Genomic DNA, 72,089 nt, shown 5'->3' on the forward strand with positions numbered 1-72,089 from the left:
GCTGGAGAAGGAAGACATGGTGTACAGTATTGACCATGGTTGTATTTGTGTGCTTGTTTCGTATGTGTTTGTTTGTTTTTTCCAGGATACTAGAAAGTTCTTGTGAAGAGAGGAGTGAAGAACTGAGGAGTGACAAAAGCTAGTGAATAGCTGATGTCCTCTGCAGAGGTGTTTGGCCAGGAATGTGGCAGGAATATGACTGCAAAGCACCGACCTCATGAGGTTCTTTAACTGTATTTTTTCAAAAATCTTGTTTGCTGAAGACATATTTTCGAAACATCATTGGGTTAACTCCTGCCGTACTAACACGAACCTTAACATCATTAAGGTTTAGTCAAATTAATTTTATCTGCATATCTTGGCTCAGTGTACTTTGCATCTGAGATAGCTTCCTAGGAGACTAACTCTGAGCAAATTAAGCCGGTGAACAAGAAAGCGCTGTGCTACCGAGCCCCAGCGGAGGAGGAGCGTCCGCAGAGCACATCCGAGCACAGGCACGAGCACCGGCACCGACTGCGAGGCGGGAGCCACTCTCCGCCCGCTGGTTGGCTATGGCGGGGCTTTGCGCAGCCCTTGTTTTCCCCGCACGTTAACACCTGGGCCATCGCTCATCACCTCCACCAGCAAAGCGGGGCGGAGACGCTCGCATGCCGGGGGCTTCGGTCACCATCGCGCCAGCGCCCGGGCGCTGGTGCAGCGCTGACGGCCCGACCAGGCCATGCGGACGGACGGACAGGGGCCAGCACCACGGACACTGCCTCAGCCTCCCGGCAGCCGGGCACGGGCGGATCCGGCGGCACTGAACCGTGGCGACACCGACGGGCCCACAGATGCGGTCGCTCTCCGGCGGCTGGGCACCCCGGGTGTGTTCGGTGGGAGACAGAGGAGCTCTTGCAGGCTCTCTGCCCGCGTACAATGTGTTTACAAAGGGTGACTCCCAGGCTCCCGAGTTCAGTGTTGGAACTAAGTTGATCGGGATTATTCCGGGGGAAGGAGGAGGAGGAAAATGGGCGGGAGAAGCGGCGGCAGGTCAGAAAAGGGTCCCCGTGGGTGTTTTATTTGCCAACAGTTAGGCAGTATCTCGTACTTTCTTTGCTGCTCCTTCCCCTTAAAGTAAGTGTTTAGCTTAGAACGCCGGTATAATAACTCGGGGATTTATACCCTAACAAGACAGGAACTGCGTCCTCCCCCGTGGATGCCACGGGCGCTTGGCGAGCAGCAGCAGTGTGCCCAGTGACTTCCTTCTTTCCCGTAGGTGTCCCGCTGACCCTGTCCCCGGTGGAGCCTGGTGTGTCCGTGTACTCCTGACCAGGGCTCCCTCACCCCTCTTTGGGAGGGCCGCGTGCTATCTCCGGTTTCTCTGCTGGAGGACCCTGCGGTCGTCATGGTTTCAGCCCAAGGGAGATGAGGAGTGAAAGACACAAACCCCATCGCTTCACACAGGTAGCATCCGCCTCCAACACCGCCCCCGCAGCGCCTCCGTCGCGGTCCCCCCACTCCCGGCACCCCCGCCGACACCGCCCCTCCTCGCGTGACCTTCCCAACATGGCGGCACAGCCGCTCCCTCCGCCCGCCGCCGCGAGGGGCCTCCCCGGCGAGGGGGCGGTGGCCGATCAACCGGGCGGGGCGGGGCGGGGCGGGGCGGGAGAGCGGCCGAGTGGCTGGGCTGGGCGGGGTGGGCCGGGCCGGGCCGCGCACACTGTGGGCGCTCGGCCAGCAGACGGCGGCCGCGTTGGGGTGCAGAGGGTGTCGCGCACTGTCCCGCCGCTGCAACGGGAGCCGGCCGGGAGACGGCGTCCGCTTGGCAGGGCAGACGCGGGGCGAGAGGCGCTGGAAAACCCTGGCCTCCCCCTACACCTGCGCCCTCCGGGGGCGGTGAGTGGGTGTAGCCGCCGCCGATCACCTGGATCCCCACCCCGTAGCGCCTCCGCCTCTGTCCCCGCCCGGCTGGGGAAGGCGCCGCCGCCGCTGGGAGTGAGACCGGCCGCGGGCAGCAGGGTTGGGGCGCGCGGGTGAAGCAAAGCGAGAGCTTGCGGCGCCGGTGGGGCCCTGACAGCCGGGGCGAGGCGGGCAGGAGGGCGGCGGCCCCTGGCCGTTGGAGCCTGCGGCGCGGGGCAGTGGAGTCGCGGCAGGATGAACCCCAATGTCACCTACGCCAGTCGCAAGCGGCGGAAACCTGTGCAGAAAATGTAAGTGGCCCCGAGGGGCGGGAGGGGAAGGAGGCGGACAGGGGAGACCGGCTTTCTCGCGGCTCGGCATCGCGCCGTGGAGGCCCGGTGGGGGGCCGGCCGGTGCACGGTGCGGTGCAGGGGGTGGCGCCCAGGGGTGCCAGAGGGGTTTACTGATTTTAGCTTTGTTTCTTTAAAGAGAAAAGGGGTGTCGGAGCGCGGAGGGTCGGGGCTGTGGAAGGAGGGAGCTGTGCCGGCAGCGCGGCGCAGCCGGCTGACCTACATTGGGAGGCATCTGAGGTGACTGCTCCGAGCGATGCCTGCTCTCGCCCCACCGGAGCGGGTCCCGCCCGTGGGGCCTGCCGGTGGGTGGGCGGGCGGGTGAGTGCCGCGCTGTCTCTGCCGCTCTCCCCGCGCTCCGGTACTCCCGGGCCGCTCCGCTCCTCTCCGCAGTGCTGCGCGGCTGCCGGCGCGTGTCTCTGCCGACGGCGCGGGGTCTGAGCTACGAAAGGCTCGGCCGATTCCCACCCTGCAGGGCTGTGTTTAGCCTGTTTCGGAGGGCTGAACCAGCTTTAACCCCCTGGTGCTACAATACGTGTTATTTGTTCAGCTCCAAACAAACTCAACTGCTGAGACCGGTCGAAAGAGGGGGAAAGAGGAAAAAAAAAAAAACCAACAACAAAACCAACCAAAAAATGTCTGTCCTTATGGTGGCTGTTTGTTGTATTAATTTATCATTTTGAAACTCTAAGATCAGCTTAGCGCATGAGTAATTTCATATTATGCACCTGCTTTAGGTTGAGTTCCAGACTTTGAAGGCTCCCCTGAAACGCTGGCCTCAGGAGAGTGTTTTTCCAGGCTAGGGGGGATGCTTAACTTGTACTTTCAACTGAAAGTCAATAATCTATAGCTCATAAACTACTACTGAGTTGCAAGAAAACTAAGCAAAGTTCAAAAAATCCCCGTGTTTTTCTGTGGGGTACTTTGGTACATGTAAAATAACTGCCAAGACCTCAAAAGCGTTGAAGGAGAGAATGACAAATATTTAACAAAGTTCTATTGTGAATTACATGTTTTTAGATTTATAGCAGACAACTGTCCTGGGGGGGAGGGGAATTAGCTTGAGTGCTTGCTTCTTTACGTTTGGAGTCGTTAAAATGAGTGCATGTACATAACTGGGGCTTCACCCTGCAAATTAACACAGAAAGCCTAAAAGCTTGAAAATCCCCTTGCTAGAAGATACATTCCCTATGAAAACAGCAATGTTTGCTTTTTTGATCGTTATTTTCCAAGGAAAAATGTAGAGGTACTGGGTTAAATTCATTCTGTAGGTGTGGAAGAATGATTAAGAAGTGAATGTGTTTTTCTCATGAAGAAATAAAGATATATTTGTGGTATTTCTGGATTAGCAATAACTAATGCAAATAATTCTGGGGTTATGATTGTGAAAGGGTGAGGTGTTCTGCCTTACTGGTAAAATTGCTGTTAAATTCTGGTTAGTCTTAGATGATGTGAAGCCTTATGGTAGTATCTACATACATAATCCTTTTCCATGTATCTCTTCTTCATGTAAGTTAGCCCAGCTTCTCTGGTTAGTTGAACTTGAAGCCTTTTTTTATTACTAATGGATCTGTTTATCTGTAAGGGACTTTACCCTTTAGGACTAAAGGAGAGAGAAGCATGTGTTTCTTCTTAAAAGTATTAAAATAGTTTGGTGCCTCATAAATTGAAGTGGAGGCTGGTAACTAACCCACCTTTCTTGGGTTGCTAGAGATTGGTTTTATGCAGGACAAAGTAATTTTGCACATAACGTGTATGTGTTTTTTCTCTCCTAAAAATGGCTATGCTCTTTGTTTGCTTTTACTGTTAGACCAACCTTACAGGACATTGCAAGCAGGTCAGAGGGTTCCCATTTTTTACATACATAATTACCATACTTTTAGGCCAAAAAGTGAGAGAGGCAATAAGCTTTTGTAACTGACTGGGGAGGGAGGGAAGATGTACTTGCTGCTGGTTAATAAAGGTTTGACAGTACCGTGGCTTAAATGTGTTTGAGGTTGATGTTTCTTCCCCTGGTAGGATTCATAGCTTCCTCACCCTCCTGCCCCCCCCTTTTCCTTTTTTATTTATAGAAAGGTGATACATTGTTGGGACTGGTATCTTTTATAGAAGAGATTGTTTCTGTAGATAGTTCTTCTAATGTTTTATTTCCGGCCTATGTAACTCTGAATGGAGCATGATAATTGGTAACCTGTGGCAGCAGGCAGCTAGCTTATAGAAATGGAAGAAGCTATTAATATAATGTCATAGTTGCCATGGAAAAAAAATGAAGTGGATTAAATACTTCTTGCTTCAGGTACAAATAACTCCTTAAAGCCATTTTAGTAACTCAATACCAGTTTAAGAAACTTCCCCCCTGCAGCTCCCTGTTTTGGTTATGTGCATTGTGAAGAACCAGACTTAAAGGGGAATCTCAGGCTGTAGACTGGCAGCGCCGAGGGTTGAAATGTGTTGCTTCACTTCAGTAGGGAATTACAGTATCACAGCTGAAAAAGAAAAGCATGGGGGCACTTAACAGGCAACTCTTTCTGCTGTTCATCATCTTATCGGGGGAAAAAAAGTTAAGAAAAAAAGAAAAGCCCAGTAAACCATGTGCACTCCAATTGCATGTACTGTGCTACAGAAATCGCTTTCTTAAAACCTGGGAGACTTTCAGTTTCCTTCCAATGTAATGGTTGAACCCTGCGAGTCCCTCTGGTGGCAGCACGTCTGTGGGGCCCCTCGCCCCCCACTGGAGCTTGGGCAGCAATGGATGGCCTCAACTTTTTGCTTTTTCCTTTTTTTCTTTAGTCTTGAATTCCTTTTCTCTGGGAATTATTGACTGACATGCTGAATTAATGTAATAGTATTGTAGTAGGAAGAATAAAATGCAGGTTTTATGGAATTGGGGATTGCTGCAGATAGACTAATATTAGGTAAAGGATATTAAATAGATGTAGCTTCACCCTGTAGTTTTTATATTTTTCTGCCTGCTAGCTCTGATTTGCCTTGTTTTTCTCACTCTTTTCTCAGTTCTCAATTCCAATAGGAATTGTTTTGCACAACTACCTAAACAAAAGACAAGGAGCGGGTTGGGGAGGTGTAGATGTTTCGTACTATGCAGGCATGAAATGCATGATGGCATGTTTCTTTAACATGGAACAAAACCACGTTGTAATGCTATCTTAAATGTATTAATGATATGAAATACTTGAGAGAAAAATGTTTGACTGATTGAGCCTTGATTTTGAGTAGCTGTAGTAATGTCAGAAAGCAATGCAGAGATATTTTAATGTAAAAAAAAAAAAAAGTATTTATGTAGTCTTTCAAGACAAACAAACAAGAAGTGCCAGAACAAACTTTTAAAATGGAAGTTCATGAGAAAAGGAAAAATAGTCATTAAAGATTCTTTTGTGTAAAGCAGGATCTGCTACAAACAGCAGCTTGAACCTCTTTTTTGAAAAGGAGGCAATAAAACTGTTACTGCATGTAAAATAGACTTATTAGATATAAGTGATAGCCTTGCCAGTCTTGGGGTACCTACATATTACATGTGGACTGCTACTTAAAATTCACTGGTTTTAAGGCTTGTGAGGTGGCTTTGGTTGGTTGATTTTTGGTCAATACTTCTTGCAGATGAATACTTTTTAGAAAGAGAACCTGAAGCAAATGGGGGTAGACAGATGTAGACATCATGGTCAGTAGATAGGAACATACTTTTTTTTTTTCTTTTTTTTCCTGTTTCAAAACAGCTTTGGGTTGTCATCTTGAACAGTAATAAAATATGTTAAAAGCAAGTGTGAAACTTTAATTCTTGATTGGTGTTCTGGCTGTCTCTATCACTCTGGTGGAGTCCTTCATACACCAAAACAACCTGAGCAAACTATGACATTGTTTACTAGTAGAAGACAGTTGCCCGGCATCAGATGAGTAGCACACTGCTGATTGAGGTGGGGTTTGCTTTAGTAAAAACAACTTTGTCCTTCCAGTGGCCTAAGTCTTCTCTGGCTTTACTGCCTGCTAAAGAAGTCACTGGAAAGGGTCTCATGCCCCTTCAGGGTGGGCTGACAACAACTTTTGGTTGATGAGGTCAATAGTCTGTGTTGTATTTGTTGCTTTGAAAGGAATTGTTAGCTGAATTTTCAGTAATTGTAAACTTGCTGTGGGAGAGAAGAGTAAATGCTTAGAAGTATTTTTCAGTTGCTTAAGTAAACAGAATTTTGGAGGATATCACCTATTGAAAGACCTGCTTAATGGTAGCTCTTGCATTTCATATACCTGACCTACATTGAATTAAATCATATAAATAAGAATAACATATGTTATTGCATATACTGCTAAATGAGATAACAAATATACATAGCGGTAAGGATTAAATCCGTTAGCTAGATGACATGTATACTCTTATATCCTTCTTTCCTAAGCAATAAAATGGTTCTGATGAACTTCAAATTCTATTTTTTAAAATAGAATTACTTCTTTTAACATTTAGCTGTGTCCTTAGTGCTTATCTTGCACATTATTGTGTTTCCTGACTTAATTCCACACTTCAGTATTGCTAATCATTTACCATGCCTTTTAGTAATTGGGTTTTGATTTTTCTCCTTTTCACAGTTTTTGTTGTCATATTATGAAAAAAATAAATTTGCGTTTTCATTTTCTTAAAGAACTGCTTCAGTGTCCCTTTAAAAATACAAAATATCGTGTAAATATTAAAACTTATTTTGGCCTTTTCATAATAATGAATACTCAGGTACTGGTGCACTTCCTTTGCAGTAATTTGGTGCTGTTAATGTCTGTAAAGGTGTACATGGTAAGGATATGTAATGGAAAGTTCTGATTAAGTATTCTATAGCAAACCTGTGAAAATACTGGTCAGCTAATGTTATGATGTCAAATCCTTTAGAACCGTAATATAAGAGTGCTTGCTTGTCTTGCACTGTTGGATGATAAGGATTGTAGCTCATTTCAGAGGCACTGAGTGTGTAGAGACCTCTGGCCTTTGATTAGGGAACTCAAATTTCCTGTGAAAGGTAAAAGATCATGAACTGAAAGATCAGCTTAAAATCCACCCCCTCCGTTAGTCCTACCCCTACCCCTTATATTTTTTAAATTCTTTTAAATAAAACACATACCACATACATGGATTTAATCTTGACATAGCATGTAATTTTCCTTTAAGGTAGTTTTCTGCAACGTAGCTAGGGCTGTCTTTAGCATCAAGGGTTTACATAAGTGGATGGAAAATGGTTTAGCTTGCTACTCGCGCCTCCCGGCGCTTCTGCTCTCATTCCCTTCATCACTGAAGGATGCCTTTTTATGCAATGGATTTTAGTTGGGTGACAAGGGGGAAAACTAGGGAAAATTAAGGAAAATCAGTGCTTGTTTTGGAGGGAGAGAGCATGATAAGATTTATGCTGCAAATAATGGTGACTTAATATTCAGAAGTGTTGTAGACTACACTTACAGAATCCTTATGCTTTGAACTAGTTAGGAGTAAGAGAAATCATTAGAAAGTAAAGCAAAACATCAGTCTAACAGCTTGATGAGATAACTACGCAGTTGCATATGGTTTGAGCTAACTTGTCAAAGTGCTTATAGAGGTTTTAAGCAAGTGGAGGACAGTTGTGAAAATAAAAATTGGTATTTAGTGCTTGTTTATTTGGAAAAGATAGCATGCAACAGTTTGCATTGGGACCTCCACTTTTCAGAAGCAGACCTGTTTGATTTGCTATATATAACTGATTTGATATATAACTGATTATTATACAACTGTTACCTGCTTCCATTTGGAATTTATTATTCAATCTCTGTTTGTGGCAGTTTAATACATAAAAAGTATAAAATAACTCTTAATGTTACTGGTAACATTTAGTGATTTTTAAACTATATTTTATAAGGGTTATATTTAAATTGTGTTAATCATATGGCTTGTACAAGTAAATATTCTGCCAGTATAAGAAAATGTGAAGAAAGCTTTACTGAATTATTTTAGGCTTAATATTCACATGGGGATATGGTAAGCTGCAGCTCTTCACATCAGGGCTTGTGACCAAACCACACATCTATTTGTCATCCATTGCAGTTGGTGAGGAACCTATGCTTTTTTTCCAAGAGAATTTTCATATTTCTTGATCAATCTGCTTTCCCACTTTCCCAGTATTTTTAGGATAAAGATCTGCTAGACCTTACCCTGCAGCAAGCTTAACTTTATCCATCTAGGGAGTAAGTAGCTGCTGATGATATATTTCTGTGTACGAACAACATTTTGTGTTACAGCATCTTCCAAGTTTTCAGGCTTCACATAAGGAGTGTGCCTCCTTTAATGTGCAAAACAGCAGTCACAGTGCTAGGGGAAAGGCAGTCAGACTTAAGTGCAAGTTTTTGACAAGTGACACTTGAATACACATATGCCTGTACAAAGAAGGGCTTGATTTTAAAGAAATGTATTAACATTTTGAATTTAACTTCTTGAATTTAGTATGAAATATAATTAAAACATAAAGCAAGCTAAAAATAGGAATGTTCACTCTATCACTATTTATTTGACTGGAAATACAGATGAAATTATTTTTCAGTTTGCTTTCAGCAGTGGCAAAAATAACTACAGAGCTCTTGCAATTTCTCGTTGTAAAATTGATGTAAGGGTGAAGTTTAGAAGCAGACTAAATGAAATACTGAAGAAATTAACTGTTGAATGTCTTCATGTTCAGTATTTTTGTGAGTGAAACATCTTGCAGAGCCAACATTCCTTATGAGAGCTGCATGAATTGGTAGCTGCTGCACAACTACCTCAATTAGATCTACAATACTGGAAAAGTGAGAATGATCACTCTTTAATTAGAAAACTGTTTAATAAATATCATAAAATCCATATGGCTCATGCAGCTAAATGATTTGGTTTCAGTATTGGTTTGTAATGACTAATTGTAATTCAAGTGAACAGGGATTTAAACCTATTCCTAGAAGTCTGTGTATGTGGGAAGGTGTAAGTATTCATGTATCTGGAATTGGAGCTCAGAGTGGGTATGATTGGAAAATTGCAAGTTTGCAAAAGCTTAGTTATGTAATTCATCAGTAATAGGTTTTTTGTTTGTTGTAAGGTACAAAGATGTCTTCATGCTCAAATGGAATGCTTTCAGCCAAGAAGTGACTTAAAGGATGAGCTCAATAGTGTTTACTGCAAAGATTTTTCCCTGCTGACAGAGCTGTATCTCTTGTTTACTTGTGCAGTTTTGTATGCCTTCTTGTCTAGCAATTTACTAAAATGTCTGTTGTATGCAATTGACACTAGCCTGTTCCAAATATTGGCAAAAATTAAAGACCCCTGTAAAAAACCTGTAACATGTAAAAGTGTGCTGTCAAATACATTTGTACAAATATTATGAGATGTTATTGAATCATTTGTAACATGACCATTATGAAGAATTCAAATGACATTTGAGTGAAAGTGTGGGAAGCTTTTTATAAAAACATGTTGAATCTCAGTGGTTTCAAATGTCTATTTGAACACATAATGAACATTGTAGCTGTCACTACTTCATTTAAGTGTGTGTGTTGAATGGGGGATTAAACCATTTCAGATTAATTCCACTCCTTTTCCGCCCCACAGGGAAACAGAAGTCACTTGGAAAAAACATTTTGCTTGTTAAGGTTTTAAAGACAATTTGTAACATTAGATGTGGCAGATATTTACCTTAATTTTGGGAAGTGACTTAAGTTTGTATTTTGTTTGGTTTTTTTGCCACAGAGTAAAGCCATCCCCAGCTGAAGGAGTCAAGTCCAATCCATCCAAGAGACACAGGGACCGCTTGAATGCGGAGCTGGACCGCTTGGCTAGTCTTCTGCCTTTCCCTCAAGATGTTATTGCCAAATTGGATAAGCTGTCTGTGCTTAGGCTCAGCGTCAGTTACCTGAGAGCCAAAAGTTTTTTTGACGGTAAGGGTTGGGATTTTATTTGGACTGCTTGTAAAATACTGTTTATACTGTATGCTGATTTCAGCTGTTTAAATACTTAAAACTGTTAAATTTATCTGTATTTTAATGGAACATCCAGTTGCGTGGGTATTTGCAATGTAACTGTATAAAGTAAACTTTACAGTTTCTTGAAAACCAAATATAACTACATACATTTCATGTAAATCACCAGGCTCTCAAAGCTTTGCATTTGGAAGTAATATTGTCCTTAATGAGTCTTCCAGTCCTTTTCTTTAGACCATCAAAGATACTTAAGAAATTTCCTTCTTTTTTTTTTTTCCCCCTTTCTGAGAATTGCCTTCATAAAACTGTTGCTGTTCAAAACATGTCTTTTGAGTTTCTGTGAGTTGTTTTGCGTAATGATGCATAAAAAATGACTTTGTTTTGATACAGTATAATTGCTAGTGCCCCTTCCTATAGTCTCTTGCAAAGGTGATTTCTAAAGAATAGAGGGAAAAGTCTTTCCTGTATTCAGGTCCTGATTAATGCAGAGCATGAGGCATTAAGATGACAGCTAAGATTCTCCAGTTGTGTGGGCAGGTTTTCACTGACCCCAGCCCTGTCAAGGGTAATACAGCAGCACTTGTGCTTCTGGCCTGATTACTACTCTGTATTCTGTTGCACCGCCTTAGAGCTGACTGAAGAATCTTACCCCTCCTTCACTTCTTTAGCTGTCCTATAGGATGAGAGATGCGATGACTGGCCTCATGCCAGTTTCTTCAAAGGCAGAAATAGTCTGGTCCTTTTCATTGCTGGAATAAAGTAGGCAGCTTGTACTTAATAATTGTTCTTTTCTATCAGTCAGTGAAGCTTTATGATATTACACTGAAGATGGACTTATATTGATCAGTCTTAGATAAGGAATCTTGCTTGCATGGAGTTGATATAAAATTGCAATTTTCAAATATTTATTTAACAAAGCATTTTGGACATTAAAATAACCTCTGCCCTTACCAGTTTAAGATTTAGTGTTTCTGCCTCTTGATGGTGACTTCATACCATGGATGAAAGGATTGAAGAAACTTAGCTACCTCAGATAGTTTCACTTTTTCCTGCAGAAATACAGGGTATTTATTTTCATTTATTGTGTCTCAAGGCTAGAGTTGGTGAAATATTTCTAGCAGTGTTTTTTTTCAAATGAAAATATTTGCTCCCATGAAATGAAAGAATTCTTCTGGCACATCAGTTTCATGAAATTGTGTTCTGAAACAAATACAGGATTGCAAGTGTTTTGCCTTAGGTGGGATGAAGTGATAAAAACAAATCTCAATTTCTCATGCAATGGAAGTGCTTGGTTTTTGTTTCTCTCCCCACCCTGACAATTTGCACTTTAAGGTCCTAGAATAAAAGGTTTAAGGCTGTGATTTCTGTATGGGGGGGGGTGGGGGATGGGGGAAATCATGGCTGTAAAGAGACAAAAATCACTTCACACCAAAATGTACATCAGTTGCTTGTTTTTAATTTGAATGTGAAGGAAGTTTTCAGCTGTTGAGAATGATGATGAGTTAGATATATATTAATGGCAGAGAAGTTACATTTGCATTTCAGGTTACACTTTAACTACTATGGATCCAGAACTAAAGCAGACTTAACCTGTTTTTTTCACCTCAGTAGCATACTATTAGGTTGGTATCCATGTTAGATAAACATATGCAGCTAATGTTACCTTACTGGACCACAGCTGTAGAATATAGGGTATTTAATTGTACTGTGATGAATTAAGTAGCAGAATTTTAGTTTGCTTTGCAGGAAATGACTTTTCAGACAGCAAGTAAATGTGTATACTAGGTGCATTACAACAGACTATTTTTCCTATAGTGTCCATAAAATAAAAAAAGCCTGATAAATGTGAAAAGATGAACAATTTGATGTTGCTTATCTTGTGCAAGACATTTTGAACAATGTAGGATGAAGCAAGTTTAATTTATACCTTCAGATAAAGAAGCTTCAGTAAAAGCTCTCTTAACCTTTGGTGGTTTTTTTTTGCAGAAAAGGGCTTTTTTATATAATTTTCAGGCCTTTGAACTGTAGGACTGTGAATCAGGTTGGTAGTTGGCATCTATCTGAACGTGTTTAAAGGCTAGCATCAATCACTGAAGATAAACAAAAGTAACTAATCTATAACTATGACAGACCCAGTATTGAAAATAAGATTTTGTACTGTTTTAATGTGCTTAAATAACATGGAGTCTATCTCAGTTGAAATTTACCCTCCAAAAGATAAATTGGGTCTTTGAAGTACAGAACTAATCGAAATATCCTGAAAACTCCTAGGTTGGTGTTCCATGATCTGTGCAGTGCTCCTCACAGAACTGCTTTTCTGAAGGAATGTTTTGTGTAGTTATATATATGTGGAAAGCCCTGTAGAGTAAATCTGACAAATGCAAGCGTGAGCACTGATTGTCACCTTGAGTGCCTAGACTGGGCCAACAGGTCCACTTTATTAACACAGCATGCCGAAGTAAAGGGAAACGCTAAATGAATAACAGGATGCAAATGGGGGGGTGTGTAAATTCCTGCGGAAAGTAAAATATAAATGTGTAATCATATGATCTTGCTTGAAAGGAAACCCAAGTTTTTGCTGTAACAATACATATTTTTTCAAAGAAAACACTTGCGTTTTTCCAAGTTTAAATAATCCAGAGTGAATGTCTGTTTTCTGAAGGGGAAGGGAGTTGGGGTAAAGAACTGTTTTGTGAAAGACATCCCAAGAAGAAGTTACATCAGTTTGAATGAATGTGTGTTACTTAGATGTCTGCAAGGGTTTGTTTGTTTTTTTTGTTACTTTAAAAGCTAAGTGTATATATACATACAAAGAAAAAAAAACAAAGAAACCCCTTCCCCTGCCCCCAGTCATTAAAGTGGTACAGAATTCTCTCCAGAGCTCCAGGCAGGTGAGTGTTTTTCTGTATTGTCAACTGAAACATGCTGAACTTCTGCATGCTTACCATATTTCAAGTCATAGAAAATGGGTGTATGTTCGTTCCCCCCCTTCTAGAACCTCAAAACCTCTTTCTTCTGTTACTGATCCTGTTAAGCAGTTGCTTTCGATTGCTGTAGTTAGTGAAGAAAGGTACTGTGCTGCTAAGTGACCCCTTTGTATCACTACCCTTTAGATACACTAGTTCTGTGTGGTCAGGTTAGTCTTAAGTCTGCCTCATGTCAGAAGGTTTTCTATATCCCCATGTCAAGCACGGTCTTACATATATAATATATAACTTCGACCTTGTAGTTAAGAAGGAAATTTCTGTCGTGGCTTAAAATATTGTGTCTCAAGTCTGATTCTTTTTTTTATTTATTTATTTTTATTTATTTATTTTTAACATAAGCTCAAAGCTCTTCTGTGGTGAGTCAAAGCTGATGAGTGATTTAAGGTGGTGTCGTTTCTCAGCGGTGCAGTGCTATACCTGCCTGTACTGAAGTGGATTAGCAGTCCTCAAAGTCAAGCAGGTTAGCTTAAATCACTGTTGGAGTATTTATTTTGTGCATGTAAGATAATTCCTGAAAGTGGCTTAAGGCAAGCTTTTTATTTTTAAGAGACTAGGATAAATCAGGCAGGTGACTGCTGACAGTCAGTAAAGAAAGACTTTATATGTTGTCCTGGTATTATTTTACTCCGTTTTGATGATAAGTGCCCATGCATGTGTGCATTCAGCAGTGAAAAATATAAAGTGGAATATGAGACAACAGCTCTTTGTGTAGGTGCAGGTTAGTGTGAGTTCAGCATCTGGAGAACAACTGGATGATCATTTAGGCATAGCCTGTGTTCCCAATGCATACTAAAGGAAAAAGCTCTTTTGCCTCTAGCTTTGGTCCTTATAGGATGAATTGATAATCATTTAAATTCTTTACTGCAGTAAGGAAGAACATTTATAATAGGTCTTCTCAGGCTTTGGTGAAGTGGTTAGATTAAAGTAATAAAAGTAGAGCTTGTACGAACACTTTTTTAATAATAGCAGCATGATTTTTGTTTTTAAAGGTATAGTGAGAATTAAGGAGAAGCTTGCAGAATCTAAAATGAAGTAGCTGTGCCTATGCATGTGTATCGATACATTAGAAACAAAATTTAACATGTTGCTTATTAATTATCCTTTCATCCATTTCAGTAAGAATTCCTGTGGTTTAAAGAATGCGTTGGGATTTTTTTCCCCTTCTTGCCTATTGGACTGTATTCTGCAATTACAGAAGAAAGTTTCTGCTCAAAATTAGTTTAGAATTGGTTTCTTATGTTGTATGCAAGTGATTCTGGCAAGCCTAGCAATAACAAAATAATTAAGTATTTTTCCTGTAAGTTTTCATTGCTTAATTTTACTTTGTAATATAATTAACACACATTCCTTGGCATAACGTAGCCTAAATTTGCAGTGCACCCATTGTCATCACATAAAATATACTCTTTGATATAATGCATTTTTTCCTGTGATGCCTGTTGTTCTATCACACTGTGTATTGCAGAGAACAAAGATGTGTATGGCTCCTGCTCTGGAGAGGATAGCTTAAGATAAGATGTACAGATGCCAAAGATGGGCAAAGTGGAAGACAGTGTATTTATTCTGTCACATTGAGAAGAGCTACAATGTCTTTACAGCCTAGAAGATATAGATAGCCTTTCTGCTGAGTGTTAGGTGGTGGTCTGAAACAAACCTGAAAGTACGAACAAACTGATTGAAGCTCAGTAAGTTAAGGCCGGGATAATGCAGCAGATGTGACCTCACTTGCTTTTATTTCAGACTGTTTCTATATTTACCTGCCTTGTTTGTCTAAGGCAGCTTTCTTCGTGTATTTTTTTTGAAAGTGTGACTTCCCTTTGGTGTTACCCTCTTTCCCTGCCCTTCCTGCTGCATACATAGACACTCCTGACTCCCAGGTCAGGAAAATCTAAAGCTTTCCAGGGTAGAGCAGTGGAATAAGGCTGCACTTACTGCTTTCAAGTATCTGTGTTGATGCTATATAGGAATTTACTGTTGCCAGCGGATTCTGGTGGGCTTGACTTGTCTTGCTTGATTCATGACTGTCTTGAGCCATTTTTGTATTCCCAAGGTAGAAAACATGGCATAGTTTGAGAGAGATTGTTTATGCATTTTGTAGAACATTATTGAATTGTGATATGAAGTTAAATGGAGAATCTGCCACATCTCTTGGTGATTCTTCTAGCAGATATATAATCCTGTTAAAATATTAACTGGACTTAAATTTGTTTGGCTTCCAGCCTTGGAAGTTATGTCGTTCTCTATCCAGTTATCTTTCTTGGACTTGGTATTTCTGCTGTGCGTATGAATTCATTTTCACTTTTTTGAATGAGCTGCTGAGTCTTTAAGTCTTACCTGAGAGTGTAGGAGGGGAACAAAAAAAAAAAATTGGGGAAAAAAAAAAAATCCCACAAAAGAGCCAACTGTGTTTCCTCTTGTACTCTTCCTCCTGGCCCTAGTCCAAAACTATTACAAAGTGTGAACCTTGGAATTGTATAGCTATTTCAGTAGCAGACAGTCATACCATTCAAGTTATTACCTAATCCATGACTGTTCTTCCATGCTGCTGTACTTGTGTTCTCCCCCCACCCCCTGCTCATGCCCACCAACATTTCCCCCTTCTGCCCCTGATCCCCTGAGATTCATACTGAGCATTTGTGGCTGTCTGCTACAGGCTATTTTAGCCTGTATTTACGTAACAGGACATAAGTAGGGATTTAGACTTTGAAGTCCTAAATTCTGATCCTCCAAAATGGTGATTAAGAGCCATGTAGCTGTGACATCACTTTAAACCTCAAACTACGTATGTTTTCACTATCCTGTGCTCATTCTTAGCCTACTCAGAAACTTCTTTTTTTTAGGAGTGCTCTGTCACTAAGCTTGTCATGCAGCTTAACAGCTCTGTACCGCTATGGGTTGATGCAACTGACATTTAATATACCCCAAACCAAGCACCTAAAATTGAAAAGTATGTTTATGTTGCAAAGAGCTCAGTATGCCAATTTATCTGTAGGATAAAGAGGAGAAACTGGCTACAAATACTGACAGTTAACATGTTGTTTGGATTTTCTGTTCTGAATCTGTTTTCAATGATTAATGTTAATCATTATTAGAACTCAGTTTGGAAGGGAGAGAAATAAAAGGTTATCTCTTTTTCTCTGCCCTATATGTATTATTTACATATGGAAAGACATGTAGGAGACTTTTATGTTTCCCAAAGCTGTTGTAAAGTTTCTTGAAAACCTTGTGTCCCAGTGTGCAAAGCATTTGTCTTTTCTCCATAGTCTCCATAGGTTAGTTTTAAGCATACTGTTCTGGACTTTGCTCTGGATATCTGCTACAGCAAATCATAGAATCATAGAATAGTTAGGGTTGGAAAGGACCTTAAGATCATCTAGTTCCAACCCCCCTGCCATGGGCAGGGACACCTCACACTAAACCATGTCACCCAAGGCTTTCTCCAGCCTGGCCTTGAACACTGCCAGGGATGGAGCATTCACAACCTCCCTGGGCAACCCATTCCAGTGCCTCACCACCCTCACAGGAAAGAATTTCCTCCTTATATCCAATCTAAACTTCCCCTGTTTAAGTTTTAACCCGTTACCCCTTGTCCTGTCACTACAGTCCCTAATGAAGAGTCCCTCCCCAGCATCCCTATAGGCCCCCTTCAGATACTGGAAGGCTGCTATGAGGTCTCCACGCAGCCTTCTCTTCTCCAGGCTGAACAGCCCCAACTTTCTCAGCCTATCTTCATACAGGAGGTGCTCCAGTCCCCTGATCATCCTCCTGGCCCTTTTCTGCACTTGTTCCAACAGTTTCATGTCCTTTTTATGTTGAGGACACCAGAACTGCACACAATACTCCAAGTGAGGTCTCACAAGAGCAGAGTAGAGGGGCAGGATCACCTCCTTCGACCTGCTGGTCATGCTCCTTTTGATGCAGCCCAGGTTATGGTTGGCTTTCTGAGCTGCGAGCGCACACTGAAGCCGGCTCATGTTAATTTTCTCATCAACCAACACCCCCAAGTCTTTCTCCACAGGGCTGCTCTGAATCTCTTCTTTGCCCAACCTGTAGCTGTGCTGGGATTGCTCTGACCCAGGTGTAGGACCTTGCACTTGTCATGGTTAAACTTCATGAGGTTGGCATCAGACACCTCACAAGCATGTCAAGGTCCCTCTGGATGGCATTCCTTCCCTCCAGGGTATCAACCGAACCAGACAGCTTGGTGTCATCGGCAAACTTGCTGAGGGCGCACTCAATCCCACTGTCCATGTCAGTGACGAAGATGTTGAACAAGACCAGTCCCAAGACTGGTCCCAACACCGATCCCTGAGGGGCACCACTTGTTCCTGGTCTCCAGCTGGACACTGAGCCATTGACCACAACTCTTTGTGTGCGACTATCCAGCCAGTTCTTTATCCACTGAATGGTCCATTCATCAAATTGATGTCTCTCCAATTCAGAGACAATATTCTCTCATTTGCAAGATCAGAGCCTAAAGTATAATTTATCCTATGCTAACCATATATGTGCTCTGGAGACTGACATTTTTACGGTTAGTATGAACTCAAACCCGGAATGGGTAGCAAGGTGAAAAGCTGTGTCAGGAAATACTGCTGCTTCTGTGACACTTTGTATTCCAAATCTTGTAATCTTTGTTAGCATTTTTATTACTATACTGTAGCATCTAAAGATAATGAGATTTTGAGCTTTTTGGTTTTGTTATACAGCCACAGTAACTTTTGATCCCTTCTCCAAATACAGTTTGAGTGGAGAAGTATAATTAGAGGTAGCACCAGGTTTTCAACATCTGTCTTCCATAGGCTTTTGATTCATCCATTTGAATTTGAAAAGTATAGTTTGCTTGATTGTGGCCTTAAAAAATATGTCATGGTAACTGAAGACTTCAGTGTGAATTCACTTTAAAAATGTGTACAAATAATCTGTTAATGCTGCAATAGCTTTTAATGCTCTGTGTGCCTTGATGACTCAGCAGTTTTCCTCCTGTGCTTGTTGATAGGAGAAATGCTCTAGCTTTTCCTGTTCAACTTTATCTGTGTTCTGATAAGGAAATAAGAGTTGCTTGTCTGATTGAGCTCTGTAGCTGTTTACAGTTCTGTTCAGTTATAACTCTGTTTATTTTTCCCAAGTAAACAAAAATATTAACTCTGTTATAACAGTTTCTGTTTCGTACATGCTTTGATAGAGCACTAACTAGTTAAAGAATAAGTGCTTTGGGAATCGTTTTGGAAATCTAGCTAGATAACTAGAACCTCATTCTAGTTACTAGAGCTCGGTTGTTGTAATCAATTAATTTATAATGCCTTTTTAAAGAGAATCTGAAAAAGGTAAAAGAAATAACCAGTTTCTGAAGTGCTTTTCAGAGTTTCAGTTGATGTACTGATAAATGTTCCTGGGAAAAGCCTTTTGGGAGTTCTGCCGCTCAATGCACAATGCCTGTCCGATTTGTATGTTTTAGCAAGGTATTCTATTAATGATAAAGCTTACTATAGGTATTCTAGAAACTTAAATGAAGTAAACTGAAGAATTAGAATAGAGTTATCTGTAACAGCCTAAAGAAAATAGTTTTACTGTTTGCCAGCTGCAAACATTAAAGGGGACATACAAATAGGAATTAGTTGCCATTAGTGATGCATGCTAAACTCTGGTTTTTAGTTGAACAAAGAGATACTCATTTTTTTCCCACTGAATAATTGCCTCTTGAAATTAAGCCTGTGTACCTTTTGAATTGCTCAGTACTGCACACCTTATGCATGGCATCATATAATATCTAATAAGCTGAAAGGCATACATGCTTGCCCCCTGAAGACACATTCTAACTGATTGCATAAAGTAGAAATTTACTATAGCAAGTCCATGAACTGGCTGGTCAACTACTGATTCCCCCATCAAACTGCACTGTCACATCTTCAGTGGTACAATTCCTGTGGGCTAGCATGAGTAGCTAGCTTTTTGTACCAAAGTATTCCGTTTCAGTGAATTTATTTTTTTCCTTTTGGTGTCTAAGTCAGAGAAACAAACTGGAGGATGTCTTTCCTTATTGATTTATTTTTTTTAATTCTATTTTTTTTTTTCATGCCATGTATATATTTTGCATGTTTGGAGGAAAAGATAAGGGTAGCTCCCAGTCCCCTCCTTGTTTGTACCATTTGTTGTTTGGTGTACTTCTATCAAACAATAAGAGATGTGCCTAGAAAAAATGATCCCAGTCTTTCCTTGTCCTTACAACTGCTCTTAATTTTGATTTGATACCATCATGCTTTGCATGGTGCTATATATAGTTTCTTACCAGAGACCAGGCTGTTGATTCAGTCACATTAAAGGATGTTGAAATGTATCTGGCGTCATGCAGCACACTGATACTGAAGGCTTTTGTTAATATGCTTTCTTGACCTATTTAATGGGGAACTGTAGACAGGTGGAACCTAATACATAGTTTTGTGGTTTGTAGCTGATTTTTCAGAAGGACAGCAATGCAAATATGAATTCCTGGTCAGTATGCTAATCAGGTGGCATAAACCTGAGTTTATAAAATGAGTTATTCCTAGTGATGTAGAAGGAAAAAAGATTGCTCCTTCTCTTCATGCACTTTATCAGCATTTGAATGTAGAGCACAGAGCTTATGCTCACCTGCAGGAAAGGTTGGAGCCCCTTGGCTGTAAAAGATTTTTAGGAATGGATCAGCCTGTGTCTTTCTGTCCCTCTTCTGCTTCTCTCAAGCTATATTTGCTGACTGCGGGTCCTCTGCTGGAATGCTTGCAATTACTTCCCTTCAGTGTTAGGAGCGTCAGCTATCCTGAATTCCTTTGTATTTCTTCTGACATGGATGTACACCTCTGAAGTGGCTACCCTTCATTAAGTGAAGAAGTCTTTCCTCAGCTGTTACCCTGTGAGAGTACTAGTCTTATTCATCTGTAGACTATGGGCTCATCAGGCCTAACAAACCTGACTGCCTCTTATGAAGAATGCCTACTTTTGTGGACAATGGGAGAGCAGCTGATATTGTTTCCCTTGACTTTAACAAGATCTTCAGTGTTGACTCTCATTGTTTATGTACCACCAACCTGGTGATTTAGGGTCTTTCCAGAGTATCTCTCCAGTTCTCCCCCAAGCAATCCATTTGTCTTCTCCTCTGTGTAGTACAATTGAGGTCTCACTGTGTTGACCTCAGAGGCAACCTGTTAAGTGCAGGGGGTGACTAGTGGTTTCTGCAAAGAACAAGGAAGGACTAATCTTTCAGACTGAGGACGTGCATGTGGCTTTAACAGGGTGCATCTATGGGCCTTGACAGTGAAATAAGATGGGAATAAGTCCCATATCCCAAGTAGAGGTAATACAGTCTTGGGCTGGAAAGGAAGCAACCTTCCAAAAGCATGTTTGACTCCCTTGCCATGCTTCAGTCATTGCAGAAACTTTTCTGTTAAATTGCTGGAAAGTTTTTCGATTTTGCATAAAAAAACAACTTCATCTGTTTGGTGAAGTCTGTGTGGTTTTTTTTTCTCAATTTAAAGGAGAGATTTCTGTTAGAAAGTGCTTATTCACTAATATCATTAAATAGCAAGGGTTAGACTTGAATGGTCTTGTAAAGGAACCTTCCAAACCTACCTCCATACCCTTTTAATGTAATAGTGGCAAAACTCAATATTGCATTTTAATAGTAGAATACTTAAACTGTCCTGTTGCATACATGGAAGTGATCTCCGGAGAACATCTAGTCCAGCCCCCCCGGTTAATGCATGTTCGGCTAGAACAGGTTGCACAGGATCACGTCAGGCAGGTTTTGAGTATCTCTGTAGAAGAAGACTCCACAACTTCTCTGAGCAGGTTGTTCCAGTGCTTTGTCACCCTCAAAGTAAAGTTTTTTCCTCACATTCAGATGGAACTCCTTGTGTTTCAGTTTGTGCCTGTTATCGCATAGCCTGTCGCTCGGTACCACTGAAAACAGTCTGGCCCATCTTCTTGGCACCCATCCTTAAGATATTTGCATGAACTGATAGGATCCGTCTTGGTTGTCTCTTCTCCATTCTAAAAAGGCCTAGAACTTTCTGTCCTTCATCAGAGGAGAGATGCACCAGTCCCCTTACTATCTTTGTAGCATGCCACTGGACCCTCTCCTTTCCTTTATTGAACTGGGAAGCCCAGAACTGGACACAGTACTCCATATATGGTCTCATGAGGGCAGAGTAGATGGGAAGGATAACCTCTCTTGATCTGCTGGCCACACTCCTCCTAATGCAGCCCGGGATACCATTGGCCTTCTCGGCCCCAAGGGCACATATAGTAGTTTGTCCATCAGGACTCCAAGGTCCTTTTCTACAGAGCTGCTTTCTAGCAGGTCAACCCCTAACCTATACTGGTACCTGAGGCGGCTTCTCTCCAGTGCAGTACCCTACACTTGCCCATGTTGATCCTCATTAGGTTTCTCTCCACCCAGTTTTCCAGCCTATCAAGGTCCCACTGAATGACAGCACAACCTTCTGGTGTTTCAGCCACTCCCCCCAGTTTTGTATCATCAGCAGACTTGCTGAGGGCACACTCTGTCCCTTCATTAAGGTCATTAGTGAACGGGCCTCCAGCTAGACTCTGCAACACCGATCACAACCTTCTGAGCTCTGCCCACAACCTTCTGAGCTTTGCCATTCAGCCAGTTCTCAGTCCACCTCAGTGTCCACTTGTCTAACCCACACCACTTCCCATAAATCTCATTCTACTTGGAAGTAAATAACTTCTTTCTTTTCTGACTTTTCTTCCCTCACCTCAAAATTTAGTAAGCTTTTTTTTTGTCTCTCCTTTTTGTGGCTAAATCAGTGTCACACTAATAGATCTGAAGGTAAGTTGCAATTTACAAGCCTGCTCCTCTTGCTGACTTTTTTTCTGTAGAAGCAAGGAAGAGGTACCCAGACAGGAATTGAATGGGAAGTACCTCAGAAGAAATGTGGGTGTGCCAGGATATGATTTTGGTGATTCAGCAGGTGACTGTCATCTCTGTGATAGTTGTGGAGCAAGAGTTCATTGCTTCTGTCGTGAAACCACAAAGCAGTATACGGTTTGGTATGTGGTTGATTAAGCTTCAAAGCTCAAGTGAGAGTTGGCAAATTTTAACAACTGCGTGCTTCCTGATATTTACTTTTCTGTTTTAAAGTAAATGATAAAAGCGAAAGTGAAGTTATATTCCCTATGTTTATTTTTTTTGCCTTTAAAAAAACAAAACAAAACGAGAAAACCCAAAAAGAACCACAAAGCCAAACAAACAACTGAACTGAAATTCTGGCATTAGGTGACTAGGTACAACTGGCTAGCTGTAAAAGCACTGCATGCTAATTGCTCTCCTGAATTTCTGATTGCTTTTTCTCAACTCCAGGCTCTACTTTAAGTTGAGGAGAACTACCGCTGATGTATTAGAAGCTAAGAAATTCCCAGACAGCATATAGAAACCATTGACCCTTTAGGACAAAAACGTTGTTTAGTTTATTGATAGTTTATTCCTGGTGCTACACTTCATGGTCCTGTAACCTTCTGCCTACTTCTTGCTCTCACAAATGGCTGCTTGCCTTTCAACTTCCATATCTTCATATCTGTAACAGGAGATCTATTTGTTTATTTTAATTTTTTTATGGTCTTAAGAGAAACACCAGTCTGCTTCAACAAACAGTTCAGGGCTTGCTGAACTGCATTTTGGGAATGGGTCAAAGGAGAGTATCTTGTGGAAGTTGAGGAAAATATCATGCACAATCTGTTTAAACTTAAATTACTTAGGTTATGTGAATGTTTTAAAACAGGTTTTTATATCTTTATTGTATATATGTTAGACAAATCTAGTAAAAGCTAATGTCTTAATTCTGTAAAGTGCTTTTAAACTTGGTAAGCATGTTTCTTCAATGTCGTAAGTTCAGCCATGTTTAAGAATGTGATAGCTACTGTTAATGCTTTTAAAAGAAACTGACTCTGGGTATGATATTGTAAGGAAAAGAATTCGGTTACTCTGCAACTTGCATTTTTGCAAAGCATTTTACTCTATGCATGCCAGGAACCTTTTTTGTATAAGCCAGTAGTGTTGATTAACATCATCTGCCCTGTAACTAACTTCATAAACTATCCCTCTTCTGATGTCTCACATGGAGAACAAGAATATTATGCAAGATACTGAAAATGGAATTAATTTTACAGGTGTGGAAAGATAGTCCTAGTTCATTACTTTGGGTCCTAATTTTTCTGTAGTTGCTAGTATTACTACTGTTTGGTAACAGTAGGCTTTATAGCCAGTAGTAGCTGTGACTTCAGGAGTGACCTTTAGCCAACAGTTTGTAGATTTGTCAGTGTGGGAGGAGAAGACAGACAGAGTTCGGGCATTAAACCACTGATGCGCATGCTAGTTTTCCATTTTAGTTGGTCTAGCACTAGAATGTTTTGGAATTTTTTACATACAATATTTGTAGCACCTCAAAGGTCAAGTGATCTCTGTTAGCAAATTTTTGAGGATAAACTCCTGATGTTAGGAGATTTGTATATTTGAGTTCAACTGGGAAGATTTTAGCAGTCAACAGTCTTTCCAGTTGCATTTAGTCAGATTGTATATTTTGAAAACATTTTAAAACCATCACTTAAATATTTAAGTCACTTCAGAATTGAAGAGCAAAATAGGCATTTGCTTTTCTCAAACCATAGCAGAAGAAAAGATTACCAGGCAATCAGTTCATGCTAAGCTATGGTGTTTCTGTGATACATGAGTGATACAAAAGAAAGATTGGGAAAATGTTAAAAAAAAGTATGAGTAGCTGACTGCCTGCACTTTTAAGTACTGTGTTGTGCGACCTGGTTTCATTCTCGGACATGATTTCTGCTTGCTTAATTGAAATAGCTTGCAGGAGTGGGAATAGGGAATAGGTTTTAAAAAAAAATAAATCTTGTTTTGCTCTGCAGGCCAAATAAAGGTGAACTTTTATAAACAATAAAAGGCCTTGATTGTAAAGAAAAATATTTGTGATAGTGGGCCAGTGTGTTCAAGCAGATCATCCTTCACCAAATGGACCTGAGTTGCTGGTTCATAAAATGTGATCTGGGGTATGTTTATTTTGTCCCATATGTAACTTACTTTATGATCTTTTGGAAAGGATTTGTCTGATTAAGGAACATAAATGGAAATGAACAAGGAGGGAAGGTGATATGAGATGGAAGGGGGTAGAGTCAAATAATGCACTGTTGGATGGTTATAAGTGTTCAGAAAACAATTCTTCTTTAAACTTCTCAGAGAAAACAGGCTTTGCAAAATCTTTAGTGCCGTTCAAAGTTGTGTGCTACTTGAAACTTAATTGGATCTTATCTGTGGAAAATCATATGGGAAAAGATGTGTCTTCCTTTGGATTTGGTAATGGCCCCTAAGCCTACAGTTGCTCTTTTTTGTAAAGTGAGTCACATTCCTTTCTGGATGAAAATAAAACATGACAATTTACACTGTATATAAATATTTTCATACTTGAGGTATCTTTCAAGTATTCTGAAGATTCCTTGGCTGCATGAGCCAACACCCATACCCACATCCGTATTAAAGTAAATGTCAAATTAGACCCATATTAAATTAAATGGAAAGTACAAGAGACTTTTGGAGAAATTGCCTTAATTTATCTCCTTCCCCCCCCACCTTTCGCATTAGCAAGCTACAGCAGTGAGAACATGTCATTACAAGATTCTTCCTTTCTGTTCACCTTCTCTGATGGAAGAGCCCAGTAGGTGCTATTAGGATCCTTCTTAGCATCAAGAATTCAAACTCCATGTTTGAGGGAAATGCAAATCATACCATTAAATGCACATAGGCATACTTCCAACCTATAGATGTGTTGTAGGTTCTCTGGGAAGATACAGTCAAGATTATTGCTTTCACTGTTAGCCCCATGACACATGAGGATTTCATCTCCCTTAATTAGAAACTTAATGTTTAACAGAGGGTGTAGCTCATCTGGCAGCATCTGTGAGATCTGGGAAATAGATTTATATTTTTGTTTGGGATTTTATCATTAAAATAAGTAGGATTTTATCATTAAAATAAGCAGGAACCAAAGCACTAAAACATGTCACTAAATGCTACTTTTTATCAAAAATGTTAACCTAGGAAATAAAAAAAAAAATCTATATTATGGGATACTTACTATATTTATATATATACCTGCCACAAACTGAACCCTCTTCCCCGCAAGACATTGATAATAGCTCAAGACATTGATAAAAGCCTTAATGTGTTTACACTTAAATTATAATTTTGTCATTTCTGGTAACTCGAAAATGAGTCTCAACCTGGTAAATTGCTAGCTGATACAGTAAGTCTGAATATAACGTTGCTGCAGGATCACCTTTTCCATGTACTTCTCTGAAAATGTTGCTATCTCCTTTCTGAATATAATAACAGGCTCACATTGAATATGAGAGTAATTATCACCCCACTTAAAGGCTCTATGTAAGGAAATCACATGCATATGATAAATGGACCTAAGAGGTGGAAATAATAATTTTATAAAGGCTTATTTTTGTATTTTTTTCATGCCATGCAAAGGTAAATGTTGTAATCAGCTGTGATACTCAAATTTGATTTTTAGTTTTGAAGGAAGGCTGAATTGTTTATAGCAGAAGATTTTGCTGTTTTGTTTGCAGAGTAATTTCCTTCTGGAGAACAGGTTGGATGTCGAGTATTTTGTAACTTCAATTTATTCTGCAAAGCTGGCAGCTATATATTTATGTTTGCATACTGCTAAATGTTTGGAATGAAACAGTAGATATTTTTGGCACTGGGATCTAAGGATGGAAATGCCATTTGCTACATAAAAGCAGAAAGTTGTGAATTACTACAGTACTAACTAGACTAAACACCCATAGTTCCTTTCTTAAGAAATACATTACTGAACTCCATCAAAATTATTTCCCAGTTCTGTCTGAGGAGACAGGCAAGTATTAATGGTTTTCACAATCCTCCAGACATGAAGAGCAGTAAAACAAATCTCTTACTATAGACAATTTTTTTAATTTTTTTTTTCAAGTGCTTCTTTCATTGCTAAAGCTAGAAGTAGGCTAGGAAAGTTCATAGCAATACGATAACTTTGTCTGCCCTAGAAAGCCAGGCTGTCCTCAAGAAGGAATGCCTGGCAATTTTGTCAGTCGTTTATGAGATTGAACAAAATCGGATCCATCTCAGAGGTTCTGGATATGCTTTGTGCAAAACAGGTCATGTCTATCTGACCTGCTATTTTTGCTTTCTAAAGGTTGGTACCTTCCTCTGTTTACAGATTAGTATAGTCATCACCAGTAATTTGCCACTTTAATTCCCTTTTGCACTTGAACCTTGTGTTTAAACATACCTGAGAAACCAGTCAGAAGTTATGCTTTTAGCAGGGTGATTTTTATTTCCTTTTTTTTTTTCTGCCTAGTAGTTCAGTACACATACGTACTGTCTCCAGTTTTGTGGTACATGATCATTTAACTTTTCCTAAATTGATAAAATAACTTAAGTCACCAACTTTTCCAGCAGTTTTGCACAGCCTGCTTGCTTTGAGTATGTTTGGGTCAGGAAATGTTGATGCCTCACATTAGCAGTTGAGCTCTGCAGCAATGTCTGAAGCTGAGTGGCTGTGAATGTTGAGTTGCAGTGGCCATCTACTCACTGTATTAAGGAAGTGCTGTTGGCTTTGTTTTGCATGAGCACTGTATGCTGTGAACTGTCTTAGCTTAAAGGCAAATATGTCTGCTGCTAAAGCTACCCAAGCGGTAGAGTTAGCAGTGTCCACTTTCAGGGTAGGAAAGCAAGCTGGGAGTAGTTTTTTGATGGCTGTCCTATCTTCACAAATAAAACCATTTAATTCTTTGAACTGTTGTGTTTGTTTCTATCTTATTATTTGTGGTTTGCTATAAGAATGAGGATCATTCAACTCTATACTCATATGGAATGCAGACATCTGAAACTGAACAGCAGAATTAATAAACTGTGTCCAAAATTTGTTAGTTTGTAAGTGCTATCAAACTCTTCTTAGAAGTTTTCATCTCTGGAAAATTAAAACATTTTTCTGTCTCTTTTTATAAACTTATGGTGATGTATTTATTAAATATGTAGGTAAAAATAATTGCTTAAATTAGGATTGGCAACTTTTTTCCCAGAATTGGTGACATTCAAGGCACTAAGGGAGATGCATATAGATTTTTGCCAAAAATTCTCATTTTCTGTTCCTTCTGTACTGTAAGGTCAGGATCCAGAATCCTGTTTACCGGAATCCATTGGTACTCATTTCTACAAAACACTTCATAGGAACATCATATCTGAAACAAAAAAACCAAAACATTATGATCAGAATATGATACAGTTTACAACCACTAATAAAAACAGTCTTCATGAGTTCAGAATCCTCCTGCACAAGGGCCTCCTGGGAAGAGCTTTGTGTCATCTTGTCTCTGTGTTTCCTTCACGAGCATATTAAAGCTAATAATAGTTTCTGTTTTATCAAAACTAATCTTTAATTAGATGGAGTAATTTTAGAACTGAAGCAAATGTCTCAGATTACAAATATGGGAGTAAAACTTAGTTTCTGTTAGAAGATGAAACAGATGAATAGTTGCAACTATGCTGGATTGTTTTATATAAACATATCTTGTCATTAATCGCAGTTGTCAAAGGAATGTATTTATAAATGTTGTGTTTAATAATTCACAAGGCCTAGTGAAGCAGGTGGAGCTAATTGAGTGAAATTGCCAATAGATTATTTCCAAGTATTTTTGCATGATTTTCTTTCATGTTTTAAACTGTTAAGCTAAGTGCATATATTTCTGGAATTGGGCGAGTTATTTTCCTGGTGAACGTAGTGAACACGGATAATATAAATCTTTTTACTTAAGAATCAATTGTGCAAAGACAATTTGACACACATCTGGGGGAGGAACTGCGCAACTACCAGAAGTGCTTTTGCTTTTCTTCCTGGCTAAATCCCAGATACTCTAAGCATATGGAATAATTTAGCAGAAAATACATAATTATCAAATAGATCTGTCTTTGCCACCTTGAACATTATTTTTTGTGGCAGAGTAAATGAAACCTCCTGTTTAGATTTTATTTCATTTGATCTTTGGCTGTATTGGCAGAATTTTTTTTTTATTTTTTATTTTTAAAGACAAATGGCACCATTAAAATATGCATTGATTTGTGCTTACTTTAATAGGAATCTGAATATACCCGATAAAGGCATGGTACAAACTTCTAACTGAAATTTTGAGGCAAAGAAACCAAAGTACATTTATCTTGGTAAGAACCTGAACAATCTATGTAACTGTAAAAACAAGCTTAATATCATGCAGGTGTTCACAAGCAAATGTATGCACATTATTACATTCATTGTAAATAAAGCTGCCATCAGATTTTGGCCCTAAGCTTGCTTCTGACTTTCTTTTCTATGTGGAGGCCAAAATCAGTGAATGCCAATTCTCCATTACAGTGTCCATTCTGTGAGCAGATACCCTTACCAGTGTTGTAGCTTTGTATATAAAAATGACTTGCAGCCTAAGAAACCTGCTGTCAGGATGAATTCAGTATGCTCCCTATTAAATGATTTAGCTTAATTAAATTGATTGAAAGTTCTTTCAGAACTGGGTTTTTCTGGACTAGGCTATGCATTTCACATGAAGCAGACATCCCACAGAAGAGCAGAATGGCTCATTCAGCAGTGACTGGATCAAGGTCTGATCTTGGCCTTTGTGGCCTGGACGGGAATCTGTTTTCTAATTGTAACTTTCAGGCTTGGGAAACTTCTATCATGAAAAAAAACCCCAAAAACCAAAAACCCTCAACAGGAAGAATAGGTATTATTTGTACCCTCAGCTTTAAGACTTCCTTAAGACTGAAGTGGAAGAAAGGATTTGGAACCACCTGTAAGCAGAGGGGGGAGTGAAACATGAATTTAGCATACCTTGGTACTGTGAAAATGGGATATGTAACTTTCTCCAGGCATACAAAAGAAATCATTGGCCACCAGCTGGATTTATGCCATATGGAGGACAGTCAGGAGAACACCTAGTTTCTGAATCATGCTTGAGGTCAGGGTGAAGCAGGTACCAAGCCGTTCTTCCCCATCTAGAGAGGGAGGTATAGCAGCTATACATGTTGGGGCTTATAGTGAAACTTAGGAAACTGAAGTACACATGGTATTTAGACTGTGAGGTTTCTAAATAGTTTATTTGGTATATGAACCACAAATTTTATGTATCAAGTCTGTTGTATGGAACTGACCTTCTGGAGTTGTACGGTACTCTTGCATATAGCCATATCAATCTCTCTTACAATTGTCCATGTAAAAACAGTATTTCCCATTATGTAAGTGTTTTCAGAAGTCTGGGAGCGCCAGAGAGCAGATGTTCAAACCACCTCCTAGAATGTTAAGAATATTTTCTACTTTGGTAAATCCAGTTACAAAATATCAATGACAAGTATTTTCATACAGTTGCAGTTGTTTTTTGTATTGGCTTTTCTGGTGGGACTCAAATACAGTGGTGGGGAGGACTGTTCATTAAGTTGGACTACTTGTCTTTTGTTTATTCCTTCTGAAAATTTTGTAGTCTCCTGAAAGAGTCTTGGAAATAGAATTGGATAGTGCTTTCTCATAATGCATAGTTAATTTATCAAATTCAGTTTAAAACAATGGAGATTCTTTAGAAGGTCGTGGTTTGTAGAATCTAGTTAGGGTATTACACATATCATTAGAACATGTGCAGAGGAGGCCCAGAGAGTGTGTATCACAGATGAGACTGAGTTTGTCCGGCTTAGTGTGGCAAAATAAAGGCTAGGGGTTATGATTGAATTCTATGGATATACCAAGTAGGGTAACACTGAGAAGGGAGAAGAGCTGTTGAGGTTAATGGGCAGCATTATCACAGGAGGGCAAAGGAATAAATTGGATGAGATAAAATGTGCACGGAAGAGTTGAAGGTGCCTAGTGGCAAAGTAAGTCTTACTAGGATTTCAGAAAAAAAAAAAAAGGAGGAGGGACTTAAGTATTCTTAAGTTTTAGCTTGCTGTTTTCTTTGATGTCGCAGCAGTTACCGACTGAAAATGTTGCTTTGTTTCATTTGAGATATTGCACCTTCCAGCTCTAGCTTTTTACTGGCATTTCAGCCGCAGTGAAGGTTGAATGTGCTTCAAAAACATTTCAAGAGGAAGTGGCACTTACGTGCACCCTTTCAATTGTCAAAGCTTCTTTAGAAATAAGAATACATGGAATTCCCAAACAAGAAAGGAATGTGTGTGAAATGAAGAGTCAGTGAAATAGGCTGTTCTTTCTGCACATCTGGCAAAATCCCATATTTTCTGGAAAACTATGGAAAAAGTTATGTGAAAACAGATGGAAATCCCTTTTAAAGTGTGGCATAGAATTGTCAACTCCAGAGATAAAAGATAATTCAGCAACACATCATGGACACCATATCAGCTCCATGGCCAAGTAGTATCACAGCTGTAGAAAGGTCCCTTGTGCTGTCAGATTCTCAGAATAGGTTGTATTTCTAAGTAGTTTGAAAGCAAACACACACCCACACACCCACCCACCACACACCCCTCCCCAGTACAAACAAGAAAACCAAAAAAACCCAAAAGCTTCAAAATCCCCCAATCTCTCCCCTTCCTAATCATGAAAAACTCAGTAAGTTCACACAAGTCAGTTCTTTTAAGGCATGTCACTGCAGCAAGAAACTGAAAACTTGTGGCATCCGAGGTGCTATTGCTCGTCTTTAGTTTTTGTGTGGTTGTCCTCCAAGGCAATTTTCTAAGGCAGGAGCTTGCTTTGTTTATGTGTGTCCTGGGTTAAGCAGTAGCAGTCATTTTTCTCCTTCTTAGTAGCTGGCAGTGCTGTGTTTTTGACTTTCAGACTGGGAACAGCACTGATAACACCAATGTTGTCAGTTGTTGCTCAGTAATGTTTACTTTGACCAAGGACTTTCTGAGTCTCATGCTCTGCCAGGGAGGAGGGGAAGCCAGGAGGAAGTAGAGACAGGACACCTGACTCAAAATAACCAAAGAGGTATTCCATACCACAGCATGTCATGCCCAGTATATGAACTAGGGGCAGTTACCCGGAAGGGCTAGATCAGTGCTCGAGTCAGGCTGGGTATCAGTCGGTGGGTAGTGAGTGGTTGTATTCTCTTCCGTGTTATTTCCCTTATCATTATTATTATTGGTGGCAGCAGTAGTGGTTTTGTGTTATACTTTAGTTACTGGACTGCTCTTATCTCAACCTGTGGGAGTTACATTCTTTTGATTCTCCTCCCCATCCATCCTGGAGCGGGGGACGAAGGGGGGCAGTGAGCGAGTGGCTGTGTGGTTCTGAGTTGCCGGCTGGGCTTAAACCACAACAATGTCTATCAAAGGATCAGTTAAGGGGTGATGCTTTCTGAATACTGTTTAGGTATTTGTCTTGATTTTTGGGCAGCTTATTAACAGTAGAAAGTCTTTCTCATTTTTTGGATATGTAGTTCTGCCGTCTTAAAATGCTGCCATGACTGAAGCTGTGGGGAAAGACACCTGTCAATTTTGGAGACTTGCAGTTAAAACATCATTCTTTTAGGATATTTAACCATGAAGTTAGTGGTTTTTCTCCAAAAATAACAATGGAAACCCAGTGTCTTGTCCAAATTCTGGCTTAGGAAATTGCTATACATTTAGTGTGTCACAAATAAACTCATTAGGTAAGACCTAATTCCTTGTCCTGGTTACCTGCTGTTACCTGTTCAGCTTTCTATAGAAGAACGAGGTTAAGGTTCCTTTCTTGTAAGAGGCTTTCTGCTGTATAAAAATCATACCAGGGAGAGCAGGAGCTTTTTCACAGAGGCTTTCCCATATTACAGGTGCTAGAAAGAAGGAGTTTATGGTTTTCTTCTTCCTGTTTAGTATTTGCCCATGTAGTAACACACTTAGCAGAACAATGCCTTATCAGTACAACAAACTATTAAAATACATCTCCTAGTTTCATTATAAAGTAGTTCTGCTATTGAAGTTGTGGTTCAGTAAATGCACAACTTTCAGTGCTATAAACTGGCAAAGTAGCTGAATTTTTCATTTCACCTTATGAAACTTTAAGGCATTTTAAAGTTGCCGATATGCCTTTGTGTTATTTTTTTCCTATAGATATGCCATTTAATAATTATTTAAATGACAAAATTGACAAATCTGTATTAAAATTATCTTCAGTAGAATATACATATTCAAATGCACACTCTGTTCAAGCGTAACATATCAACACAGGACTAAAGGGGAAGTAAGATATTAGTAAAGTGGTTTATCAACATAGGTGTCCAGAAGGGCTCCAAAACTATTTGAAAGGGATTTTTCCTGCTTTTTTTTTGTTAACATCAGTTAATTTTATAAGCAGAAAAATTAGATTCTCTCTTCCCACCCCGCCCCCCCCGTATAACAGTAAACTCATTCAGTGTTTCATAAATATGAAATCACAGATGTGATCTAGAAATGTGACTTCTGGAAAATTCATGACTCCCTTGGAGTCTTGGCCAGTGAGATTTGATTGAAGTTTAGGTAGAAAAAAGGTGATACTCTTGCCAAGTTTTTTTTATCCCTCTTATGATTTGTAACTCAACATTGGAAACGTATCCTTGCCGTAGACCTGGAAACCAAGTAGCACTGGTCTGCACTCAGATGCATGTCAGTTTTGAAAGGGCAAGCAACAGACTTCCTTATGCCAAAAATAGCTTTTGTGCTAAATTCTGTAAGAATAGGATTTGATCACAGATAAATGGAAAACGTGGGGTAAACTTAAGGTCATTTTAATACTAGATGGGTTTTCTTTGGTGAATCCAAAATATCACACATTGAAAAAGCTGTGACACTTGGCATTAAGAAAAGTGTTGTGTACGGTTTTTATTCCTCATGTATATTTGTTTTATGTTGATTGAAGCGAATAGTTTAGACTTCATCAGCAGTTCAAGTAAGGTGTACCACTTACGTGCTTTTCTGTAGTTGAGTATAAAATATGAATGAAAACATGTCTGAAGTGTAAGTACGTACAGTGGTCCCTGGGGAAGTTCTGGAGCTGTACCTTGAGTAATTTCAGTCAGATGCTGACAAAATACTTACTAGCTTATTTTTGGTTTGTGAGTCTGTTTTCATCCACAGTCTGTGAAATGTTCAAGTATGTTTCTTAATAGAACCTTAATATAAGAAGTTCTTTATCTTGATTTATATCTTTAGTCTAGCAAACACACATGGCTTTATTGTAGTTGCATTTGTGGCAAACCTTAAAGTTCCCTGATAGTTTCTATAGAAATCTTTTGTATTAAAGCAGTTTTAACCTTCAGAATCATCCACTTCTAGAGATGAAAATTTCATTATTCTGTTTTCTTTCTAGCCTAAGCATTTTGGGGCAAATCCTACATTTTTTCCTACACTAAGGAAATCTTGTATACTTGAAAATCCTCACACCTGGGTGGGCTTGAGCTCTCTCTGCTATGTTTGTATAGAAGCATGAGGTTGCATTTTACTTAGATAGAATTTGGGTTAAATGAGAAAGTACTAGATGCCTGGAAATGCACAAAATCTGCATTGCAAAGGAAATGATGCCTGGAAATTCTTGACTTCTAGAGATTTGTACACATCAGATGATGATCAGCATCTGTACAGCAGCTAAATTATTGACTCTCAAAAGCCCAGGAAATTGCCAGAACCTGACTACTTACATTTTTTTACCCTTGTTCTCCTTTCCTTTTTTAATTCCCTCTGCCGAATCTCTCATTTTAAAACATACTCTGGTAAAAGTGTTATTCCCCTTTTCCCCCTCAGTCTCTTTTTTTTTTCCTTTTTTTTTTTCTTCTTCACCAGCCATAACCTACTAATATTTTGTTGCAAGTATTCATAGTGGTATGGTTTATCCTCTTGTGATAGCTGCTTTATGGTGTTTTCTCTCTCTTGAACCTTGAATAATTTCTTTGATGTCAAATCAAGACCTCAAAGAATCACTACCAGTCTCCCATGGCGCATAGGTTCTTTCAGCTGCTTTTCCTAAATATATAGATATGTTTATGTCTCCGCGTTAGCTGAAAATATGCACATGAATTAAAACAGTGTTCTCTGAGTTTGAACGTTGCTTTTTACTAATTTTTTTAACCTGTGTTCTGCTTTTGTTCTGGAAATATCAAAACATAGGCAGCTCCTGCATGCGTTTTATTGGTATTTTTCTGCTTTAAAAGTAAAATATATTCTTTGAAAGCAATTCCAGTATTGTCATAAATTGGCACATTGTCATTCGCATGCTTAAGAGAAAAAAGGTATCCCAAATGTACAATTTCACCCGTATTTTGCTTATGTTTACAAAATCCAGTTGACTTCCATGACTAGTTTTGTAAATTGTTTTCTGCATATAGTGCTTTAGACTATATCAGAATAGTGAGGCATTTTTAAAATAATGTGTTTATGCTTTTTTTTTTGTTAGTAATGGAAAATACATGTTGTTGTGCCTCCATCCATTCACAGTTTACTGTAATTTACAAGCTGTATTGTAAGTTGTATTATAGCTTACAATGAAGACTACCCTTGAATTATTTCAGACATGTAAGAAAAAAAAGATTGGTGCATATCACAAGTTCTCGGTGTAACTGTTAATAGTTGGCAGAATAATTGGAAGACAAGATAGTGCAATTAGAAAATGGAAATATGGAACTCTTCAGTATTGATAACTTCTCAATATTAAAACCAGGATATGTCTACCATACATTGCTTTTTCCAATACTTTAGTGTAAATACTTGCTCACCTTTTAGTAGGATATAAATATACAATATAAAGCTATCTTGAACATTATTCATAATTCATAAATTAAGGGAAAGGAAATGCAAAACTTAAGTCTCCATATGCAGCGTTTTCCATGTACATGCAGCCTACACAGAAGTCAGTCTTGCCTCTTTGTGTAACGTAACTAAAACGTTACAGTTACAATAATTCAGAATTGCATTTAATTTCTCCTGTATCTCTAAGTATGGAGCAATCCTTTGCATATTTATTAATGAAACGTACAGTTTATGCTATCTAGTAGAAGTGTAACTATTTACAAAGTATGAAATCAATGCATGTTTTATCTTTCAAAAAAAATCATTAATTGCATTTTTTTTCTTTGTGTTATTAACTTTCATAAGCATTTTTCCCTTTACAGCATGGGTGATAACAGGTGCCGAATTTTTCATATCATCTTAAGTAATGGAGGTAGCTAAGCTTGCGTCTAGGTACATGGATATATGTAATTTTTTCTCCTACTTCAGATGGATCCTTTGCCAGTATAAACAGTTTAGTGTGTATTCGTGATTTAGACAAGAGCTTTCTATCAAACTCAGTTTTCTCAGTAGTGCCTTTTTTGTCTAGTTTTGCGTTGTGATCATGTTGAAGGTTAGCATTTGCTGCTGAAGTAAGACCACCCCCCTCATCAGAACTGTTGTTTTTTACAGTAATCTAGAACAGACTAGTTGAATTCATAATTCTGCTGAAAAGGTTATGAAACAGTCTACATTGGCTCTGACTGCAAACTTTGACCTGCTTGGCTGAACTGTGGGAACTGTGCCAAAATTTGATAGAAAGCAGTTCTGGGAAGCTCTTTAAGATTAAATTCCAGGACTGCATGGCTGATGTGCTAACGATATACTTGTGATATTAGGCAAGTGTTACTTCAACACAGTTTTAGGCTTTAACAGATCATTTACCTAAAAGTAAAAATCATCTCCAGCCTGTTTTAAGTAATTTGTTGCATCTGAATATGATTTTAAAGGGCCCAGTTAAAATTTTATATCTTGATAGTTGTTTCTCTACAACTCTGTTGGGTCAGCTACCCTGGGTCCTCAAAAACTTTCTGCTATGCTTTTTCTTTGGGAAAGAAAAGGTAGGAAAGAGAAAAGGTTCTAACTGCAGAGTATCTTGTATGATTTCAGAGACGCTTTTCAGACAGCAGTCACTGAATCAGTCTGTATTCAGCACTCTTTTAACATGTGACTGGTTTAGGTGAATATTGAGGTGGAAAGTCTGTTTAATCATACATTTCTTCACTCCTTTCATAATAATAATAAGCATTTGGTGTGGGAATGATTAGGTTTCATTGGAGAATAATCTCTCCAGACTCCTCAGCTGAGTACCAGCATATGTGGTTTATTTCCTTCATTTATGTCAGAAAAAAATCTTTATTCATTCAACACAGAAAAAAATACCTTTATTTCTTTTCATATTTATTTTGTTCTTTCTGATGCTTTGCAAAAATGCACTTTTCTTCAGATTAAATAGTGTCTAGATTTGAGAAAAACAGTATAATAGAACTTGATTTGGCTGAGTTGAGTACTGCCGGTGTCCTGATACACTCTCCTAGTGATCTTAATCTCTTGTATGGGCCAGACAACTGACTGTTGCACGATACAGTAGTCACATGCAGGTTAAAGTCATTTTTATTAGATTTCATTTTTACTGATACTCCTTTTGAATACTTTTACAAGTAATGCAGGTGTGTCACTTCTTTCATGGTAAGGGGTACTGGAACGGTTTTTGTATGCCTCTGTATTACTTTAAGAAGTTTAACTGCCAATAATATTTTCTTGAAGTGATAGTAAAGTTGGCAACTTGAGTTTTTGTGTGTTAAAGTAAGATTCTGTATAAATGCTCATCAGAAAGTTGGCTGGATAGATGCTGATGTATACCTTATGCTGAATTCTGTGTGTCTCCAGTTACTTTATTAACTGCAACAATTAATACAGGTAGTGCCCTTTCAGGTATGTCAGTGAATGAAATTAAATGAAAGATGGCATTTGGCAGTAGGTAGAACTCAATTGCTTGGATTCTGGAATTCTGTTCCAGACCTGAAATAGTTCTATGTCAGACTTTTTTTTTTTCCCCAGACAATACTGTTAGTCTGTTAAAATACACTACAACTCTGTACAAATCTCTTATCACCTGAATGTAACAGTTAGAACTAGAGATTAGAAGCTGGTAAACACTGTTACTGTTACCTGATTTGTCTTTTTAGGTACAGTGTAAAACTGACTATCTTTCATATTTGCTGTTTTGAGTGCTAAAACATTTCACAACTGTAAAACAAATGTACCAGAAACTATAATGTTGTTCTGTGTCTAAAAAAAAAATGTTAAAGGTCACCGTCTAGTTCTGTTGTCTTTGGGATTTAGCTTTTACTTCAAACCAGGAAAGTCTGAGCAATGGAAATGATACTTGTTGCTGGACATAAAATTAAGAGACAGTCATTGACCTACTTGGAAAGCTACTGTTTACAGCCTCGCCCTCTTGCTAAAATTGTGTAGCAGATTTTTAACAGGTGTAAACAACTTTTCTTTAATTTTGTTACCCTAAAGTTACGAGTGGGAGATCCTGAGAGGTAAATTCTTTGTTTTTCATGTGTTTCAGCATATGCATGTAGATTTTTTTTCTGTTTACTCTGTGGGAGCATTCGTGTTTTAATTTCCTGTGGCTGAAAATTAAAAGGGGATAGGCTGAAGTGAGTTGTACTTAATTCAGGATTCAAAGATTATAAAGCAGTGAACTACTGGAATTACTTTGTCTGACTAAATAACGTAGACTCTGAGAAGTATGAGAATACATAGCTGATTTTAAACTAGGTGATGTTCACTGTAATATTACCTTTGGATGAGTAGTGCTTTTTAGTTTTAATTCTTCTTATCATCTATTACTGTATCTTTAGCTAATATTTCTGAGGCCACAGCATTGTGTGTTGTGACTAAGTCTGTTCAGAATTATTACTTTACAAGATAACCCTCCCATTGTCTTGTCCCAAGGCCACTTGTTGGGATCTGGCAGCCTTCAATTTGACTATATCAAACCACACATTGAAAGTTTTCATCCAGGTATCTGGGGTTGCTCAGTGTCAGGGACCTATGTTGTTTCTGTTTGTTACTCTCGTAGTATATTTGTCAACCTAAAATCCTCCTAGCGTTTTTTTTTTTTTTATAATGTTTGCTTGCAGTATATTAATAAAGAAGTTTAGTTACATGGGGGTGAGGGGACTTCAAGGGGACTTAGTGAATGTTCTAGATATCCTTCGAAATTAATGCTTAGGAAAAATATATTGCTCCATCTTCCACTCACTTGAATTTCAAATGAATTTGCAGTTGCAATTCTGTGTGGCCCGTTGCAGGTCTTTTTGACTCTATGGTAGGAAGAAGTGCATTAAGGTTTTAATTTCAAAGCAAACCTTTGGATAAATTCCTGACTGATTAATCAGTTAAGGTGGTTTTAGAATATATTTTTCCTCTGCGGTGCCTTTATGGGATATCTTAATGAAAACTGTCTGGCTTGAAAGTTGTTAGCTGCGGTGATAGCTTGAAAAAAACCTGAAAGGAATAATTTATCTTTCAGTTAATGTACATACTGTAAATTATCATTTACCTTAGTTAAAAAGCGAGCAAACAGTTCTTCAGGGTACTTGACTAGAGTTCTGAGCAGCTAAAAATGAAGGTTTTCCACAGGTTGAAAAATCATTGGGAATTTAGGGTGAATATCTCATTGCTTGATATAAGCCATTGGTTATTTTACAGAAGCACTGCTGCCTTAATAAGTTCCACTTGCTTTACAGCTTAGAAATTTTGTGGGGAGTGGTGATGTTTAGCTTTATGGGTAAAGATACAGTCACTCAAATAGCTTTAAGCTGCTTAGGAGCTATAGACCTGCTCAGACTAATTTCAGATTTGGAGAATTTTATTTTTTTCTTTTACAGACGATGTGGAAACCAGATAAATTCCAGGTTATGGACAATCTTTGAATATCTAGTTTTACTTAACAGCATCCTGTTTATTAGAAGACACATTAAGAGATGGGAGGGAGTATGTCTTTCATGTACTTTATATCAGTTTGGTTTGATTCTTCATCCCTTATTCACTGAGTAATTTTTTTTTTTTTTTCAATTGAATGTATTCGTAACCTGAAAAATGATCTATGGTTACAGTATTTTATCTGAAGTTAGAAACTTTGCTTAATCGTTTAGACAGTTTAAAATTTAGCTATGGCAGAAAGAACTCATCCTTTTTGTTTGAAATAGATTTCGTTGTTTTCTTTAGTGTGTAGTATGCATTTAGGGTTCCTGTTTCTTTCATTCGTTTCTCTGAAGGGAGCTTTTGGTCTAGAGCAGGCTTATAGCTGAGGTATACCTCACACCGTACCATGTTGTCATACCATAGTTGAGTTGTTACCAGGTTATAGAAGGTTGTTGTATGATAACAAAACTCCTTTATTAACAGGAAAATTGGGGTTATCTCTAACAGTGAGGAAAATGTCTGAAACAAAAATCTTTTATTAGGTTGACTTTGTAAGCATTTTTAAAATACAGTTTTTCCTTACACAAAATAGCAGATCATCACCTCAATTTCTGGTGAGCTGTTCAAAGATCACTCAGCTTTTTTCTTTCTTTGTTCTAGTTGCATTAAAGTCTTCTAACTCTACCAGACCAGAGATAAATGGCATTCAGGAAAACTGTAGAGGAGCAAAACGGGGAGAAGGAATGCAGATCCTGGAAGGAGAACTCTTGCTGCAGGTATCTTTTTCATTGGATGTATTGCACACAGATTTACATAAAAATAAAATATACATTTTATTTAATGTGCCAGTTATTCACTGATGAGATTGAGAAAGTTTTATTATTGTCATATTCTTTCCTCATTTTCCTCATTTCATGCACCTAAAGGTTAATATTACACAGCTCTTGCACTTTCTCGGGTGGTAATAATGACTTTGAAGGGAGGGTGTTATGACTACATGTGCCTCTAAACTCTGAGTCATTTCTTAGACTCTTTTTCCTATGTCTTTGCATCTATTGTTAACAAAGATATAAAGAAACAGTTTTCATAAAGGTCAGATAGGTTAGTCATCTGCTGTAAATTTGGTCACTAATTGTCTAAAAAGAAATCTCTAAGAGACTTTGGGCTTGCTGAAATATCTTGCTGTCTCAGTGGTTTGAAAGAACTCATGGTTTGTAGCACCAGTTAAGGACAAATTTTAAAATGCTTTCCATAACTTCTAGTAATATGAACTGGAAAATGTTAATGAAACGTAGGTGTGTTTCTTTTTAAATCATATAGTCTGACAGTTTGCTTTAATGGTGTACAGTGTCAAAACACATGAAATATAACGTAGTATAATACTACGTTCAGGTTAAACTCAATAAATGGCTAATATAAGTATTTCAATGTTCTAATTAGTTTCATAAAATAGATTTTACTGTGACCAGCTCCATTTGAAATATGTTCATAATCTGTCTTGTACACAGGCTTCACACAGATGCGTCCATCAGAAGTGGCAAACATTAGGTCAGTTGGAGCCAGTGGCTTGCCTAGAACAAAATTAATGTAACTGTTTAAAGGGTGGAAATTAAAACAGGTTCTAAGAATCCCACAAAATAGTTACTGTAAACTAACGCTACTTGAAAGTTGTTTCCTGACCAACTGAAAAACTAGGACATGTATGTAATTTTCAAACCTTAATAGAGTATGACAAGGAATTGTTACGAAGTTACTGCAGATGAAGAGCTTTCTTTTAAACACAAATGATCTAAAATGGTACAGTATATTATTTGTATTTCAGGTTTCTATTCAATGTGAAATTTAGGTTTTCATGACTTCTGAGTGGGAGTTATTAATGTTTTGTAATTGCCTTTATATTAGGAATGTTGAGACTATTTTTACAGCAGCACAAATATTATTTCCAGTGCTCCAGAATAATAAAATCACTGAGAAATTTCATGCCTTTTAAGATGATTATTTTAGAACTGCATTTTGCAAAACTGCCATCAGAACTTATCTCCCATTTATTGGTATATATGCATGGTTTAAGGAACTTCAGTAATTTGTTGTATTATATGTGTGGACAACTTGCATTTTACAGAATTTTTGGCTTACGGAAGGCGTCTGATTACAGCATTAACAATCCTGCTCCAAGATGAACTGCATACCAGGCCACTGTAAAATGTGTTTGAATTCCAGGTGCAGGAGCTGTACATAGCTTACATGAAACAGAGCAGAATAACTGATTTTAACATATGGGTCAGAATTAGATACTGTACAGCTTTCAGACTTTTTATATCAACAATTTGAGGTGAAAAGCCCTGCAGATTAGGTCAGCAGAGGACACAAGCACCTGCTGTTGCAGCATTCTGCTCCCTGGGAATTACTGGAAACTTCATCAAAACCAAGGTTTCTATGTAACTACTTAAGATTTCTTGGGTTGGCTACACTGTTTAATTTCATTTTAATTATTATTAATTTTTTTTTCTTAGTTTATACTGTATTCATGTAAATTTCACTAAACTTCCATAAGGAGTTTTTGAACTCACAATTATTTATGAGAATAGATTAAGAAACATCTACACGTTAAATAGGAGTGGTTCACATCATTTAAAGACCAGTCATTTAATCAGATATTAACTTGACTTAATTAGATTGTCTTAGTAAAAGAACAAGAAATTGTAAAACTGTATCTCTGCAAAGTATGGAAAATATGCAAAATATGGAAAAGATAAAATATGGGAAAGCAATAGTGGTTACCACAGTGTGGGGCTATGGTAGTTAATGTTTGTGAAAAAAATCATGCTGGTTTATAATAAAAAATATCTTATTACAGTAAGATAGGATATCCTTCACTTACTTTACATTTTCTGTTACAATATTTTTGCATAATAAAGAGTTTCAGAAAAATGTATTTTGAGTATGCTGACCAAATTTTACTTTAAATGTAGCTGAGGAAATTAAGTGGCTAATCTGGTCCCTCGAGACAGCCTTTTGTTAAATCTTGACTGAAATCCATAGAAGTAAATCAGCACCTTTCAGATGAGCTGCCAAGTCACAAATGTACTGTTTGCTATCACAATTGCTGTGAACCATATTGATTTGGAGTTCAGATAAATGCCCTTTGCGTGACTTTGAGTGAGGAGCCGCTTAGTCTGTTGCTTCATGAAGGGGGAAATCTCTTCAAAAACATTGTTTACTTGCAACAGTCCACTTGTGCAGAGGCTTTCTATTTTAAGTAAGCTATAAAATGTTTTCTTGGACTCTATAGGAGCTCTTGATGGCTTGATTTCCTGTCCACTTAGGCCCGTCTGCACTATGAATAGAACGGATTTGGGGAATGGGTTTGTGACATAGCTCCCATTTGTGCAGTGGGCAGCAGCAGCGTGTCCTGAAGGCTTGAGCTACACAATCCTTGTGAGCTGTGGTTGATACTAGATAAAACATGGTTGTTCTTGCTGTTGTCCCTCATCTCCTACAATCAAGGGTACTAAATAAAAGTCATCAACAGGGTTTGGCTTCTCCCTCAATTTTCCAGTTATCCATTTTTCCTTCATTAGAAGCAATTTTCTTCATTGTGCCACGTGTACTATAGGGAGATGCAATGAAGAATGCTTCTGTTTGTGCTGTTGATAATGATAAGTTTTCGCGTGCTTCACATTTTATTGAGAGACTAATGCATAGGTAAGACTTACAGCCACAGCAATTATCTGGAATTTTGTCTCTGAAGCTGACATATTGGTGTTTCCTCCCCAGGCATTAAATGGTTTTGTATTAGTTGTTACGGCTGATGCTGTGGTTTTTTACGTCTCTTCTACTATCCAAGACTACTTGGGGTTCCAACAAGTAAGTTTATTTTTTCCTCTGTTTTTTAGCAGTGTTTTTTTCTTAATTTCAGAAGGCACCAGTATTCACATTTAGGGTCTAATAGCTTGTGTAACAGAAGTCTGTTAGGTACTTTGTGTTGGGTTACTTTGAAACCATATTACTTTTCTATCAGTTTACATAGCTGAAATGGGACCTCAGGCCAAGCACAACAGGAATAAAGTTCCCAAAGCTGAGTTAGGCGAGACATAAAATTTTCACACTTAATTAGGCTTTACTGGAACAACTGTTTGAAATGTAATACTGTGGAGTATACCCAGTTTATGATGCTGAGTGAGACATAATTCAATGGGAAGGTAATTATATTAATAGAAACCCTTCATACAAAATTAACTTCATATGCCCTGAGGCTTTAACTATCAACTGAGTGATTTCAGTATTTTTAGAATTTTAGTGTTCTCTTTTTCATATTTACTTTATTTATTTATTTATTTATTTCAAAGCAGCATTTGTTATTTACAGTTTATGATGCAGACCACGTGTCTAACTTCCTTGGGCTTGCAAGCCACGTACCAAAGTAGTAAAGACCAAGACCCAGTGGGCTCACGTTGCCTTCCTTAGGGAACTCCTGGGATTAGTTTATGTTAAGAAGATAAAAATTTAGTTATTGGGTTATATCTTTGGGTACTGGTTCATGATAGATTCAGTTGCTGTCTAAAAATAGGGAGAACTCCACGTGTTCTGCAATTTTAGCTAACTGCTAAGAGGTTGGGAATATTTATATAGAAGAAAATATTCCAAAGAAAACATTATTATTCCTGGGGTTACAGATTCTTTTGGTGTTGGGGAATGAAGAAAAATGCTCGGAAAACAAATTGGGCATAAAATTTGTATAGTAATGCCAGTAAATCAAGTGCATGTTATAGGAGTGAAGTCTTAAAGTTACAAAAATTAGCATTTCTGGCAATTTATTCTGGAAAATACTGACTCTTTTATAAAATTCATCACAGCAGAATTTGAGCTAGGCTTCTGCTTTTGCCAGCTCATCTAATTTCTTTAGATCTGTGTTTTATTTTAAATACTTTCTGTTTATAGAATGGTTCGATTTTCCATCCATGCAGAAAATGAGCAGTTTAACTCCTCTGAGTTGACAGGCTTTTCTTGAATATTTTAGGTGGGCTTTTTGTCTCTAATTGCATCTTCACCATTTAGATTCACAATCCTAACTATGCAACTGGTGGTGATATGAGTACTTAATAATTACAGATTTTAATGCATCATTAAGAACTGACAAAGCTTTCATGCAAACAAAACCAATGTTTATAATCTACTTGGCTTAGTTCTGGAAGTTTTGGCTTCTTTTGTATTCCCGCAGCACCTAGAATGGGTCAGGTCCAAGTACCAGCTGGCAAGTACTTTATTTACAAGTATGTAAAGTTAAGTGATTTAAACCTTAAGCATAACAGTTCCAGGCTTGTTTAGATAAAAGCAGGTAAAGAAATACCTGACGTAATGTTATTCTTTCTAAGGTAGTATTTTTTAATTATTATTTCTTATGTTTGCAGTCATGGGTGTGACTGAATTATTTTCTGTGCTGCTAAAAATTGTTTCACAAAGCTTTGCCATGTGCATGCAAATGTATGTTTTTATCTCTGAGCAAAATGGATTTTGTTGTATCTGTAGCAGTGTTACCAGTCAGGGGATTTATATCACACATTGTCATACAAGTTTCTTATTCTCTCTTTCCCACCTTTTTCCTCTTTGTATACAGTCTGATATTATACATCAGAGTGTATTTGAATTGATTCACACAGAAGACAGACCTGAGTTTCAACGACAGCTACATTGGGCATTAAATCCTGCCCAGTCTGCAGATTCTGGACCAAGCGTACAAGGTGAGAATGCACTCAACTTTTGTGTTTTCCTGTCTGATTAGTGTTTGGGTTTTTTTAATCTCTGTATGTAAAAGAAAAAAGAAATTAATTATTTTATAGTAACAAAGGAAGGAATAACATGTTTTAAACTTACTGAATTTAAGCTATGTTAAGCTAACAATAGGAATTACAATTTTTTTACACTTTAGGTAAGCACTGTGATTTATAGGACAGCACCATTAAAATACTAATTATACTTTAAATTGGAAGACTTTAATTTGGAGCATAAGTTACTGGCTTGCATGTCTGATCAGTTTGTCCTGTGGTAAACAGCAAAGCAGGTACCTGCCTGTTTGTGTGGCAAACAGGGCAGTCAGAAGTGGACAGTTTCTTTTGGTGACATAATAAGCAAGGAAGTTTGATTTTTCTGTGTTCACCCTCAGTTGTATGGCTTGTCTTAAAATAGTTGTTTGAATGAGAAAGTGATTTCTCTGAAGTAATGATCTCTCTTTTTTATCTGCTACCCTTGGTTACAGATCATGGCACTAGATTTTTTACCTTAGGAAGGCCAGCAGACAGTTGGATATGACAGCTTCTTTAAGCTGCAGGCTGGTAGATCTGCTCTGTAACTAAGAATGTGCTAGCTACAGTGTTAATGTCATGGAAGGACAAGGAATGTTCTCATCTACATTTGTCAGTATTATATGCAGGCTACCACATGGACCAGCACTTCTCTTGGGAATAAGGGAAGAGAAATGAAAACTGAAATACATGAGCCTTTAAGACCAAATGGTATGCTTGTTAGAGCATCAGGTTATCACATGTTATTGGCTGATGCTTAAACGACCTGCTATAGTGAGAAACAACTAAAGAGAAACACATTTACTATCTATCAGAACAGAGATCTATAGGTACAGATAGTGATGTGTAACTTGGGAAGCATATGCCTGCCTCATGATGACAGTAAAACTGCTGAGACAACTCAACAATGCTCCATTTTGCACAACAGTTGTTTAAATATGTAGATAAAACTCTGTTACTGTAAGTTAACTTGGTTACAGGTTATTGGGTTTAATCCAGAAAAAGTCCATGTTATTTTTTAATAAATCTACGATTCATAAAGCAACTTGATTTAAAACTCTTAATAGTTTCATATTTAATATTTTAGAGTATGGAAATGCTGTGATTTGACAGAGAAATAAAACCCAGCAAGTGTTACTAACTTGACTGGCTCACAGCTCAGTAGATTTCAATCTTTCATTTAGTTGTCAACATTGTTACATTGCATCACCTGTCTACGCAGTCCAGTTGAAAACATGCTATGCAACTAGTTAATATTACAGCTTGGTAGAGCAAGCAGCTGCTGGCATTCAGAAATGAGGCTTACTGTGTGCTTTAGAGTGAAACAGTGTTCTATAGCACTTAAGCAAGTGCGTATTAATTTACAAAAGGTTGCATTTGAAAAGTATGATGCCAAGTCAACTTGGCATCAGATTTGACTGAATAACAGGAAGTGGTGAGCAGGATTACAAACAGTTGTTTATTTTGTACCTTGTGTTCCCAACTGACTAAAAGCTGCTAATTATTTTAGGGCCTCAAGTAATACAAAATGTTTGGATGTTGAGGATTTTTAAACTAAGTTCAGATTTATAACAAAGGATAATGCTATGATCATAAGGATCTTCTCCATTCCTGCTACTTTAATCAATTTCTTTTTTAATATGTTCAGCTAGCATTATGTAGATATTTATTCTTCCCATCAGAAGAACTGGTACTTAACCTGGTGTTATAATCAGTATAGGCTCTGAGGATGTTTCCAGTTTGCATTGTTCTTGCTCAGGTCATGACCTAATGCTTTGTTTATGAGACAGAAGATGATTTGTTATAGATAGCCTTCAGTAGGTGTTCTTCTAAAAATAATCCTTATAAACAATCCTTTCCTGTAGGAGATAATGGCTTTTCACAGCCAGCAACCTATTATAACCCAGACCAACTTCCTCCAGAGAATTCTTCCTTTATGGAAAGGAATTTCATCTGCAGGTTACGATGCCTCCTGGATAATTCATCTGGGTTCCTGGTGAGTATGGAGTTCTGTAAAATATTCCACGTATGCTTGCAAGTTGGAAATCTTCACTATGTTTACAGTAAGTACAGCAACTTGCTTTATTTGTTGAGTCTTCATAGCTATCCCAGCTGCTTGAACCACTATGTTTGAGTTAGTGACACTAAGTTTGTCCCCTTCAACATGTTGCAACCAGGTGCAAGTTCTCTCATTTCTCATGGCTCAGTTTATTCAATGAAAAATGAATAAGGGTCTGCTTTTGTAAAGTACTGTGTGATTTGCGGATAAAGAAGCATTACAAAAATTATTTTCTGTTGAGTATCTTGAGATGCAGTAAGTCATGATAACTAACAGAGCCATAGTTTTCACTTAGTTGAGAAAGTCTGTACTTGCTCTTTCTAATACTTTTTTTTTTTCTGTTTGTCAGTGTTGGGGATGTTAAAAGAAATGTGGCTTTATCATATTCTAGGTGACTTCTTACAAATAGAGTTGTTTATGTAGGATTTTGCAGTTGTACATGTTTGCATACTTCATACTAATGACTGACAAATGCAAGATAAATAATTTCATGTTAATGGTGTGCATGTATAATGCCATGTTTACCAGAATATTAGAAAATCCAGTTTTTACTAACTTTCTGTTAGTTCTTTTTCCAGTGAGTTTATTAGTAGATCTCAAAGTGATATGCTCAGGGCTGTAACTACAGTGTTCTGTATTGTAGCTAGCATTTGTGTATGTGATGGTACAAAGCTTGAATCAGATGGGTCTAAAAAAAGGTAAATATATATATTGCATCATAACAGAAATATTTTATTCTTAAGTATCTCCAACATATAACAGTTACTTTTTTCCTTATCCTAAGGCTATGAATTTTCAAGGACGGTTAAAGTTTCTCCATGGACAAAACAAGAAAGGGAAAGATGGTGCTTCTCTGTCTCCTCAGCTCGCTCTGTTTGCAGTAGCTACTCCCCTGCAGCCACCATCTATCCTTGAGATACGAACCAAAAACTTCATCTTCAGAACTAAACACAAACTGGATTTCACACCTACTGGCTGTGATGCAAAGTAGGTGCAAATTATTCTGCCTAACACTCTGATAATTTGCTTAAGAGATAGGTTTCATCTATGTATTTGAAATGTAAAGCTGGCTACTGATGACTGTTTTGGAACTGTAGGATTTTTGTCTTTGTCAGTGTACTTCCTTGAAAGGGCATATTGCCTTTTGAATCAATCATTACAAACCAAACAAACAGCCCCCTTCCCCCCCCCCCCAAAAAAAAAAAAACAAACCCCCCCACATAAACCTAACTATTTCTCCTTCAACTCAAATAGATGTAAAATACAATTAAGATGTTATTTACTTCAAAATAAATTAAGTCCTTTTTTTGTACTGTGGCTTTACCCATTTCCAAGTCATTCTTTTCCCTGTGTAAATACTGGGAATGCTATTGCGTTACCAGATCAACATAACATAACTAACTATGCATTAACATGGCAAGAAGCCCATTGAGGTGCTTCTTTCTTAAAAAAAAAAAAGCCTCTTGTCTCCTTCCTTCTCTTCTCCCTCCATTATTGACTGACAGTGCTTTCAGGTTTCTGACTCATTTTCAGTGGAATCACATATGGATTTCCATGCCTACTTATGGGATAACGTAGTCAAATTACTTGGTATTATGTCTGTTGATAAACCAAAATGTTCTATGGGTTCTATAAACTGATACAAGTAAAAGTTAACAAAATGTTAACACAGGCTTTTCTTTCTTCTGTTTGATTTTTTTTCCATTATGTTTCACTTGAAACCTTCAATTTTTGTCACATTTTACACTTTTGCATATATTATTTCCCACCCCTTTTTCCTATTTTTCCTCCCTCTATCTTTTTTTTTTAATGATAATTTTGCGAGCCCGTTCCTAGTCACTGGAGGCATCCTGGGGAACTAGTAAAAATTTTTGTTTGTTGACTGTATTTTTCCTTTTAGAACCATCATGCTTCTGCATGCAATTGGTATTGCAACAAAATGTAGTTAGCACTTGCATATGAAATGTTCTAGCCATAATTAACTTGCCTGACTTTAATTCTGTGAGTTGGTTCATCAGCAGTGTTGCAGTTTTTTGTTTTTACCTTCCAGAGGAAAGATTGTCCTGGGATACACTGAAGCAGAGCTATGTATGAGAGGAACAGGATACCAGTTTATCCATGCAGCTGATATGCTTTATTGTGCTGAAAATCATGTCCGAAGTAAGCTTCATTCCCTAAGAAAAGCTGAAAAATTAAAGCATATATTATATTCGTACTGAAAAAAATACTATGAAGTTATTAACAAAAAGAACACTGTTCATGTGATCTTTTCCTCCCTATAAAAGCTTACACTGGATGAATTAATATTTAGTATCTAGACCCCTTTAGGTTACATATTTCAGTTTCTGTCATATCTTGCTTTTCTCACTTCCTTCTCTGCTTGGTCCAGCTTCTGCTGTTTCAACAACTTCCTTTGGGCAAAGGGACTGTTTCAGAGAGAACTTTCCTGTTAGGAAGTTAAATAAAGTATTCTGATATCCGTGTAAGATTTTTAACACAAATTAACCTGTGATTTAGTATGCTAGTGTCTTTTGGGTTTTGATTCTTGATTTGGTTTAAGTAGCAGCTTAAGGAGAGAAGTATAATGTTTTAAGCTAAGGAAATAAGCATCAGTTATTTGATATGTAACTACTGAATGGGCTTCTTTTTTTACATTTTTGTTAGCTGTAACATACTTGTCTTTGGAAGTTACAGAAACATCTTCTGGATATTTTGGTGGCTGCTTCTTTTCTACTGACTCCTCTTAAAAAGCTGCTTTTTCTTTTTAACCTTTCAGTAGCTTAGTTCTCAACCTATATTAAGCATGTTTTCTCTTCAGGTATAGCTCAGTCCCTTTTGTCTATCAATAATTTTGTTTTTTAAGTAAGGAATAAAGATTTCCAGAATAGAATGGGTTGAAATTCTGTTTTTTAATTACTGTTTAAAACTTTGTCTTAAAACTGTTTTTTTGGTTTGCATTTCTCATGCTAAGATAAAATGAAGTCATATAGCAAAGATTATTTGAAGATTCTTAAACTTTTCTCATCTTATTTTTTATTCACATTTTCTGTCTATGAATGCAGTGTTTTCAGCAATGTAGAACAAAAAAATGTAGTGTTTTTATCAAGCATTGCCAGTGAAGTAATAGTGGGAATGACAACAGATTTTGAAGTAGCTCTCCATTAACCAGTCAAAATGTGAAAGAATTGGATTCAGAGCAAATGTGGGTTTTGATTTCTTAAGTAATAATCACTTTTCAGATGTAAAAGAGACTTGAGCTCTTGTCATTTACATGTTCTAGTATTTATTAATTTCTGTTACTGCAGAAATAATGGATGAAGCTCAGTACAGGATGTTGCCCCTTACAGTTGCCAGTCTGTAGGGGATCTCTGACAATTGCCTGCAGTTTGACTGTTATCTTACCAGTAAATTAAAGTAGGCATCTTAAAGTGATCAGTTATCCTGTTTCACTAAGAATAATTAGTGCTGTAGAGAAATGGCTGATTGAGGACATGAGATTTGTAAAATTGATGTACAAATGGGAGTACTTTCATGACATACCAGATTTTCTTGGTTTTGTTCACTGGACAGTAAAAAGTATGCTTACTCTTTGATTCTAGTGATGAAGACAGGTGAGAGTGGAATGACTGTATTTAGGCTTCTAACCAAAGAAAATCGATGGGCCTGGGTGCAGGCAAATGCACGTCTTGTCTACAAGAATGGAAGACCGGATTACATCATTTCTACCCAAAGACCTCTTACGTAAGTCATCATTATATGAAGCAGTATACTTCAAAAACTGAAAACTTTTGAGCTTTTTTTATATTCAGAAATGAATTATTTATGTTTAAATAAACCCCCTTTAAAACCTGAACTCCCAAAAGAAAGCCTCTTTCAATTTGCTAACAAACAAATATTGAATTATTGAAAATAATTGTTAGTTCAGTACTTTGTGTGGCATAGTCCTTTATGTGTAAAACTTTAGACATTTTTATTTCATATGAAGAATGAGAGCAGGGATACAAGCACCATGTTACTCATTACAGCCCTATTTTTAATACAGTATCCACATTAATGAAAACTAAGCAGTCCAACTGCAGTTGTATAGAAAAAACAGCAGATAATGTAAATTAAGTCCTTTATGGTGCTGAAGTAAATTCTACATATTATGGAATTCAGCATGATTATACAGGTTAAATAATTTTTGTTAAGGAGTCTGTAAAATGGAGAGATACTTCAGTATTGAAGTATTCATTTACTTGATATGCCAAGAAAAGCAAAGTGTGAAGCAAAGCCCGCTTATTTTCATTTCAGCTCATAATGCACAGAAAATGGTGTATGCTATCTAGATTTAATTACAAATGTAATATGTAAATATGGTATTACAGTCATAAGCTCCTTATTTCATAATCTGCCTCTTGGTTTAACTCAGCCAAGTTGAGCTAGAATAGCTAGGAATTTGAAAAATGCCTACAAATATAGTTTTTTTTTTAACATTAATTCCAGGGGACAAGAAGACTACAATAACTGCTTAGTACTGCAGTATTATGCTATATATATGATTTATTTTCAGAGATGAAGAAGGGGCAGAGCATCTACGGAAGCGTAACATGAAATTGCCCTTCATGTTTGCCACTGGTGAGGCTGTGTTATATGAGGTATCTTTTCCTATGTTGAGCCTTACGGATCCTTCTCAGCCGAAGAATAAAAGCACAACAGGGAAAGGAGCCAAAGCAACGCTACAAAATGATTCTGTGGATCCAAACTCACTGCTAGGTGCCATGTTAAGGCAAGATGAATCTGTGTATCTCTGCCCTCCAGCATCACATAAACTTTCCATTGAGCAGAACTTCTTTGCAGACAGCAGAGATGAACTGAGTAGTGGTGTTAGCAGCAGCTGGATAGATAATCTTCTACCTTCTGGAAATGACAATATTCTCAAGCGGGAGATAATGGAGTGTTCCCAGGACAGTACTGTGCCTCTCCCTGAAGACAGTGCAGCACTCTTTCAGGATAACAAAACCAGTGATTTGTACAACATCATGAAAAATCTGGGTATCGACTTCGAAGATCTAAAGTGTATTCAGCAGGATGAGGAGTTTTTTAAAACAGAAATATCTGATGTGGATGATATTGGGGATATTAACATAACTGATGAAATCCTGACTTATGTTCAGGATTCCTTAAATAAGTCTGACTTCTTATACTCAGGCTGTAACCAGCAGCAGTCGTTGGTCCAGAATGAAGGTTGCTTGGTACAGCCAGGGTTAGATCCACATCAATTTCATCAGCACCAGAAACAGCTCATGGAGCAGCAACAGCAGCAGCAGCAGCAGCAACAACTCTGTCAAAAGATGAAACATATGCAAGTCAATGGGATGTTCACAAATTGGAGCTCTGGCACTAGCATGTCTCATAGCTGCTCGCAGCAGCAGCCCCAGCAATACGAATTCCCTGGCATGCATACAACTACATCTGAGTTCTCTTACAAATCAGAAGTAAACACTTCCCCGTATGCGTGTAGGCAAGAGTTTATCCCTTACAAGCAACCCACAGCAATGATGCCACAGCTTTCTAATTTTTCTCAAATGGATTTCCCTTTAGCAGGTTTTGACGGATCGACCTATTCTGCTTCTTCCAACTTGGAGGATTTTCTCAGTTGCTTGCACCAAGTTCCCGAAAATCATGAATGCGGGATGAACTCTGAATCTGTTACACTAACTCCTCAAACATGCTACGCAGGCGCTGTTTCTATGTACCAGTGCACGCAAGAAGCACAGCCCAGCTGCGTGGATCAAATGCAATATGATCCTATGATGACATGTCAACAAACATTGTTGAATAAGGTAAGGTGAGCAGCATTGCTCCAGTGCTTGCATTGGTTTTATAGTTGTGGGTGGCTACCAGGACGCCGTTTCCTATAATTGTGTGTCACTGATTTTGATGGGTTAGCAGTGTGGGGAATGTCCTTTCTTTATTTGTTCTTTAGATTGAAGAGAGTTGTATTTGGTCAGTTTGTTATGTACAGGTATCCATAGCTCTGTAGCTCTCTTTGCAGTATTAAAACAAGAGTGAGCAAACTAGTCTGTTGTACCTACCAGTAATTTTCCCATAGGAGCAAAGGAAAAGCAGATGAGTTGAAAGTTTAGGATTTGCTTATATATCTTTTTTGAGAGGAGTGTCATGATGTCAGAAGTACTGTCTGGCACATTTGTTTTCATGAAATATGTTGTAAAGATCCAGAAAGATACCTTTTTAAAAAAACCCTAATGTTCTCTAGCTTCTCAGATTCTTCAGTGCTTTTAGGATTACTTAAAATACCAGATTGTAATGTCACATAAATAGCATGAAATATTATGCACTATTGCATTTCTACACACAATAAGTGAAAGTCGGCTTGTTCCCCAGGCTGCTAAATTATCTGCTGCGGACAAAATAGGAGGAAAAAAATTATATTCAAGTAGGTAAGTTAGACCTTTTTCACTCTATGCTGAGGAGAATGCACAGTAAAAGCTGTAGAAGCAGCACCTGGCTGTAGCATAGACTACAGCATTAGGCACAGTTCTTCATAGGTAAAATTAACTTAGAAATTAAATAAAATAAAAATCAATTACTAAGGCAGTTCCTGAACAACCTTTGAAGTAATTTAAATTTTACCATTTCTTTCAGTTAATGCTCAAGTACAAGGCTATAGTTATTGTATTTTTTTTTTTTTTACCTCAGGGAGTTGAGGTTCTAAAGTACTGATCCTACAAATGCTTATGCACATGCTTAAGCATTTACGGAATTAAAGTATTAATTGCCATTTAACCTACAGAAGACAGAGGTGAGGAATGCAAGTAGAACATACCCATTTTTTTGATATGCTTAATACAAGTACGAAACATACCCTTTTCTAAAACTGCTTCAGTAGTGGAAAATAACATGATTGCAGAATTGTAGAAATCTAGCTAAAATATAGGATAGTTCAGCGAGATGATCAGCTGCTGCCTGGGTACCCAAGAGCTGAAGAGCATGAAGCTATTGGCAAGCTGCAGTGGACAAGTTTGCTCAGTGCCTGGCTGTATGTTGCCAAGCCGGTGTTGCCTGGTCGACATTACTAGCCCTTCCGTGTTTGGTTGCTGCAAAGCGGTTCCTTGGGTCATCCAAGTTCATCTGTAAAATAGTATAGAATTGTTCTGTTCACAAGCGCTATACTGGTGCGATGCCCAAGTTTTGAACAGCCAGTGAAAAAGCAGTTCCGCTTCTTTCTTTTTGATGGTTGGTTTCAATTAAATTTATTTTGTAGATTATTTTGTTGTTATGTTGCATTATTCTTTTTCTTAACTGTCTTGCTTTTTCTTCTCACTTGTCTGCATAAATTTTACTAATGACTAAGCACCTCTGAATGCAGGAAATGAATATGTCTGTTACTTCCTATTTACTACAATACTGTGCTTCAGTACTAATACTGTGTTTAGCTTGTTTGTCATTAAAAAAAAAAATGAGCAAAGGCTGCTTTGTGGAAAGTTATCTCTAAGTTGTTCAGAGGCAAATTCAGCCCCTCTTGCTATGGTATACCTATGCTGCATGAATCTGGATAGCATTCATAAGCAGAATGCTAGTGCAGAACTGATGCACATTAGCTCCTGTTTACCTCTGAGGAGAACTGCTGAACATTTGTCCAAATGAGCTTAAAAAAGGAGCATGTGTCTTGATGAGACGAGGAAGGATTATTCCCCCAACCCCTTTTGTAAAAGAGTGATCGTAGCTAACCAATAGCTCTCTCCAAGTGTTTATGTGTCCAAAAATTATGTATGCCAACTGGGGATGGTTTCGGGCAGGAAGACACTGCTTGTTCCTAAACCAAATAGCATGGACTTTAGCAGCCTACACTGCTGTATACTGTTCACATGCAAAAACCCAACACCTCTTGTATCAGACTACTCAGTTTCCACCTCCAGTCCTGTCTGCAAATTAACATTTTTGTAGATTGATGGCAAAGTAAGGCTTTATATAAACCAAATATGTTGAGAAGTGTTTTAATGTAGAAACAGTTTTTATCTAGAAATGTCATTGGTCCAGAGAAAGATAACCCTATATTTGTATATGCTTATATTACAGAGATTGTATTTAGTCTTGTATCAGAGTTAAGAACTTTCAAATATGTGAACCAATGGGAACTAGTAAGTCTGAAGTATTGCTGCTGCACTTGAAGTAATCTTGTAAATCGGTGGCAAATAATATACATTTGTTTGTTGTAAATAGGGAGGATGTATCACTACTTACGATAATAAACTTAAGGTTTGATTTTTTTTGCTAATCAGTAACTCAGGTTAGGATGTGACTAAGCAGATAGGATACTACTGTCTGAGCCTGTGTTCGCACAGTCAAACCAAAGTAGGGCAGTCTTTGTGGCTGGATTTAGCACAATGACATCTCTATCAGCAGTTGGAGTCTGGAGAGAGGGCAGACGTTGTTATGCAAGCCACAATCGCTATCCTTTTCTCAGCCGCCTTACTCTCATCAATTTCAATGTGAAAAGACTAGAGGATTAGAAAGCCAGAAGGGTCTGTTGTAGTCATCTGCCTTGACCTTCTGCCTACCTTGTTATTATGTTAGGATCATAGCCAATGTAGTCTAAAAACACTTTCAGTGGTGAAGGGCAGAATGGCCTTATATAATGTAATAACTTGTTTAAGGTCAGCATTCCTGTATTAATCAGGAGAAACATTGCTAAGTACTGGATTCTGTGTTGAGAACTCTTAGAAATTTTAATGAGCATGCTCATCTTATTAATGAAGTATATTGGAATAATCTGCTTCTGTCAGAAGTAATCCTAGCTTATGTTATTGTAGCCATCTTTAAAAGTATGGCAACTTTGATTAAAAACATAATTCATATGGCTATAGTCTTGTTGTTAAAAACCTAGAAGAACTGGTCACACTAAATTTAATGTTTGTGTAGAAGGTAAAAAAAGAAGTTTCCAATACCCAGCATATATTGATAGATGAATGAATGATTCTATAATATATATTTTTAAGGCCAGACCTTGAATGAATGAATACCTAGGGTCTAAGCTACTCCTGAAGAGGTGTTGGAAATGCTTAAAATACTTTGCTGTATTTTCTTTGCATGACTGACTAGAGTATTTTGTAGATAAAGTGACTTTTCCATAGCATGACAGGAAACATTACATCAGATCATTAAAATAATCCTGTGAACAATTATGTCAAGGCTGATGAAAGCCAGTCATTGCTCTTACTTGTCAATACGTAGACCGTTTATCAGAAAAGCCCACCCTGTAATAGCTCAGCCTGTAGATTGGATGCAGTACATTTCAGCTTACCCATAGAACTGCATGCACATTCCTGGAAGAGCTGTAAAGTCTGGATCCCATTGCAGACATGAAAATATGTAAGTAGGTTGCTTTTAAAATATAACAGCTGGATGTGGAAATTAGGAGTGCTCGGACTGTGCTTTCTACAACACTTTAAATGATGATAGCAATGTTTCTTTACTTAGCCAGACAAAGGACTCTCATTGACTGCAACATGGGATTCAGACCCTACTTTAATGCAAATTAACTTCTCCTAATTCATCATTAAAAAAAAAAAAAAGAGTTTAAAAGCTATCCATTGTATTTTAAGATTATTTCATTGAATCCGTGTCTTTGGGAGGATTTATAAAAAACTAAAATAAATTGGTTTCCCATTCTAACCACTTATATTCTCTCTTTTCCCACCAGTTCCAAAACGGTTTCAATGGAGGAAATGTAAATGAAGCATATCCCTCTCAGTTAGATGTGATCAGTAACACACAGACTGCCACACATCTTCAGCCTCTTCATCATCCAACAGAACCCAGACCCTTCTCAGATTTGGCATCTAGTGGATTTATGTGATTCAGTTCTAGAGCTCCATCTGTGATTTTGTCTGGGCGTCAGGCTGCTCTGAGGAAAGGCTTGATAAATCTCTTTGAGCATCGGGCTTTAACAGCTAAATTACATTTTGAGAATACGAGGTTGGTTGCACTATTTACTGGTGGATATGTAATCCAAGACCTGGCTTTTTAGAGTGACGGGAGGAATTAAAACTTCTAATTAAAAGTACGCATGTGCTGTTTTCCATCAGATTGACTGTATCATTGCAGTATGGATTACGTATGTGTTACAGACTATGTCATGCTATACAACATAAGATAAGGCAAATGGTTTTGTTGTTTAGAAAATAATTGGGCACTTTACAAATAGCATCAATGGCACAAGAAAGATGATTTCACACATGGATTATTTCCAGACTTTATTTTTTAAAAACTATTAAAAAGCTCTGAATTAATGAGAATCAAAAGCACTTAATTTTAATGCATACTAAGCTCTTTAATCACTTCTTTTATATTTAAATCCTTTTGTTTTAACTCTCAATTTCTAGCACTTTAATAGAAGGCTTAATACAAGAATATGATATGCAACTTCAGGTTTTCTATGAAACAGAGCCCTTGCATTCCTCCTTTTCTTGTCAACCTTAAGTGCCTCACAGTTTAGCTACCTTGTTTCTGATGGGAGCTTATTTTAGTAAAACTCACTGTTATGTGTTATCCATATTATGTGAACTTTTGTCTGACATTTACAGTGCTACTGGCTGTATCTTTTTTTTTCTCTTTTTCCCCTAAAGAGAATTTGCTGAGATAATGACTAAATTCTTTATCTGTGGACTTGTTATGCTATTATCAAGAGTCATTACTGTTCTGAATTTAGTTCAGGTAAAGAGTTTATTCTATACTGCTTTTCTGCTTTCTTCAGGTAATACAGGGTATATTAAAAAAGCAAACTTTGCTGAGGGGGAGGAGCAGATCCTCAGGATTAGTTTTAGATTATTAATGCTGAAAAACATGTGCCTTATCTTGTGTTAAAATGCTCATAATGTTCTTTAGAAATAATACAAGGCTGCTCTATGCAAATATTTTCATTAAAATGGATATTGAAAAGGTTTGCATTTTAAATAAGGGGGAAAGGAGTCTCAATAGCGATTGGTATTGACATTTACTTTGACTGCAGTTTTCAATGTTGGTAGTGGGGAGAGGGTCAGGTTTGGTTTCAACTTTATCCCTAGCAAATTGCACTGCAAATTACAGAGAGGTTAGTCTTTTTATGTATATTGATCCATTTGAAAAGCTTTGTGCAAAATATGAAATTGGGAAAAGAAAAAAAGTCATTAGAGAAATTCTCCTTGTAATAGGCTTTATTTTTCAGGAAGTAAACCCATATCTACAAAAACATTGAGTTTTTATCTGAAAGGATTGTTAGAATTACAGACACCAATGTTTGGTGCAAAATAATAATTACATGAAAAATACAGAAATGTGTATATGTTCAAAATATTTCATACTCTTGTGTGTTGTATAGGTCATATATAATAAAACGTCTTTGTAAAATATTTTAAAGCAGTTAATTTTAAAGTGTTACATCATTATATGTTTTATTACATTTGTTATATATAATATAAAATGGCAATTTAGCCAGTTTAAAACGGGAAAAAAAAACAACCAACCCTAATTGGCTCCCTCCTGATAGTTGTTAATATAGTTTAAATAAAGGACAATCACTTAAAATTGGAATCCTTTTGTAGCTGAAACATACTTGCTTTAAAGAAAAGCATATTCTCTTCCATTCTGTGTGATACCATATGCTAGGCCAAACCTCTAATTCAGTTATAGCTTTTCAGATGAATAACTTCAGCAGTTCTTTTAAGTGAAATTACCATATATGAAAGGGACATTAAGGAAGCAATTACTGTTCAGGAAAAGCCCATAAAGACATTGTGGGTTGTATTACAAGGTTGCTTTTTTTTTTGTTTGTTTAACGTTTCGGATTCTTTTTTCAGCACAAGACATCAGTAACGGATCTAAATAATGTAATTTGAATTAATTTGAGTTTCTGTCCTTTGTTTTTAATTGGAGGTCTTTTTTTACGCCAAATCTGAAACGTCTTCCATATCTAGTTAGTGTGGTGTGTTTGTGTTTGAACTTGAAAATTAGGAAAATACTGTAAAACCAGAAGGTTAAAAGGGATAATGTGTTTTACATCTTACAAACCAGTATGTATCCTGTTTATGAATTTAGTTAAACCAAATACCTGTTGTCCTATCACTAAGTGCCAAGGGTGCAGTGCTACAACTGTGCTGCCCTACTTACTGTAAACAAATTAGTTGTTTATATGCATATCAGCGTATTTTGTGCATTATCTTATGCGTACAGCGTTGACTGTATTAGTGCACTCTTGATCTGCACCAAACTGTACCTACAGTGCACAGGTGTTTCTGAATTGGATCTCTGTTAGCCTTTCAGGTCTGTTACAAGTAAGATTATAACCCAGTGTTAGTCAGTATTACTGTCCATTTTTGTACAAGTTTCCTTAGCTTGTTTTTCTTTCCAGTTCTTGTCTCTCCTTTGCTATGCCTGCACATACCATGCAGTACACCTCTTGCATTAAATGGTTTTGTAGTGCTCTTGCTCATCTCCACTAAAGTTTGTAATGCATAATATATGGTAATAAAATAATCACTTGAATGTAGCTGAAATGTATGTTCTTTTACTGCAAAGATGTTTGATTTCAGCAGTATACAAAAAAGTATGTTATCATACAGTTACTGGTATCTCTTAAGAGCTTGTCGTCTGATAGTTTACAAAACTATTGTTATTTACATCACTGTGGACTTTGCACTTCTCTGAATATTAGATGCAAATACAATGTATATAATTTAGAGTGATGAACAAGTGTGTATTTGTCCATGGAATTAGTATTTTATACTTGCATGAAAATGAGTTTATAAATAAACTTTGTAAATAGTAAGCCACAGTTAGCAGTTGGAAGGCTTCTATATTCATTGCTTAATGACACAGTTGAAAAGTACTGAGGCAGGAATAGATTTCTGCATATATGCTGCTAAAAAGAAGTATTTTCCCTTTTGAGATTTGTAGCTGGGCAGGTTTGTAGCTGGCTGTTCGTAACCTATTAATTGTTTATTGCTACTTCATAAATGGTATTTTTAACTTAAGAAAACATTATTTTAGTTTATTTCTAATTATTGTTACTACTGTTTCCTGGGTGCTATATTGGCTTCGCATGATAATCTTTTAAAATCAGTTGTAGTGCTGTATCAAATGTTTCACTGTAATTGCCTATGCAGTTTACCAACCTTACAGTAGTTCTTTGGTTTAGCAACATGATAGACAAGAATTTAATTGTATTCAACCATGCTGTTACCTTGTAATGTATTCAGACACGTGTCTTAGCCAGAGCCTGTACTAGGTCTTCTTGTTTATTCTTCTTGCATAGTGCAAAAAGATAAGCTGAGATAGAAGAGTAGTTCGACAATGCTGCCAATCTGTTAAGTAACATCTGGAAATAATCAGGCAGTAATATAAGCAACATAGCCTATCCTTTTTTTGTAAGTTTTGCATTTGTTAAAAGGATACCTTCAAGCCACACAATCTGTTCCCAGAAGTGTAACTGTTCCCTCACTGTCCCGTTTTGTCTGAAGGAGGGAGAAATTTTCTTCTGGACTAAGCCATTTTCTTCATGATTTATGGAATTCTGTTTCTAATTCCACATGAAAGTGAACAACCATGGCGGTACCTAACCTGCAGTAGTCAACAGCATCATAAGCTCAGGCAGTTCAGTGGTGGAAGTCATTCACATTTCAGAGGGAGATTTGCCCAAATGGCTTTTTAGGAAATGCATTTTCCTAGTGAGGAACAATATTCCTACTCACATACTTTAAACTGAAGCTGTTTTAGTCTCAGGTGATTTTGTTCACCTGAGAACTGTTTTACTAATTTAGGTTAAAATTACTATCTAGAATAATAGCTTGATTCCACTTTTAATATTTTTATTTTTTTCCATTGAGTAAGTTGAAGCTTTAGACATCCATAATACAAGTTAACTAATACTAAAATTAATAATGAAAAAAATTAAAATCTAAAACTAATAATGAAATTCCACCCATTGCATACTCTGTGTAATGTGAACATTTAATGAGTTTCCAGCACAGGTCACTGTTCACTTTTTTCCTTTACATTTGTTACCTCCAGTGAGCAATAATCACTTTGATTGCTTACCAGGGAATCAGAGCCAGCTCTCCAGAAAAACGTCTATTCTTCCGCTCAAACAAGTTCTGATGCACTGATTTTTGTGCTAAACCTACATTTTATAAATCCTTTTATCTCTTGAAGTCGATCTTCCTGACAGGTAAAGAAGGACCATAGTAGTAAGGCACCAGCAGTGAAGTGCAAAATTTTCAAAGGTTCAACCAACAGTGTGAAATCCAAGACGTGATCAGTCTTTGGGACACTGGGATTTCTTTTTTATAACCTACCCTTTCTAGTCAAGGTTCAGCAGGCAATGTTATTAGTATTAAACGAAGCTAAGTACAATTTAGTTTCCAAAGTAGCCAGTCTTTGAGAAAGGGAGAGGTTCCTTAACATGAAAATTACTGTGGTTCTTATAATTCATGGTGAAGCCATCAGGCTTTCATCTTCACTTGACTCTAGCCTGGCTACAAATGAATGTATATGCAATATTCAGAAATTAATAACTTCAACAGATCTTCTTCTTTACATTGTTTTGAAGTTTGTGTGTGATCATAAGTGCATATCTAAATTCCATGCAAATAAGTTTGAGAAGTTTCATAATTAAAAAAAACCTGTAAGAGGAAGCTTGAGGGATGTTGGGACTAATTGGAATCCTTCATACTGCATAATAATAATAAAAATAAATGTAACAATTTCTCCTGTATTTCAGATCAAGGAAAAAAAAGTAATATTTTTTTTAATCAGATTTTTCCCTTTTTACTGACTACAGACATGAAGACTTCCCTCAATGTGGAATAATGGGTGTCTGTTGGTATGTGGTATGAGCCAGAGAAACTTGGCTCTTTGCTAATGAAAATACTGAATTCACTTTGTGGCACTAATCAGTGAAGTAACTACTCAGATCCTAGCAACAGTGAGCTACTTGCCTAGCAAGCCCTCAAGAAGTTGGATAGCAGGTGTTTCCTGCATCTCTGTGGGCCCCAAACCAGCAAGTGATTGCAGAACATACTGAAAAAGTCTTGTCCAACAGAAAGCAAAGTCTTCTGTCAAAATGAACTAATGGGCAAGCAAAACACACAAATTAGCACCATCCTGTACCTTGTTTGGAGTTAGGATGTGAATGAAACCCAGGTCTCCAAAGTGGTTGTTCATAGGATATCCTGAAATGAATCACACTCTCTTTGGTTATTCCACTTTGAACAAACAGTCATGAATAACTGAAGAAAGAGTGCAAAGTCTTTATCCTTTAGTCTAGGAGCTAGACCATGTGCTTAGAACAATTGGATTCCTCAGTAGGAGGTGCTGGGTGCTCAGGGCAGTCTGTGGCCCACTAATTAGGGCACTTGTTCTGCTCTTCACCAGCATCTTTTTCATTCTCTTTAGGGCAGAAGCGTCGTGAATGTAGGTGGTGGTTTAAATGTAAAAGCCCAAAACCAAAACCAGCAACAAAAAAAAAAAAACAGCCTGATCTTCATACAACTGTATGTTTGCAGCTGTAGTAGATGGATCTCTGTAGCTATTGATGGTCTTATCAGAGAGGTTATTCCCTTTGATTTTAGCTGTTCATGCCGCCATATATGGTTTTCAAAGAATGTCTTTTCCAAGTTGGCATCAACTCTGCAAATTGTTTCTACAGACTCTGCAAATTGTTCTTCCAAGTGGAACTGTAGAGAAAAGAATGACTTTCTACTAGTAGAGCTTCAAATACAATGCTAAGAGCTGGTCAGGCCTTTACAGTAGTGCCAATAACTATAAAAAATAGTCCTTTGCTTGCAGAAGTCCCTAAAATTATTGGACAAAATGGTATACTGTTTGCGAGTCCTTGGTGGGTGGTGGTAGCATTGCTGTGTAACGTACATGAACACGCACAGAGCAGCCTGTGATCATGAAGGCACAAGGTCATGTGCTAAAGAATGTTTTAATTATGCTGGCATATCATCAAACCTTGAAAGGCTAATAAGAGCCTGTGACACCTCATTCAACATAAAAAAAGATCTGTGTTAAACTTCAGGACTAGATTTATAATCTCTGCATAAACTTTTTATGTACTTAGCTTTATGGCTCAAGCCTACTTTCAGTCCCTCAGTAGTTCTTGATAAAATAAAGGAAATTCTCAGGCAAAGAGACATCTTGTGAACTTTTTAATGCTTCAATTTTTGTATTGCTAGGTAAGACAAAAAAAAAACAACAACAAAAGCATCAGAAATATGGAAATGATCAGTTAAAAGAATGTAGATAAACCTCATTAACATGCTTTCAAACTCTCGTTTTTTTCCCTCAAATATAGGTGTGTGAAAACATTAATCAAGTTTATTCCATTCACTCCTTGTTTTGCAGACATCTGAAACTAGCATTTAAGATGTTTCTTTCTGCGGATGAAATTGATTTTCTGATTCTTAAGTTGTGACTTCAACACTTCTAGAAATTTGGTGATTTGAAGTCAGTGTGCCAGTTGCTCTCTAGTGATAAAATTTGGAGAAGAGTGAGACATGCCGAGTCGCACATGAGTGGATGCACCACAAACATTTTTCATACTTTTATTTATTCTTAGAATTAGGCTACTTGTATACTAATGGACATGCTTGCCTGCCTGCTTCCAGGAGACATATAAACCTTGCATGGAGCCCACTCCAATAGACATTCACAGCATAAGACCAAGTTAAGCTTGTCATTCAGATGCTATCAGTGTTGTTTGTAGCCTCTGCTGCTTCTTAATGAAGACAGTGGTGCAGCATCTGCAGAAGGGGTCGAAGTACAATACAGAAGTCTCTTCAAATCACTTTGACAGGTAGCTACCAGATGGCAAAGGCAGACAAGGAATTTAAATAGCCTATGGGAGTCTGTGTGGCAAGAATGTTTGCTTCATGGCCAGGGCAGTCGCCCATATCTTTAGGGAACAAGGTATCCACGGTTCTGCCGCAGTACTGCACAGTAGTTCAAGTTACTAACAGGGCGTGCAAAGGACAAATATGGGTGAGAATTGCTGCCAAGGCTCTTAATTCCTTTATAGGCACTGCAGGGAGATCCATATTGCTAAGTACTGCTCACACCGCAGAGCTCAGGGCCAGCTAAGCTCCTATACCAGGTTTGTCAGAGCCAGCTGTGGAGAAACTGGCAACTCCCTTTTATGCAATAGCCTCATGGGTCCAGTATAACCCTTCTGCCAGGACTTGATTGGCAGCAGGAAGGACTGCATTCAAATGTAGAGCATCACAACAAACACACCAGTTGAGCTCCCACCCAGGAACTTGGAATAACTGATCTGAATCACTTGATCCTCAAAATGAGCTGACTTCCCTGCTTGCAAACACAGATCACTTAACAGTTATTATTCAAGGTGGGATGGGGGGCAGGAGGAGAAAATTCCAACAAGTTGGGTAAACAGGGTGGTTTATAACACCTAATGCCTAAAGCAAATACCAGACTATTTTAGAGTCTGTTTTCCTCTGATGTGGCAACTGTTGGGTCAACTCTTGTCCCCTTTGCAGTATCGTAAGTAGCAGCCCTCAATTGATAAAACCTGTTGAGTAACATGACCCAATTTGAATAGCTGCTAAGCTGCTTCTGTTATGTGCTTTTTGTAGCTTTGTCACACTCCTTTGCTACTGTTCTTTGCAACTTCTGGCTGCTCTCCATGCCTTGCTCTACCAGCCAGTTTCTTTACCATGGCACATTGGTGAGCAGTTCCTGCTACAGCAGCTCAGAGCAGGTTACACTGAAAATAGCGCAGACATCTAACATACATATTTATGTGTTCACTTAAACAGGTTTTCCTACTTTGCAGCACACAGGGCAATTTTTGCATAATAGACCTTTATTCACCATTAGTGAAGAGGTAGATTTGGGTGGGTTTTAGGTCTTAGCTATCAGTCTTACAGTAAAATTGAAAGGTAGAATGCCTCTCTTGGGTCTGTTCTGCATCATCACTATTCCTTCTCTGCCCCATGTGCTGGGAACATGGGCCTCGGCCCCAGTGCCAGACTCAAGGCTTTTCTCATTGCCAGTCACTTCTGAGTCATGTAGAGGTAGGTAGCAATTCCCTGGCTAAGAGAAACATACCCAGCCAGGTGCTACAGCCCACTCATGTTCCCTTCTCACTCCCCATGTTAGAGGAATAGAACTTCTACAGACTTCCGCCAACCATTACCTCTTTGAAGCCTCTTATAACTCCCTAGTTTTAACCCAAAATTTGAGAAACACTACTTTAAAAATAGCATGCAACAAATGATGAAGGGCCTCCTTCCATCCGTCAAGAGCCGGTATTTAACCTTTCATTTACCATACCATATTTTTAGTAGTATAATTTCAGATACAATTTTCTGCACTCAGCTTCTTAAATCATGCATGAAATGTTTTTTCAGAGCCACATTAACAGCTAGCTGCTCAGCTTGCTAGAATTAGAAACCGGATATGTCTTTTTATTTACAACATAAAATCAGACTCTGGTTTTATGGTAGATTGCTATAATAAAGAGAAAAGGTCCCTTTGGTGTTTTTTAATTTATGACACACTGTAAATGTCCAGGCGCATTTTGCCTAGTAGCAGAAGAAGGAAAAATAGTAACTCTTGGCTGGAGATTAAAAAAAGTATCACCCACCATGAATGTATTTTGAGATCCTGCGCATTTGGGAGCAAATCAGCCTCTTATCTGCTTTTGAGATCATGCTTATTTGTAACCACAGTGCAGGCTCTGTGGCTTTTAAGATTTTTTTTGTTAGTCTGCCTAAATAAAATCATTCATATCAGATGAATATCAGTACAGTGCCATTAAGATCACATTAAAGAGATCTTTAGGCTAACATTTTTGGCCTTGCAGGATAAATTGCATCCTGTTCAGATTTTTTTTGATTCTCCGTGTCTCAAAGCCTGCTTTTTAGACACACTGGAAACTAAAAATAGCGAAGTGTTATGAATTGCAGCTATATTGTGCTCATTACCCTGCTCATGTAAAGTCTTGTCATCGTTCTGCTGGAGTGTTTCCTGGAGAGCTGCATAAACAAGCCATGACCTATGGCTTTCTATAGCTTGTGATCAGACTGTTTAATCTCTGCTTATCAGTCAGGAACATTCAACATTACTATTTCACAGCAAAGCCTTTAGTAGAAGTACATCACTTGATTATCATAGAATCAGAGAATAGTTAGGGTTGGAAAGGACCTTAAGATCATCTAGTTCCAGCCCCCCTCCCATGGGCAGGGACACCTCAGACTAAACCATGTCACCCAAGGCTCTGTCCAGCCTGGCCTTGAACACTGCCAGGGCTGGAGCATTCACAACTTCCTTGGGCAACCCGTTCCAGTGCCTCACCACCCTTACAGTAAAGAACTTCTTCCTTATATCCAATCTAAACTTCCCCTGTTTAAGTTTTAACCCGTTACCCCTTGTCCTGTCACTACAGTCCCTAATGAAGAGTCCCTCCCCAGCATCCTATAGGCCCCCTTCAGATACTGGAAGGCTGCTATGAGGTCTCCACGCAGCCTTCTCTTCTCCAGGCTGAACAGCCCCAACTTTCTCAGCCTATCTTCATACCGGAGGTGCTCCAGTCCCCTGATCATCCTTGTGGCCCTTCTCTGGACTTGTTCCAACAGTTCCATGTCGTTTTTATGTTGAGGACACCAGAACTGCACACAATACTCCAAGTGAGGTCTCACAGAGCAGAGTAGAGGGGCAGGATCACCTCCTTCGACCTGCTGGTCACGCTCCTTTTGATGCAGCCCAGGATACGGTTGGCTTTCTGGGCTGCAAGCACACACTGAAGCCAGCTCATGTTCATTCTCTCATCGACCAACCCCTCTAAGTCCTTCTCTGCAGGGCTGCTCTGAATCTCTTCTCTGCCCAACCTGTAGCTGTGCCTGGGATTGCTCCGACCCAGGTGCAGGACCTTGCACTTGGCATGGTTAAACTTCATGAGGTTGGCATCAGCCCACCTCACAAGTGTGTCAAGGTCCCTCTGGATGGCATTCCTTCCCTCCAGCGTTATCGACCGAACCAGATAGCTTGGTGTCATCGGCAAACTTGCTGAGGGTGCACTCAATCCCATTGTCCATGTCAGCAACAAAGATGTTACTTTAATATCAACTGCATCAGTAAACAGAAACATTACTGGTGAATCATAGTATGATGCAAAGGCCTCTTACATCATCTCTCTCCTCTCAGGGACAGAACAGGATTCCTTATTGTTGTATAAAAGCTTCATTTGTCTGGTGAGGGCAACTGTGGAAAGTCCTAATCACTCAAGAGTGCAATCAGTCTGTACAAGTTCTACCTGGGAGAAAGATTCCCCTTCATACATCGCATCTTTTCCTGTTCTTCATTTCTTCCTACTAGTCTTTCTAAGCAGTTATTTTTGCCTCCAAGACAGCCACAGAACCAAAAATTTCTTGACTATTACGCTTAGTCATTTTGAGGTTGAACAGTATCTATTCAGGGATGGGGATTTCCATATAACATGCAATAAAATAGTTTATATGAAGAGACAATTTAAAAGAAATAGACTAATCCAGAAGAAGTGGCAGGTGATGAGCTACTATTTTCTTTAAAAGAGAGGAAGTACTTAAATAAAATCCTTAATTCTATCCCTTGTAACACAAGCCCATTTTTATCCTTGTGTTTCCAAAATCCTTTCATTTTAGCAAGCTGGAGGTTCGTTTGTTTTGGTTGCTTTGTTTTGTTGTGTTTTGTTTTATGGGGGGTGGCTTGTTTTGTTTGGGTTTTTTTAAAGGGAGGATGGTTTGGGTTGGTTGGTTTTTTTTGTTTTGTTTTCTTGGGGTTTTTGAGGATTGGTGGGGTTTTTTGTATTTTGGGGTTGGTTGTTTTTTTTTTCTAAAACTGAATACAGTCCATTTTGTCAGTGCTAGACAAAGAGACATTAGTTGAATCAATTACTCATGTATTTGAGAAATGCATACATACATGGGAAAAATCTCTTGCCTCCTTCTTTATTCTGCTTATGCATGCCAGATTTGTACTCTTTTGGTTTTGCTGAACATGATGCTGCAGACTCATGTCAAATGCCTGTCCAGTGTCGCGTTCTCCATCACTAAGAATTCTTTGTTTTCTTCACACTTCGAAAGAGGCAATAGTCGGTGTTTTCCAAACAATAAAGATGGAAAGGGAGAACTGTTCTGACAGAAGAGGATGCAGCAGGGAGCTGCTAGATAAAACTGTGAAAGGAAGATAGACGAAATATTAAAGAAGGTTGGGGGAGTAATAGGAGATCCAGTGATGGTCCCTTGGGGTTTAGAAGTGCCATTGTGTAGGGCACTCAGACCTAGACTGAGCTAGCTTGTACTCTGGGAACAATCTATATGGCTTAATGCATTTCTCTCATCTTTAATTCATGACTCTGCTTAGCCCATGACTGGGGCCTTTCATTCTATGGCAAAAATGTGTGCACAGCCTAAGAGTGGATGTTTGCCTGTGTGTTTTTAAAGGGCTCATAATTGCCTCCCAGATTTCTTTTTGGTTTCATGTATTTTTGAAAATCATACAAAACCTTTGGAAATGACTCATCTAAACACTTCAAAATCCATCAAGAATAATTGGAAAAGAAAGGTGTTTCCTCCCTAGCTGTCAGCCTCTGTGTGTCATAGCCTACAGCAGGTGTTCTCGGCTGTCAAGATGCTCATAGCAGCTGAACATACATCTCCCTTTGCTCACAATGTTTTTTTCTCATGGAATTTGACAAATTGCAGCATAAGTTATCTGAGATTCTGTACAAAATTTGCATGTAAATCCTGTATTTGCTGCTTCTAAATATTTCTGTCAGTGTTTTGTGGAATACTTTTGGCCTATGGGAAAAGCAATCAAACAAAAAGATGGGTATAGATTTACCCACTGTCTTTCTGTCTTCCCCTCCATTCCTGCTGGCTTCTGGACCCTGACAGTTCTTCCTCACCTGGAAGCCCAGTCATGGTGGATTTAGTTGAGTCTGCAAAGTAGGAAAATTATCTTATTTAAAGCTGACAGGTGAGTTTAGAGGTGGTCTGCCTTACCTAGAAACTACATGCCTTGGTAAAGAGATCACTTCTGCCTATCCATGTAGAAAAATACAGAATGTATTTGTGAAAATAACTACTCACTGCATCCACCTGAAACAGTTCTGGGAGTCTCTGGCTCTGAATTTCACCTCTGGGTCTCCTAATTTTGCTGCCATCCCAGCAGCAATGGTTACTGCCTCTGAAGCTGGAGATGATTGTCATTCATGCAAAACAGAGAAAAGATCTTATGCGCATTTTTAAAATTAATACGGATCAAGCTTGGAAAACACTGACAGTTAGGGCATTGCTTAACCTTAGTTTTCTGATCTATGCGACAAGCCTTTTGGAGACTAAGAAGATAGAAAATATGGCCATAGAACAAAACCAGTGTTCTTTCCACATTTCAGGCCAGCTACTACTTAGCCTGTTAGCTGTTTTTCATAAATGATGATATACTGTTTGAAGAGGTTGAGGCAAAAGAAAGATTTTTATACTTTATTTTCTAAACACCTTTGGAAAATTATCTTTTCTACAGGTGGAGAAATCAGCTTTCGTGGTTTTTCTTCTATTTTTTATCCTCAGCCATTCAGCCTCTCCTTAGCATCTGTGTAGTTTCAAAGAATGCAATCCCTGCCCTTCACTGAGAAACTGAAACCTTTGCTGTATTAGCAATCTACTGACACAGTCTTACTGGTATGCATCTTTTCTTTCTCAGTCAGCGATAATGTCATCATCCATTTTACTCTTAACTCTGAGGAATGAAGAGTGACTATTTGAAATGCTTCACTGCTGCAAAGGGGAAGGATCTGTTACCACATGTAATACTAGATGTAGCTTTCATCTGAATTTACAGAATATCAAGAGCATGACTAAGGTAGAAAATAAAGATCAGCCATTTAATTACTCGGGATATACATAGCTAGCGGTTACAAAAATGAATCTTAAAATTCTGAACTTGTAAATTCAATCTCCTACCCACATCAATGAATGACACACTGGAAGACATTCAGGATCTAAACACAGGCATCTAATGCCCTCTTAGCTATAGGCTATCCAAAGCATCTACATAAGCAACCGCACAACTTTTTACAGTACCAGCTGGTAGGCCAGAACCGACTGATGCCTATGCCAGGCATATGAATCACTGCCATATTGGGGCATCCCCACATTGTTGAGGAATGCTTAAGAGGAAAAAAGATATAAAGAATTATGACCCTTTTACATTCTGGCATATCAACATGTGGACTTGTTTAACATGTTAATAGCAAAAAGTTTGACTTACCTACCATCTCACAGACCTGGAAATTAGAAGAGCAAAACTCAAGTTACTAACATCTTATCTTCCTAATCCACCCCCAGGTCATAGTCCTTTTGTCCTCAAAAGTGGTTAATGTTGTACTGATAAAACTTTTTAAAATTTAAAAAAGTTAATTGTACCACCAAAGCATTTGGGATGTGGAAGGAACTTGCATTTTTATGTGCGAAAACCTGCCAGTCTCATCTCACTAAAGAAAACGCAGTACTTCTGTCCAAATGTGACTGCATGGTGGTGATAGCACATCAGGTCTGGCCTCTGGTGTTTGGCCTTCAGTGTAAAACCATTCTGATCAGTTCTCTAACACATTCAGTGGATTTGCACCCTGCTTGTACATGTTCTGTGAGCAGAAGACCTTGGGAGTTATCCATCTGTTGCTGCCAATGGCATCTTGAAATCACAGAATGGTTTGGGTTGGAAGGAACTTAAAGATCATCCAGTTCCAACCCCCTGCCATGGGCAGGAACACCTTCCACTAGACCAGGTTGCTCAGAGCCCCTTCCAACCTGCCTTGAACACTGCCAGGGATGGGGCAGCTGCAGCTTCTCTGGGCAATCTGTTCCCCTCTCTGTGACAGGGGTTAAGAAAGTCATTCAGAAAGATTTTACAGTGACATGGTGCAGGCTGTTTGCCAGTACCACTGGGTGTTACAGTGATCAGACACAAAAGCCAGATACAGTGAGCGCAGCACCACAGTTCTGCTGGAACTGCTGGCACTCAGCTCAGTTTTCTATGCTAATTATTCTTCCTCCAGATCTCCAGCCTGGTGAGGGAGGAAGAACATTTCTGAAGAGAGATTTTTGAAGCAAACACTTTCAAAGCTGATTGTGATCCCTCAAGCATATGCTTTGCATGTATCTGGGTAGCATCATCTAGCTGGAACAGTGCTGAATATTTTTCATAGATGATGCATCCACTTCACCAATAGAAGCTCTGCCATAACTGCTCCCCTCTTATCTCTGATTTCTCATTCTGAGGAGTCTTTCTGTTTGCAGATGAGGTAATGGGCCAAGGATGAGCTTGCTAACCATGCCAAAAATTCTGTGGACAGTTCTTCACAGTTTTACAAACTGTGTGATCTGTGATTCAGAAAATCAGAGAACTGGGTGGAAAGGCTCGCCTGGGACATTGCACATATCAGCTGTTGTAAGTGATTAAACCATTCAGACTACCTGTCCAAGAGAAGACTTTACTCTAAATAAAATTAAAATATGAGCAGAGAGGTTCCGCGTAGTTTACTGAGAACCTGCATCCCCTCATGAAGTGAATGAAGCTGAGGATCTCTACAGCTCTCCAGGGTCTGGACTCATAGGGGGGTCAGGCAATTTTATCTATCTATCTATCTATCTATCTATCTATCTATCTATCTATCTATCTATCTCTCTCTCTCTCTCTCTCTCTCTCTCTCTCTCTCTCTCTCTCTCTATCTGTCCGTATAAACATACATACCATGCATCTACTCACAGGAACCAACTTCCCACTGAAATCAGCTTGCTGCATTTTACAGCTGGACTCTTAAAGCTTTGCTGTGTCACAAAAAAAGTATTGTATTGTATTGAGTCCCAATCTTTAGAAAACCTTCCTATCACATCTTCCAATAAATTTCCCCCTTTTATAGATTTCCTCCTGGCCAAAGTGTGTGTATTGTCAGTAAAAGAGGTATTTTATTTTTAAAACACATGCAATTTACCTGATGCTTTAAATTGTTCTTTGCTTCAAAGAAGTGCAATATTATGAAGAATAATTATCCCACACCCATGAAGCGAATAATAACTTCACTTTCTCTGAAAAGCAGTGGTACAGCATTTTTCTTTGGCTTTATGCCAAATGCAGAAGCATTCATTAAGGTTTTACTGTATTGTTTTTTTTAACACAATCTGATTTACGTGAAATACCAACATGATCTTTGTCAGAAGGGTTATTTACTTGGGTTTTTTTGTATGA

At 38.2% G+C, this 72,089-nt stretch overlaps 1 protein-coding gene across 1 annotated transcript; it reads left to right on the plus strand.

Moving 5' to 3' along the window:
- Positions 1 to 1,765: 1,765 nt before the first annotated feature.
- Positions 1,766 to 58,195, plus strand: AHR (aryl hydrocarbon receptor). The gene is made up of 11 exons (XM_057406198.1): positions 1,766 to 2,189; positions 9,958 to 10,145; positions 39,603 to 39,718; positions 42,720 to 42,809; positions 44,560 to 44,683; positions 46,609 to 46,739; positions 47,587 to 47,789; positions 48,853 to 48,962; positions 50,402 to 50,543; positions 51,355 to 52,627; positions 56,509 to 58,195. Exons 1-11 carry the CDS (start codon positions 2,134 to 2,136, stop codon positions 56,662 to 56,664), a joined length of 2,589 nt encoding a protein of 862 aa, XP_057262181.1. The 5' UTR covers positions 1,766 to 2,133; the 3' UTR covers positions 56,665 to 58,195.
- Positions 58,196 to 72,089: the final 13,894 nt, after the last annotated feature.

This window comes from Pezoporus wallicus, unplaced genomic scaffold, assembly GCF_028554395.1.
Source record: "Pezoporus wallicus isolate ANWC-B61680 ecotype Strahan unplaced genomic scaffold, APGP_CSIRO_Pwel_v1 contig_5879, whole genome shotgun sequence".
NCBI lineage: Eukaryota > Metazoa > Chordata > Aves > Psittaciformes > Psittacidae > Pezoporus > Pezoporus wallicus.

What these genes read in the sequence shown, in the direction of transcription:
- AHR (XM_057406198.1), top strand. Translation starts at nt 2,134, where the DNA reads ATGAACCCCAATGTCACCTACGCCAGTCGCAAGCGGCGGAAACCTGTG. An exon ending in TGCTGAAAATCATGTCCGAA is followed by an intron (nt 48,963 to 50,401) that starts GTAAGCTTCATT and finishes CTTTGATTCTAG; the next exon opens with TGATGAAGACAGGTGAGAGT. An exon ending in TCTACCCAAAGACCTCTTAC is followed by an intron (nt 50,544 to 51,354) that starts GTAAGTCATCAT and finishes ATTTATTTTCAG; the next exon opens with AGATGAAGAAGGGGCAGAGC.